Source organism: Gymnogyps californianus, chromosome 1 (assembly GCF_018139145.2).
Source record: "Gymnogyps californianus isolate 813 chromosome 1, ASM1813914v2, whole genome shotgun sequence".
Classification (NCBI taxonomy): domain Eukaryota; kingdom Metazoa; phylum Chordata; class Aves; order Accipitriformes; family Cathartidae; genus Gymnogyps; species Gymnogyps californianus.
In genome coordinates, this window is record NC_059471.1 from 79,595,815 (window position 1) to 79,667,903 (window position 72,089).

Genomic DNA, 72,089 nt, shown 5'->3' on the forward strand with positions numbered 1-72,089 from the left:
GGAAAGCACTCAAATTTAGTTTCTTCTTTGCATAAAATGCCCTAAGGTCAGGCAATGTTACTGGGAATTTACATGCTTAAAGCCTAATATTCAAAAAGAATGTTTAACAAAGAAAATTCAGCCATTATTTACATATTTAGTATTGCTGTCACTATATACTGTTACATTTCTTGTCTTTATATTTATGTTCAATGTGCATGGTTTTCATGGAAACTGCATTTCTGTTATGTTTGTAATATGCTGCAGTATGACATAGATTTTAAAGTGTAATTTTCCTGCTTACTTGTATTAAATACCCAAACCCTAATTTCAGGCTGGTTATTCAAAAAGGAAGTGTGGTGAAAACCCGCATGCTAATATAGGGAAAATAATGAGATGAAACTATTTTATCAAGGCCTTTGGACATAGAGCATTCTGCAGGGCTGAATGTTTGCATTGCTGAACCCTTCCTGATCCTGAGAAAAGCTAATTCCTTGAGGTGTGGTGAAACTCAGACTACTCAGGTTCTCCTTGGGGCCATAAATGTAGTGCCTAAACTGAAACTCAGTATATTTAACTTCTTTTTTTCCCAGAAAAAACAATAAAATATTGCATATAATAACAAACCCATCTGTCCCATAGGTGAGTATTTATTTAATTCTGATGAACCTGTATTTTATTTTTGTCTATATTTCCATCATACACACCATAGATTTCTTCTGATAAACACCCTAGATACCTACAATTAATTTTACAATGAAATAAATACACAGCTTCCTCCAGTTCCTCCTTCTTTTTCTTCGTCTGGGAGTTGGTTGTTTACAGAGAGCTGTGCTTGTGGGCAGTTCCTCTAATAAATTATCCATGTACAATTAATGATTTGTCATCTTTTTTTTTTTTCTTTTTTTACTTTTTTCCCCTGGATTATTTCTATCTCATAGTGTCATGATAGCTGGGAGGTCTGCCTAAACTCCCTTAGTAATCTTCCTTACTCCATCATTCTCCATCTCTATACTGGGGTAAGGTAAACGTCTTGTCAGAAAGACAAATTCAAGGACATGGAGCATGGCTTTTCTCCATGTAAAAATACTATTTTAATGAGACCTAAATTTCAAACCCAGATAGTAGCTCAATAACTAGGATAATATGCTAAACAGACTTGTGCATACACAAAACAAGTCAGAGGTATGAACACTTGACATTTATGGCAGATTTTACTCTATATATCATCTATCATGTTCTCATACTTAACAGTTATACATTTTATTTAAGAAGGGAGTATTTCAGGACACAGCCAAGATTGGAATTATTGCATATCATGCAGTTGTCTTTGAAAGGAAGATCAGTGAAGGCCCCAAGATGTGTTCTCTGCATAATGGGACCCCATGTCACAGCCACTGAGAGAGTTAGTCATTGTTAATTGGTCATTACTGATCACAGGAATAGTCCTACAAGGGTTTGGGATTAATTAGAATCATCTACAGTACAGCGCAAGAGAGAAAAGTAGAAATCAGTTTCTGGACAACGGATTTAGTGTTACGCCAGTCACATTTTCATTATAAACCACTAAGTCTATAGATTGATGAGACAATTTTCTTTGTTGTTGAAAACTGGTCAGCACTAAATTGTAGTAATTGATTGGATTGATTTTAGGGAAAAGCTTACAAGCTTTGAAACTTTTTTTTTTTAATTCTCTCTGTAGTCAGCATGGCCTAAGACTATTAATCTTTATAGTAAGCTGCAATGCTGCTCTTTTAGGTTTTGCAAATGGTTTTGGTTTAGACCTAACCTGGTAACGCTGGAGTCCACAATCATTGGTTTTAGTAACAATGGGGAAAAAGGGAATTCAGAAAGTATTTCTGGTTTACTGGCAAGCTTTCTTATTTGTAATAAGAAGATTTTTAGGGAACTAGATACAGAAACCATACCTGTGCAAACCTTTTCTGGTTTCCAGTGAGATTTCCAATTTGAATCAAGATTACATTGATTACTTCTTTGGTTTAAGCTTATTAATTTCTACGATACTCATTCAGATTTCTGTTCCTGCAGGCTCAAGAGAAGCAGCATCTTATCTCATTCCAGGATTATGAGATTCAAATTTAGAAGGCTGAATACTTTTTAATAATAATTGAATGCCACAAGAGAATTTATTCTGATGGGTTCTCATAGCTTTTGGGTTGCCCTTTTTCTTTCATTAAAAAATCCTTTGAATACTTTTCACTTTGAGTTTAGCTGCAATATAAAATCCTTTTATTACTTTTTTTTTATTCACAGAAATTATTTAAGAAGTATTTATTAAGTTTTTCTTAGCAGGACAGTTTGTTTTCTTTTAGGAAATGGGCTTAGACTGGTATTCGTCTATCAAAATATGGAGATTTGGGGTTCCTTTTTAATCTGCTTCAAAAATATTTTCATTACTATTGTAACTCATTTTTATACAAAAAAAAGCTCAGGTATCAAGCAGGACACCACTTTTTGTTTGTTTGTTTGCTTGTTTGTTTGTTTGTTTGGTACAAACAAAGAACAAGCACACTGTTTTTTGCCTGAAAATGCTTACAAACCTTCCAAACAAACCCTTCGCTTAATTTTGCACTATGCAGAAGCCAGGGCTGCTACAGAAAGTGTGATGCAAACACACATCTTCTGGGCAGTTCCTTGAAGTCAAGCAGTATCTGTGGAGCTCTTTGAATGATTAGGAGTTAATGTTCTACAAATCATGGGATTTGCGGGAATTTCCACTTTGAAAATAGTATGTCATCATTATTTCTAAAAAAGGCAAACAGGCTGATTTGGATAACTGTGAGCCACGTACTCTTAACAACAATCCCGGAAAAATGCCAGGAAAGGCTAAAGGCTAGAATGAGCAAGTAATTAAGGAGTGTTAATGGAATGTTAATTATTATGCATCTATATATTAATGAATATGTATGTATATATAAAATTTTTAATTTATTTTAAATTTAATTTAAAAGATTTTTTAATGTTCTAGTGCTGACACTCACAGAAAGAGGATTTCTTAAAAGAAATAATTTTTGGTATCTTGGAATAGGGTAAGGCCCATACTGGATATCAAATCTCTTGAACAGGATGGTTGGTTGCTGTCTGGATGGTGACAAGAGTTCCTGTAAGGGTCAACACCTTCAGCTGGAATAGGTGAGACTTACTCAGGACTTGCTCTTCTGCTCATGCCTTAAAATCCAGCTGGACTGTAGTCCTACTACTCCAGAACATGCATGACCCATCGCTGTTGAATATCTTAACCTACATTCAAGAAGTCTCTTAATTATCTTAGCAAAGTATGAGAAACTGTCCTACGTGACAATTTCTGCATCTGCAAGAACTGTTTCTCCTGACCATTTACAAATGTCTTATTTGTGCACAATCTAATCAATTTGCAGCAAGAAGCACCTGAGAGGAGGGGTCCATAGGGGCCAGATTCTCCACCCACAATGTCAATCAACACTTTTAACAATACCAGGTGGTTTAGGTGCAGCAGGAGCTGCCTGTGGGGGAATCTTCAGGACAGTCTAAAAGTCCCACAAGGAGTGCTCCTGCACTGATAAGTCAAATACTTTGTTAAGAAGGTGGCTAGGGGTTCAGTCACTTCAGTCACCTGGTTTCAAGTCAGTGCATTGTCTCATCTATGAAAATGACTAGCAGAGGACTTCCTGACCACCCAGGGAATTAATGACTTAAAGGTGGACACACAGGCACAGCCTTGATACCCAGCTGCATCACAGTTATGAGTAAAGAACAAACTTGAATTTTGTACTTATAACTTAAGTTCCATAGTTCTTGCCATACTGCAATGATATTGCCGTAACACAGTTAACTCTGTAAGTCATTATATTGAGTCCAGCCTGAAAATTCTGATAAGAGCATTGCTACACAAAATCAATGCAGCCTAGAACAAATGCATTAAAAACAAACAAACAAAGCTATTTTAATGATAGATCACAAGCTTTCATTTAGAAATGATTGTGTTTTGAGAGCATCTATTATGATTATGTTTATGCAGAGATTCATGTTTATATTGCAAACTAACTGGGTCAATATTTTTATCAATAGTTTTGAAATAAGTAATAAAATATTTGCTGGTAAATTTTATATAAATGTTGGAGAAGAAGTATGTAAAGAAGAGGACAGATTAGTTATACAAACGTATTTGATCATGTACTAAAGTAAGCTCGTCTGAACAAATTTTGTTTTAAATACAGCTTTAATGTAATTAGCAATTCTATGTTTAAGAGGACTAAAAATTCAATCTTCGTAATATAATTTTATTCTGATTCAGAACAAAGTCAAGATATTTCAAAGCTTCCAGCTAAAGTTAATTGCCACTACCTTCCTGGTTCCAAGAAACTATTGACTGCCTCAGAACCGGCGACCCACATAGCATCTGTAGCTGTGCTGGTAGTGAAGCTAAGAACTGGAAATTTCAAGGCTCTTAACACCCTCCCCTTCTGAGAACTTTCAAAGAGATGTACTGGAAGCCTGAGCTCCTCAATGGCCTGCCAAGTTGAGGAACCAGGCAGAGGTGGTAAGAATTTCTGAAATATATCAGGGATTTTGTCAACATCATAGTCTTGCAGAAGGTTTCAATATTGATCAAATGACAAACTCCAGCGAAAGATTGTTGTCTGAAGTGTTAATGAAGATGGATGCAAGGCCAGACATCAAGGAAGGGATTCATCTGACAAATTTAGACATCCACAACGTAGGTATCTGCCTATGCGGGTAGATGTCTAGATTCAGTTTGTGATCAGTGGGAAGATGTGACCAGATGAATCATACCAATCAGACATTTCTGTAGTGTGATTTAGATGTTTAAGGCAGACATCTAGCATCATTCAGGTGGTACTTCTGAACCATGGACAAAAGCTCATATTTTAAAAAGCACTGGTATATGATAAAATTAAAATGTTTAAGATTCTTAATCAATGATTGACAGAGTACAATATATATATGAGGTGCTCTGACAGAGAGAAATGAGAGTTCTTGAGTGCACTAAGGGGGAATTTCTTGGAAAAAAAAATTAGAGTAAATAACTTCTTTGAATGGCATTATGGAGATCCAAATCTGGATACTATGGTCTCTTCTGTTCTGGAGTTCTTGTCTCAAAAGGATGTTGAAAAATAGGATTGAGTTCAGAAAAGAAATGCATCAGTATTTTATGGTTTGCACTGTTAAGGTGAATTCATGTCACTTGATGTGATATTGGACCTTAATGTGACAGCCCTATGTTAAAGAGGTCCAGTGAGAGTTCACTGGAAGTTTCTGTATCAAAGTCAATTTCTTGACTATAGAAGGTTCAGTGTGTTTACCTCAGATATTAAAGCTTTTATTGCAAACATTCCAATTAGGGAATAAATACTATACCACTTGGCTATTAATACTGATTTTTGTCTACAGTTGTCTGTTATCAATCTCAGATCATAGTTAATATGTGTGTTTTTACCAGCATTGAGGCTATAGTTACTAACAAAGAGATAAACAAAAAAATACTGTTAAATATTAATATTAAATCAGCAGAAGTGACTTGATAGAGCATTGCAGATCAAACCAAACAATACAATCAACCAAATAAACAATGCTAAGTGAGTATTTTATCAAAAGAAAGAAAACACAAGTTTAGCTTATCTAATCTGATTTAACAAGAGTTAGTTAAGGGAGGTATTGTTTTGAAAAAATATACATTTTATATTAAACATGGATTAAATACTTCCCTGATATTTTTTGCTGTCAAGCAGCGAAATAATTGCTTTTTTTTGTACAGGTGTTCCCTTTTGATGTCATTGTCAGCCGGTCTAAGACACAGTCTTTGGTGTCAAATGTAACAACTTCTTCCTTTCTCTTTTACCTTGGGTTTTTGAGTTTCTGGACTTTTTGTTGGGTTTATTAAACAGGAGGCCATTATCCCTGAGACCATGAAGATTATAGTTAGATTCAGCAATGTAATATATAATAAATCTACCTGGATAATTTTCTCCTGCAAGCTATACCTTCCATCCTGACTCTGGAAATATTTTCTCATTTTGTTTTCAAAATCTGCCATTCTATCTTACATCATGTTTCCTTTTTGTCAACCGGTATGTGAAAAGAACTGGAACCTAGCAGGTAAATTATTTACTCTTCTTTAAAAACATTAGGCTGGATCTTTGAGGCAACAGGATTAATTTGTTTTGTTGAGCTTCACTTTCACAATTTCTCTTTTTCAGTGTGAAATTTAGATTATTAACAGATTAAAGTCACCCTGAAAAAGTCACTCTGGCTTTTCTTTTTCCATGGAATGACTAGGTTTTATGTTAATAAAAATATACACATTTGTTGTTAATGATTGGATGCATCAGTTTATCCTTTTTGTAAAGACATTTACTTGGTAATTCTAGGAGTGGAGAAAGACACTGAAGTTAATTGCATGAAAATCTCTGTACCTGAGAATTAGAGAAATGTTATAATCCTTTGACTATAGCAACTTAAATGTCACCCTCCAGAAACTGTAGGGCTCCATGCTGTTAGATTAAGAATTCTGTAGTTGTAATTTATTAGTATTTAGGAAAACTATTAATCAGAATATGATGAATTGTAACTTAAGTGTATGTGATGACACTAATGCGTGATTTGATTGCTTTTGGTAGTAATCCCTCCTTTTTTATTATAAGTGGATTTCATATTTGAATAGGTGTTTCAAATGCAAAAAATTCATCAACAGTAGTTTCTTATTCCTGTCTTCTGTCCCTTCTGCACCTTCCTTTCATATTTACTTAATGTAAGTAGTGATAACCCTAACAGGACATACCAATATGTGGTAGACTGATTCCTAGAAGACTTTCTATTTGCACAGCATGAAAAGAGTTAGAATCATTTCAATCCTGCTCTGGAGATATGAGAGTGTGGACAACTTATGGCAGGATTTGAGGCTCTGAGATAAGAAAAGGAGTTGTACCTGTAGTTCTAACTGGATAAGGAAGAACTTAAAAATCAACTTTAAATGCTGGTGAAGGCACTCAGGTAATGGGCACCCTAAAAACATTTTTTTGCCATCTCTGCTGATCTGTTCTAAATATGAAGTATTAATCAGGATTAATTTATTCCAAGCCAAACCCCATAATTCTGCAATATTGGTGGTCTATCACTTGAACAAAATAATTATTAGCTGCCCATTTCTGTCATCTTTTGTCAGCAGTACTTGAGTACTTTTTTCTTAACCTACACTTTCCCAATAACCTTGTTACAATAATACATTAGTGTCTTCTAATTAAACAAAAAATACTCCAAATTCCTCATTCTCTTCCATTCTAACTATAATATTTTTATTATATGTTTTGCTACCATTAGTCTTTATCATATAATGCAGTATAGTATATAGTCACTCAACATAACATGTCATCCACTATCCTCTGTTTTACATTGCTCTGAAGAGCACAGTCACCACAAAGAGGTCTAGCAATGGAAGGCAATAACAAGATGGTATTGTTCTATATGATAAAGCACCACAGCATTTTCTGCAGCGTAGACATCTGTATCTGAACTGGTCACCCAAGATCCCTTTACAGTAAAAAAAAAAAAGAAAAAAGAACTGTTAGAACATGACTCATCTTATCCTAAGGCAGACATCAAAACCAGATCAAATTAATTACACAATAATTTTTTTTCTCCATTGAATATAAAGAAAATTTAGAGTAACTAGCTCAGAAGTAAACATCAATAGTTGACTGAAATTAAATCCTATCCCTTCTGTTCAATTATTGACAAGTCTATCACACGGTAGATATCAGAAGTTAAACAAGTTGTAAACAGTTCATTGAGGAAGAGCCATGAAAAAAAAATGATAGAAATATAATACAAATGCCTTATAAGACCAGTAAAATGTTTGTAGTTCTCTCACCACTGGAAGCAGTTTGATAGTTAAATGCCACCCTTTGTAAAGCTAACAGGATCATAAATACATAAGATCAAAACTGGAATGTTTTTGATGAAATACTATCCCTCCTCTTTGATACTACCCTCTGATAAATATACATGGAAAAAAATGAAACAAACAAATAAAAAGCTTTCAGCAGAAAGGTTTGGTTTGGTTGTGGTTTTTTTTTTTTTTCTCTTTTCTAAATCGTGATTGCTATTTTTCTCTGCTCTTTCTTTTGGGGATTTTGTGTTTCTTGCTACTGATTGTAAGAGGACTTTGTGGTATATGTATCAACTACTTTTCCTGTAACGTTTAAGAAAAAAAGCAACCCTCTAGAGCTCTGGTAGGAAATTGTTATAAAGCATATGAAGAAAGCAGAAAGGTTTTGAATAAGGCAAGACATTTGTTAAAACTTCAGGATTTGATAGATTACAAAAGAAAAGCATATTCAGGCTCGAGGGGTTATTAGAAGATCTAAGAAATCATGCTGGCAAAACTACTGTAGCTGTATTAATCACCATACTTCAGCAGAAAAGACATGGAATAAGATAAAAAGAATAAATGAGAAAACGGCCAAGTCTTTTGCAATACCTACTTTAATTAAGGGTGAAACTACTGTTGATTCACATATGCAAAAAGTTAACATGCTAGGTGGGAGCTCTGCTAATATTGGTAATAACTATAGGTTGATTTTATCTGCATCAGAAGATGATTACGTGATTTTTTTTTGTTCAGATTTTTTCTGTTTTTCTTTTTGAAATATGCAGTTACATTCTGGAGGGCTGATATGAGACTGGTAGTGCTATAGTATAGGTTTTCTGTTAATTAATTTAGGTTATTTACTTCCAGTAATATGATTCATGAAATTTAAGCAGAACGTAACAGTTGTAACAGTTTACTGAACTTAACTATAATTGTTTGAGGAGATAAAAAAAAGGAATTTTAACTTCTTTGGACATTTTCAGAATTGAAGTATTTGTTGGTTTGGTTTGTTTTTTTTTCCTTAAGAAAAAGTTACATATTTAAACATGGAATAATATTTTCTGTATAATTATATCAGGTTATGTTTCCTATGACACAAATTCTTTGTTATAGGTCAGTTAAAAGCAGAAACAGTTGATAGATTTTTATAGCATTTTCTAAGTTCTGTTTAAATTCTCTAAGTTTCCTCAAGAAAGGTTTGTCTGCTTTTGTTGGATTCATCTATCCTTTTTCAGAAATGCACCCATATATGTGTATTTATCATGCAGCTGTTATGATATAAAAAAATTAGTTAGAAGTCAGAATCCTGACTTTTCAAGCTACTTGAATATTATGCAGCACTAGGTTTGGGTTTCATAGGAAAAAGAAGATCCTGCTTCCTCCTTGTCAGAAAGTCTTTGTGCTTTCATTTTTTTGTATAACCTTGCTGTTCACTGAGGCCCCAGGGAACCCTGAAGCTAATGCCTGTGAGAGGAGGAGACTGGATAGCATTGCCATTGCCCTTCCACCTTCAGCTGATCAACTGCTGTGCCTGTGAAAGATAGCCAGGATATATATTACTGTTAACCCAAGACATCACAGAAGTCCTAAATTCCTCCTCATAAATTGTCAGGGTAGAGTGCAAACAGCATGCCATATAATATTTGTTGCTTAATATATTTTTTTCAGTATTTTCCTCTTAAGCAATCATCTGAATATTCTTCTTATTGATTCAGGGTAGGATGCAGCCATGATGTGGGTAAAGGCTTCATATAGTTGCTCAGCTGCTTCTCTGGCAAATGAACTAAATTATGCTTCTTGATGGGCTGTGGAAAAGTGGGAGGAATGCATTCCTCTCCCCTGCCCTCCCCTTTGGCAAATCTGTTATTTTAATTTTATGTGAATTTGCATCAGCAATGTTTCAGATAAATACTTCAAGATTCAAGTGTTTGTGGTTATGCACAGCTAAAACTGCATAATGATGGCTGCTTGGGAGACAAATTTTCTGTCCCAGGGGAAGATTCAGTCATTTCAAATTTGATATCATTCCAAGTCTAATGGAAAATTTAAAATGCTGACATTTCCAGTAATAACTAAATTTTAGAACTACAAGATCACAGGATGGCTGAGGTTGAAAGGCAACTAAGGAGGTGTCTAGTCCAACCCCCTGCAGAGCAGGGTCAGATAGAGCAGGTTGCTCTTGGCCGTGTACAGTCAGGTTTTGAATACCTCCAAGGATGGAGACTCCACAACCTCTCTGGGAAACCTGTTCCAGTGCTTGGTCACCCTCACAGTAAAAAAAGTGTTTCCTGATGTTCAGAGGGAATCTCCTGTGTTTCAGTTTGTGCCCATTGCCTCTGGTTCTGTCACTGGGCACCACTGAGAAGAATCTGGCTCCATCTTCTATATTCCCTCCCTTCAGGTATACACTTTGGTAAGATCCCCCTCAGCCTTCTCTTCTACAGGCTGAGCAGTCCCAGCTCTCTCAGCCTTTTCTCATAGAAGAGATGCTCCAGTCCCTTAATCATCTTAGTGGCTTTTTGCTGGACTCTCTCCAGTAAGTCCATGTCTCTCATACTGGGGAGACCAGAATTGGACACAGCAGTCCAGATGTGTCTCACCAGCACTGAGGAAAGGGGAACGTTCATCTCCCTCAATCTGCTGGCTACACACCTCCTAATGCAGCCCAAGGTACTGTTGGCCACCTTTGCTGCAAGGGCACATCGCTCACTCATGATCATCTTGCTGTCCACCAGGATCCCCAGACCCTTATCTTGTAGAGCTCCTTTCCAGCCAGTCAGCCCCCAGTCTGTACTGGTGCCTGGGGTTATTCCTCCCCAGGTGCAGGACTTGACATTATCTCTGGCTGAACTTCACAAGATTCTGGTCTGCTCAGTTCTCCAGCCAGTCAAGGCCTGCCTGTTGAGGCAGCACAGCCATCTGGTGTGTCAGTTACTCTTCCCAGTTTTGTTTAATCTGCTGAGGGTGCACACAGACACATCATCCAAATCATTAATGAAGATGTTAAACAATGTTAGACATTACCCCAGTAATGACCCCTGGGGTACACCACTAGTGACTGGCCTCAGACTGCTGCTGATTACAAACCTTTTATGCCAGCAATTCACAGCTTTTAGTCCACCTCACCATCTCTTTATCGAGCCTGTACTTTATCAGTTTGTCTATGACTATGTTACTGGAGACAGTGTCAAAAACTTTGCTAAAGTCAAGGTAAACAATATCCACTGCTCTCCTCTCATCCACCAAGCCAGTCATCTCGTCACAGAAAGCTATCAGGTTGATTAAGCAAGATTTCCCCTTTGTAAATGCATGCTGATGACTCCCAATCACCTTCTTGTCCGTCATAGGTCTGGGAATTATTTCCAGAAGGATTCACTCCATCACATTCCCAGGGACTGAGGTGAAGCTGACAGGCCTGCAGTTCCCTGAATCCTCCTTCTTTGTCGTCTTGAAGGTAGGGACAACATTTGTTTTCTTCTAGTCCTCAGCAACCTCTCCCAGTCACCGTGACCTTTCATAGATAATCGAGCATGGCCTCTCAGTGACGTCAGTCAGCTCCCTCAGCACTTGTGGGCGCATCCTGTCAGGTCCCTTGGACTTACGTCTGTCCAGTTTGTTTAAATGTTCCCTAATCAGATCCTTCTCCACCGAGGGTAAGTCTTCCTTGCTTCAGACTTTCTCACTGGTCTCAGAGATCTCAGATTCCTGAAAGCCAGTCTTACCAATAAAGACTGAGTCGAGGAAGGCATTGAGTATCTTGGCCTTCTCCACATCCTTTGTCATCAGTTCCCCTGCCCTATTCAGGAGAAGGCCCACATTCTTCCTAACCTTCCTTTTGCTGCTGATATATCTGAAGAAACATTTATTTCCCTTCAAGTGCCTTGGCAGATTCAGGTGGGTTTTGGCTTTCCTAACTCCATCCCTGCTCAGACAATGTTTCTGTATTACTCCCAGGCCATCTGTCCCTGTTTCCACCTCTTGTAAACTTCCTTTTTATGTCTGAATTTTGTCATGAGACCCTTGCTCATCTATGCAGGCCTCCTGACAAATTTACTTGACTTCCTGCTCATCAGGACAGACCATTCTTCAACTTGGACAAGGTGATTGTTGAATATCAGCCAGCTCTTCTGGACCTGTCTTCTCTCCAGGGCCACCTCTCATGGGATTCTTTCAAGAAGATGCATGAACAGGAAAAAGTCTGGTCTTCTGAAATCCAGGGTTGGGATCCTGCTTTTTGCCCATTCTTCAGGAAGAAGATTCTTCAGGAAGAACCTCTTCTTCCTGACCAGGTGCTCTATAGCAAACACTCACAACATCACTGACGTTAGTCTGCCTGATAATCCTGACTCACAAGCTCAACTGGCTCATCACCTGTGCCAAGGCAAAGCTCCATGCATCCACGCTTCTCTCTCACATAAAGGGTGACTCCCCCTCCTTGTTGTCCCAGCCCATCCTTCCCAAAAAGTCTGTATCCATCCAGGATAATTCAGTCTGGGAGCAACCTCAGCAGGTCTCTCGTCCAAACCCCTGCTCAAAGCAAGGCCAGCTCTGGGGTCAGACTATGCTGCTCAGGTCTTTCTCCAGTCCAGCCTTGAAAATCGCCAGAGAAGGAGACTACACAAACTCCTGGAGCAACCTGCTCCACTGCTCGACTGTCCTCATGGTGAAAACCACTTACATTTCAATTTGCAAAAATAAAATATATCATTTTAGTAAGATTTAAAACTTTAATTTGATAAATATAAACATCATTAAAATATTAATGAATCATATTAAATAAAATTCTTATAATACATTATTTGAAATAAATAGGTTTCCACAAAATATTTCAAATTTAATTCATTAATTTTCTGCCAGAAGTTTGTCCTGCTGAAATTCTTTCCTATCAACATAAGTGTTTCCACCAATAAGAACTGTGGAATACAGTATTTTGTCTCTAGAGTTTAATTTTATATGGTTTTGCAGGTTTTTACCCCTTCACTCCTCCTTTTTGGGGAAAAAGTTAATGCTGTTTTACAGAAGAGGATTTTATGGCTCCATGTGGTGACTGATGCATATTTATATGTTCTTTCTAATTTTGTTTGCTCTCTTCCTTTAAGACTTATGATAGGTTCAGATTGATCCTCCTGGAGGGAGGGGGCCAGAATAGGGGAAATTCCTCCTTTCCTGGGGAGCAACTGCTCCTCCTGAGGGGAGAAGGCAGAAAGGTGCAACACATCAAGGCTTCATAGATCAGATGGAAACTGATATAGTCCCATCAACAGAGTGTTTCTTTGCACACCCTGGGGCTAACAAAAAGAGAAACTTCCTATGGACCAGACTGTGCAGAGATCCGTTGAGCTTCCTTTTAAACAAATTATTTATTTTTGAGCCCTCTGATGAACAACTGAAATAGAATCAATGACTTTCTTATCATTAGATCTTTCTTAAGTCCTCTGCCTTTCCGTCTATAAATATATACTGTAATCAAGAAGGTAATTAATCCAATGTACCCATGAAGCTGTTCTTGCAGCTCTATACAGACAAATCACCTATTTCCAGAAAAAACTATAAATAAATGAACATTTTATAGCAAGTAGGTCAAATTTTTAAGGATAATTAGGCAAAAAACATATAGAGACAGACACCTCCTGCGAGGCAGTTTTTCAGCATTCTTGAAAATCCGTCTGGATGCCTAACTAGATCTCAGGTCACCATGACTACATTTAAATCCCTTGAAAGCCAGGGTCCTATGCACTGAACAATTCTCTGAGGGGTCACCTCTCTAAGGGGTCTAAGCATATTCATATTGTGCAATGCATATAAAAATATAAGCATAGTGAGAGGATGATTAAGCTCATCAAAGACTTGAATTGGCCTTTGGAGGAACTGACCTTTTTACTTCAGCATAAAGGAATCCAAGACCAACTATGATCCCAGCACAGGTGCTGAGAACATTTGTGATGTCCAGGCCCACGGGACCTCTGCAAGGCAGAATCAACATTACTTGTAAAGACATTTACAGCCTGCACAAAGAAGCAGATCAGCAGGCAATACATACCAGGGAAGGCAATGAGAGTATTGCACTTGACTCTGGCCATCTGTACAGGCAAGTGCAATACAGCACAGAAATATGTAACCTGTCTCAAACAACAGAATTAACCTAGCCAGAAAAGTGAAATCTCCAGATCAGCTCATTTACCATACTATAGATTAGCATTTTTTCATCCCTTGATAAAGTTGTTTGGTGGCTAGGCTTCACCCTCAGTGCAAAACAGCCATGCTGCTTCACGATCTACAAAAATGAACACATAAGCCACTAAATAAAAACTTAGTTCTTTGATAGATGCAAGGCAGTTTCAACATAATTGATTAGGCTACCTGCAATATTAATGAAGTGTCATTAAAATCAGCCTGTTTCCTGTATGGGAGTTATTATTTGCTGTATAAAATCCCGTTTCTCCTCCCTTTCATATGAAGTCATTGAAGCCCAAATACAGAAGTAAATAAGCTACTTGGCATCGGTGAAACATATCTCACAAAAGCTGCTTTATGTGTTTGAACACTTTCAAATTGCTGGTCTGCTGAATTTAATATGCCCAGGACTCTAGAGCAAGATTTTGTCCTTTAACGATCATAGACCTTTTTATAAAAATCCAATGTATTTGTTACTATTAAGAGCTTACCAGTCCATTTCAATAAGAAATTCATCAATTGTATCTCAGCTTTACACAGTCTCTTTTTGTTCTGAAATATAGACCTTGGCATATGTAAGCAGATAGGGTTTTGAAAATTTGCCAGCCCTCATATCATAAGCATAACACTTACATTTTCTTTTGTAGAAGGAAATGGTTTATACAAAATGACAGTTGTGAAGTTTGGAGGTTACTAACAGCTTGGTAAATCTGACTAAAAGAACTTCTTTAGCCTAGCAGTAGTAAACCTCAGCAGTCCAGCAGGAGAAGGCTTATCTGTGCCAGCTTTAGAAACAGGGAAAGTGCTTTATTTCACCTCCCGTCAAGCATTTTGAGGATATATAATCCTAAAATTTAACTCTACCTCCCATCCAAATACATAAATGCATGCACTGCATCCTGCTATCAACTTCAGCCCTACCATCTCTCTTGCACTGCACTGTGGGATGCAATGTTGGTTATCTCGGAAGCCAGAGGACAGTGAAAGGGCACACTGTGAAGGCTGTGAAAGAAGTTCATATATTTGTGTGTCGATGCAGAAGGAAGGGGCACAGAACAACAGAAATCTGCTTGCATCTGAAATAAAACACCTCTCTAAATTATTAAATCCAGTTAATACAGCTTACACAGCAGTACAGCTAGACCTCAAAATCTATGAGCTCAAAATCTGTTTGAGCTAGATCTCAAAATTCAAATTTTCACTACACTGCCTCCGATTGTGTCATATAATTTGCCATTGGGATTTCACAGTAACCAGGTAAAAATAACAACATGCCTAGAAATATGTTTGGCTAATACTATCTGAAACAAAAATTCCACAGCATACCAGTATGCTTTCTGAATGTGATTTTCTTAGGCGATTCAAGCTCTCTGTGCTGTTTTTCCCCCAAATTAAAGGAGCCTTGTCTGGATTCTGTTCAAGTGAGCACACTGAGATATCTCTGTGTACCCTGGAAAAGTTGTCTCATCGACCTGGTATGGAAAAACAAGTAGCCCTTCAGGGTGACTATAGGGTGATTCCCCTCAGCTGCATTTATGCAAATTCAAGTAATGCAACATACTGTGCCATGAAACACAAGAGGAGTAGTGGCATGGGAACACTGTTGCAGCCTTGTCCCGAATTCCTCCCTCCATATCATCAGTCCTGAATGAAGGCAGAGTTTTCTGTTACAATGAACTGATTTTACCCACCGAGAGGTCGAGAATTAAGAAAAAATGTCAATATAAAAATTAAGGACAATGTCATTAGTTGTTGGTACTAACTGTAGTTCTTAATTGGAGACTGAAGCTCATACATCTGATTCATCACATTGGGAATATACAACGAAGGTCCTTTTAAGTATTTACTAGTAAAATTGCATTGGCTGATTCTGATTTCATAAAAGTCAGTAGGGAAAAATAAACAAACAAAAAAACCACAGCAGGAGTGTTTATAAAGACTGAAACTGTAGGCATGGACAAATTTCTTTCACTCAGTAGAGAAAGGGCAATTGAACCAAAATGCCATTTTAGTCAGGACTACTCACTAATTCATCTCTTATCAATTCGGAAGATAACTTGAATGGCAGAAAACAAAGAAACTAGTGACACTACTTGAAATAAAAAAATTTTAATCTTTTTCCTTAAGAAAAAAGTAACGGTTTTGTTTTATACAATGTCAAAATATTAATTTGCCTAATGAGGAAAGGATGCAGGATTAAATAAAGACTTTATATGATCTAGGTGGGAATTTTTCTGTTTCACTAAGAAATAAAACCAGAGTTTGAATCAAGGTGAAGCACACCAAAAGCCTCTGAAAGGGCAAGCTATAAACCAAGGGGATGATAGATTTCAAAGATTTTTTTAGTAAATAATAGTCAAAGGTCAAAATGCATCATATGTGCAAATCCCAGTGGAGTCAATGTGTTGTGACTGATGGTCATACACCACTGACAGCTTCAGACACACAACAGCTCAAGTCAGTCCTCTAATTTAAATGAGATTCTGCAGAGGAGAGGGGCTCCAAATGAATGAGTACAAAGGGAAGAAGAATATATGTTTTGAGATCACAGATGCTCAGCGCTTCATCTTTTAAAACATTTTTAATATTTCAGCCACACACATGGCAGAAATAGTCTCTGTTCAATTTTCTACTAATTTTTGCCATCATCATTGAACTTCAAGTACTAACTGCAATTCTGCTTCCCTCATTTTGTCGTTCTCTGCTGCATCAGTGCAAATCTCTGCTCTCTTTGGCAGTATCCATCCTAGTCCAGCTTTCACTATCACAATTGTTTCCACAGGAAGACTGTTTCTACTGAAAGACTGTAAGGCTATTCCTGCTTTACATAAAATCAGTGACAAACGTGATTATATAGGATTGTAGGAATGAGTGAAAAGGAGTAAGGTGGAAAATTCATAACTTCTTTAGAAAAGTCTTTCAGGTCAATGATTAGATAACAATCTTTTGCCTGTTTCTCTTGCTAGTTTTAGCTAAAACTAGTTTTTGGCAAAAGCTAGAAAGGAAATAACCTTACAAGGAGAATCTTGCCTTTAATTCTGATCTACACTAAGATTTCCTGCATTTCTTTACCAATTACTAGAAATGGGAGGTTAATGAGGAAAATTGTGAGAAATGAGGAAAAATAGCAGATTGATGTCAAATGCCTGCTCAAACATTTGTGTTTCATCTGTGCTAAACACTTACAGAAATCAGGACCAGGTTGTAGATGAGTGCAGATAAATGGATTGCCTAGACATTGCTGAAAAAAATGATGAAATTAAATGTATGATTCTAGGTTTCTTTTTTTGCAGAGCAAAAATGAAGTTTTATGTCTTCTTACACATACATACACACATACACATGAGTTTTTCTGACATTTATATTCAGTTAAAGAAATGAGAGTTTTAATGACTAAGAACTCCATTTCATATCAGTTGCTGCTGCAGAGGTGCCTTAGCCAGATAAACCAAGAGTTATTTTATACGGAACTAAAAAGGTAGAGACTAGTGACAGTAAAAATTTTGCCTTAATTCTGGCCAGGGAATTAAACAAGTGTCTCCTGGATATGATTAGCTAAGTTTAAAGAGGGCCTTTGGAAAAAGAGACCACAGATTAATATACAAATACTTGCTCTGCCCAATCAAATAAAACTAATAGTTAGTTTTATTGTGGTCAATATCTTTAAATCACTTGAGCACAGGCTTGACTTGTGAGATGTGAGAAATTCAATTAACTAATGCCAGTAAATTGACAAAGTTTCACTAAAATAAGAACTATGTAAGCAAGAAAAAATATTCTTAGTGTACTACACTCAATAAATGTCATACAAAAGGGAGTGAGAGGCACTGGAGAGACTGCAGAGAAGAAGGTGACTTCTAAAGGACTCTGGTGGGAATCTTTGCAGATACAGTTATTTGGGGATATTATATGGCTGCATAGGAAATGACTAAAACGTCAATTAAACTGGCAATGTCACAAGGTCCTTTGGTGATCACATAAGGTAATTTAAAAAAAAGGTAAAGACCTTCACAAAATCTTCATTTCTGCTCCTAGAGAAAATGCCTTTTTTTTTTTAAAAAAAAAAAAAAAGCCTAAATATTCCTCAACTGATAAGTGGTTTATTAAAGCTCTGGATTATGTTATCTCAAAAAAAGAGATTCAGAGAGTAGGAAAAAAGTAGCAAAAAAAAATGATTACTGTAATATTATGATATAGGCTACTTAAAGTAAAAGATGAAGTACATGTCATATTTTGTAACCTGAAATGATTAAGAACAAATATTAAATGGAACAACCACATTTTGTATCCAACTTACTGAATAGGAAAAAACAAAATGGATGTAAGCTTTTGCTTACTCAGATGCTCTCAAACTTTATTTTGGCATGTTCAGAGATTAAAAGCAAGGATGACGTTTTTGCAGTCATTCTCTCTGAAAATAAAGCATGTTTACTGTGAACAGAATGACATTGTTTGCTGACTTCTGTAATGCTGCTCTTGCTTGAGAAAGGAACAAACATAAAAGGAAAGTGGAATTGTGTTTTGGTTCAGAGAAGTGGATTAGTGATCTGTGTAAATATGATGCAGTGTTTGTTTAAGGGCTTTCTGATCTATAAACACATGAGACTAAATCCTGGTCCTATTGAAGGCAATGGCATAATTCTCCCTTGACTTTAGTAGAACCAAAGATTGGCTCAGCACATTTTAATACCGTAAAATTTTTTACTCCAAGAGAAAACTTAACTGGAATGACTGTTTTCACAACTCAGCTCTTCTATATCCCAAAATCATTGATATGAAAAGTGTGTGTGACCTCTCCATGAAAACATTATATAGACTTTTCCTCTGAAGAGATAAATAACCCGAGTCTGTATCCACAGTATTTCTTCTCAGTATTTACTGAGTAGATTACTATCATACTATCAATAACTGTGGGATTGAGTGCACCCTCAGCAAGTTTGCCGACGCCACCAAGCTGTGTAGTGCAGTCAACACGCTGGAGGGAAGGGATGCCATCCAGAGGGACCTTGACAGGCTCGAGAGGTGGGCCCGTGCAAACCTCATGAAGTTCAACAAGGCCAAGTGCAAGGTCCTGCACCTGGGTCGGGGCAATCCCAAGCACAACTACAGGCTGGGCAATGAGTGGACTGAGAGCGGCCCGGAGGAGAAGGACTTGGGGGTGTTGGTTGATGAGAAGCTCAACATGACCTGGCAATGTATGTTTGCAGCCCAGAAAGCCAACCGTATCCTGGGCTGCATCAAAAGAAACGTAACCAGCAGGTCAAGGGAGGTGATCCTCACCTTCTACTACGCTCTCGTGAGAGCCTACCTGGAGTACTGTGTTCAGCTCTGGGGCCCCCAGCATTAGAAGGACATGGACCTGTTGGAGTGAGTCCAGAGGAGGGCCACAAAGATGATCAGAGGGCTGGAGCACCTCTCCTACGAAGACAGGCTGAGAGAGTTAGGGTTGTTCAGCCTGGAGAAGAGAAGGTTCCGGGGAGACCTTATAGCAGCCTTCCAGCACTTAAAGGGGGCCTACAAGAAAGCCGGAGAGGGACTTTTTACAAGGGCATGTAGTGATAGGACAAGGGGTAATAGCTTTAAAGTGAAAGAGGGTGGATCTAGATTAGATGTAAGGAAGAAGTTCTTCACTGTGAGCGTGGTGAGGCACTGGAACAGGTTCCCCAGAGAAGGTGTGGATGCCTCCTCCCTGGAAGTGTTCGAAGTTGGGTTGGATGGGGCTTTGAGCAACCTGATCTAGTGGAAGGTGTTCCTGCCCGTGGCAGGGGGGTTGGAACTAGATGATCTTTAAGGTCCCTTCCAACCCAAACTATTCTGTGATTCTATGATAACAGATGCACAGCCTTTCTGACGTATTTTCCTGAACAGAATTGGCTGGTGACATATATTAACCTTTTTAAAGACCAGGCAGCAAGATTATAGCTTCCACTGAAACACATTTTTTCCACTATTTATTTGCTTATTTTCTTATATAATTTTCTATTCAATAGAGAAAGAATGAGAGAAACAAAGAAACATACAAAAAGTCCATATTTTATTATGTGAGAGGTCCATTCTTGACCACCTTCTTTAACTATGAATAACATAAAATGATTCTCTGTCCTTGGCAAATTTTGTCCCACTACAGCATTCTTAAAACATTTTGGTTTTCCTAATGCCCTTTTATTCCTATTCAGTGGGTTTTTTTAATTAACCAGTCCCACTATGTCAATTGTGGCTTTACTTCTTATCTAGTGACTACTAGCATTCCTTTTCAATCTTCTGTGATGGATTTTCTGTCGTGGTTTAAGCCCAGCCGGCAACAAAGCACCACGCAGCCGCTCGCTCACTCCTCCCCCCCCAGCAGGATGGGGAGGAGAAAATACAACAAAAAGCTCATGGGTCAAGACAAGGACAGGGAGGAATCACTTACCACTTATGGTCACAGGCAAAACATACTCAGTTTTGGGGAAAAATAAACCAATTTAATTTGTTAACAACCAAATCAGAGTAGGATGATGAGAAACAGAACCATATCTTAAAAACTCACCTTCCCCCTGCCCCTCCCTTCTTCCCGGGCTCAGCTTTGCTCCCGATTCCTCTACCTCCTTCCCCCCAGCAGTGCAGGGGGACGGGGAATGGGGGTTGCAGTCAGTTCATCACACGCTGTTTCTGCCGCTCCTTCCTCCTCAGGAGGACTCCTCACACTCTTCCCCTGCTCCAGCATGGGGTCCCTCTCATGGGGGTCAGCCCTCCATGAGCTTCTCCAGCTCAAGTCCTTTCCATGTGCTGCAGTCCTTCACAAACTGCTCCAGCGTGGGCTCTCCCACAGAGTCACGGCCTTTTCCAGGCCCAGCCCCTTGCTCCAGTGTGGGGTCCTCCACGGGCTGCAGGGGAATCTCTGCTCTGGCGTTAACCTCCATGGGGTACAGGGGGACAGCCTGCCGTCTCACCATGGGCTGCAGGGGAATCTCTGCTCTGACGCACCTCCTCCCTCTCCTTCTTCACTCACCTCGGTGTCTGCATGGCTGTTCCTCTCACATCCCACTCCTCTCCTCACTGTAGCTCCTCTTCTTCTTCTTCTTCTTCTTCTTCTTCTTCTTCTTCTTCTTCTTCTTCTTCTTCTTCTTCTTCCTCTCCTCCTCTTTTTTTACTGTAGCTCTTCTTCTTCTTCCTCTTCTTCTTCTTCTTCTTCCTCAGTCTTATTCTCTCCCCAGGAGTCTTCTTCCCCTTCTTAAATATGCTATCACAGAGGCACTACCACCGTTGCTGATGGGCTCGGCCTTGGCCAGCGGCGGGTCTGGGTTGGAGCCAGGGAAGCTTCTAGCAGCTTCTCACAGGAGCCATCCCTGTAGCCCCTCCCCCGCTACACAAACCCAACACACTTTCTCAAAAGGTTTTTTCAAGCCCAGATAAATGTCAGCTTGTTCTCCTTTATCTCTGTTACCTGCCAACCTGTTCTCAAAAGCACAGTCCACAGTCATGTCGCTCATTGTGTTTTATAACATTGGCTTGCAATCCCTTAACATATGTTCTGCCACACCATATTGATGAGGTCCATGAATCCTGCAAGGAAACAGAAGTTAATACTTTATGGACCTAGAGCAACACAGCAGTCCAGATTCATTATGTTTACATTAATATAAGTAAATAGTTTTATTTATATAGGTTGGTGGCTATTTAGGTTTTCTGACTATTCGTGAAGACAAGTCTTTAGTCAAAACTATACTCTACAACTATTAGAGAATTAATTACAGTTCTAGGAACATATAGTGTAGTATATTTTAGTAAAGAGTTACTCAAAATCCCGACTCATCATGATTAGACATAATCATTCAAAAAGTTACCACCTATTTCCACAAGGTAAACCATACAAATTCTCAGAGATTTTAGCATTAATATGTAGCAAAAACAATAGTCAGCTGCATAAAAAAAATCCATTTGTCACTTGTAATAGGCCTCTAGATTTAAATTATAATACTTTACATACCCAAAAATATAATAACGAACTGAGACAAGAACAGACTACAAACCTGGCTGCTGTTCCAAACATATACTGCTGACAGTCAGAGAGACATGATCTCAGTTGTTACCCTGGACTTTGCTGAAGGCCTCAGGCCCTTCCTTAGGGTTATCTTCCACATCTTGAATTCATGAATGCTACGTCAAGAAAGCATATAAAACTAAAGTATATCTCACATAGTTTAGCCTTGGAAGAGAAAAAGGTAGGGTTTTTTTTAGGGTAATATTGTGAAAGTATTCCACAAAATGAAATTCCAATATATAGAATTTTGCAACTTAAGTACATTAGTTACAACATTAGTTGTAAGAAATTCAGATTAGTTACCTCATTAGTTCTATGAAATTCACCCATATTGTGTGAGGAAGAAATTAATCCCAAAATTACTCTACCAGGCAGGTCCAGCTAGGCAATGGAATTCTGATATTCACACACAAACACCTCAGGATCTTTTTTTGGCCAAGACTGGCTAGAACTTTAGAAAAAATGTTCCTAGCAGACATTTTTGTGCATAGCTTTAGGGACAATGATTCAGCATTGTCGTGATTTAACCCCAGTCAGCAACTAAGCACCAGCCTCCCCCTCCCCCCTCCCAGTGGGGTGGGGAGGAGGAGGCAAAAAAAAAAGTAAAACTCATGGGTTGAGATAAGAACAGTTTAATAACTAAAGTAAAAATTAATACTACCAATAGTAATAATGAAATATAATAATAATAATAGTAATGAAAAGGAATATAACAAAAAAAGGAAGGGGGGGGGTAAGGAAAAAAAACAGTGATGCACAATGCAATTGCTCACCACTCGCTGACTGATGCCGGAGCTGCAATCTGCACCTCCTGGCCAACTCCCCCCTGTTTATATACTGGGCATGACGTTCCATGGTATGGAATACCCCTTTGGCTAGTTCAGGTCAGCTGCCCCGGCTCTGCTCCCTCCCAGCCTCTTGCACACCTGCTTGCTGGCAGAGCATGGGAAACTGAAAAGTCCTTGACTTATGATAAGTGCTACTTAGCAACAACTAAAACATCAGTGTGTTATCAACATTATTCTCACACTAAATCCAAAACACAGCACTGTACCACCTACTAAGAAGAAAATTAACTCTATCCCAGCCGAAACCAGGACAGAAGTGCAGCATTATGGACGCTAAGAACTGTTTCACAGGGAATGCTGATTACAGAAAAAGCATTTTAGGCCCGCTGACCACAAAGAGCAGTCAGAAGAAGCAGCTACTCACAAATAAAAAAGGAATATAGAAATTAAGAGCCTAAAATGGGTACCCAAGGTACCCACTCCTAAAATGGGAGCCCTGGGTACCCAAGCAAACCTGGGAGCCCAAGGAATAGAAGGATAAGGTTTGTGGCAAATTTTAGACCTGAGAATTGCTCATTGAATTCAGTGTGTTCAGAAGCAGAAAACAAAGGTGGTGTGAGTGACACCAGTACATAAATACCAGCGGGAGGAGAAGGTAGCCATGGGGGCAGAGCGGGTCCTGGGAAAACAAGCACCCCCCAGGACTTCATTACCAGACCAACAGCAGCACCTTGTGTGACTGAACCCTAGCAGCAATTGCCTTAAATTTTCTTGATCCAGATCTTTTTCTCTCTCTCTCTTTCAAGCTGTGTTTTATTGCTCAACATCTTTGCACAGTATGGGTGATTATTTATGCTACTTTGAGCAGAGACATTTGGCATACACACCCCACATGGGATCCACAGAGGCATTTGGCACTGCAGATTCTCTGTGGCTGTGTGGGACATGGTTCTGCCCCGTGGGCCCTGGGGAACATGGGGGTTGCTGTACCTCCCTGCGGGCACAGCCTGGCTCAGGGGACAGCAGATGCTGAGGCTTCAACTTCATCCCATCCCTTCTTGGCTCCAGGGAATAAAGAGAGAAGAGTCTAGGTATTCCCTAGAGATGTGGATTACCCTCCTGTCTGGATTCACGGAGGCCACACAGTAGTAAAATGGCTTTTCCTCCATACTTTTAACATACTGAAACAACTACCACCACTACCACTTATTTCTTTGTACCTTCAGCAGGGCTGAGAAGAACTGACTCCATCTAGCTGGAATTAAATATATCCGTAACAGAAACAAACGGCACAAGTGAGAGATATTTTTAAAAGACTGTACAAAACTATGAAGCATCTTGCTGCAAAGATCAGTTCATCCTCCTAGCTCACCTTTACTTTCTAAAGAACTGGAAACCATGAAGGTTGGTAGTGCAAGCAAAGATGAACCTTGGTGGAGAGATTTTCAAAGTTATAAAGGATGCCTTGTTGCCCAGTTTCTATAAACAGGAACCATTTCTGTGTTTTTCAAAATCTTCCGTAGTATGACATAAGCCCATGTTCAAGGGAGTCAGACTTTTTGACCACATTTCTTCTGTTATATGCTGAGGGATAAAATTAAGAAACACTTCATGAAAATGTTATGACATAGATATAGGAAATTGTAACAACAGTTTCATTAGATTTTTTTTCATTTGATTTTTTTTTTTAACATGGACTCCTCCACAGCAGCTGTTGTAGGAGGCTTTAAGCTGAAAATAGCCACAACTTAAATTAGAGTTTTGCACAGAAGAGGCCGTTGTTGCATTAGCAAAATGGTGCGGGAAGGTTCAGGCGTGAAGGATTCAATGTTACACAGTTATTCACGTTCTGAAGGAATATCTAAGTGACATTTTTGGTCATGAGAACACTTTGGTAAGAATAGAAAACAGGAGTTTCTAGACTCCAGCAAGTTAAAAGGCTGAAGAAAGAAACTGGAAATGTCCAAGTGTGCTGTCATATCTCTTAGCAAAAAAGTAAACAGGGCATATTTTAAAATCTTTCCATTTCTCAAAGAGTGCAAAAGAATGGGAATGATCTTCAAAAACAGGGTAAAGATTTGGTTTGTGAAAGCATTACTATATGAAAGAATGTGCTTTTGGTGCTTCTGACAAAAAGATCTTGCTGGATATCTTTAGTTTGACAAGAGAAAGTGTGAGCATTAGCATGAGGGATAGGTTTGTACTAAAGATAAAAGATAAAACACCTGTTCACAAAAAATTACAAGAGCTAAAACCCTCTTTTACTATAAATAGTTTAATGCTGCAGAATTTTCTTGCCATCAAAAAAAGATTTGCAAAGCTTAGTGTGACAACACCATCCACAGTTTAAATTCACACAGATGAAATCAAACAGCATTAGAAAATGGCTGAGAATGGTGATAAAGTGACTGTAAGGCTGGCTGGCAGAAAAGCACCTTTCTAATAATGAGGAAGATGCCCTAGGTGCAAACACACCAGGCAGATTATTGGCAACAATACACTCCAGGTGTATAAATAACATTACTCTGTCACACCTTTTGCTGCCAAATTAGTACAGCCAATATACAGTCACTGATCCTTGCTTTTCTTTGCAAACCATAACTTACTACCATCACTGATGGTAAAAAAAAAATGAAGCTATGCTTTTTTGTCTCTTTGTGAGACTGCTTTCTCACGTTAAATAAAAATTAACTGATACAGTTTACACATGAGGTTAACTGTATGCCTCTGTTGTACCAACATCCAACAAGCTACTAACATTCAGATTACATTCCTCAGAAGTATAGGAATATTATGACTTGCTGCTTGGTTCCAGCTGTGTGTCAGATCATGCTTTTAACTTACTTTCTATGGATTCCAGGGAGAGAAGGATTGGATACAGCTCCGTGCGTGGAAGTCTTCCATTATAAATCAGCCATGATATGTCAGCCCCTGAGTCCATCCTAATGTTTTTGTTTGCAGAGTATGTCTCTTGACTTGCAGCTTATAAGACACTTTTATATTCCAGAGACAAAACCAATATGGTGTTATTGTAGTTTACTACTCCTGCCTAATTCACCACTGCACTGGTTTCAATGGGGTCAGGCCACTATGGAGCTGCTGCACTCAGAATTGCTACATGAATTTTTCAATGTGCATTGCAGCAATATATACTCCTAGCACACATAATTTTTCTCACATTGGACAGAGAAAAGAATGCTATAATAAAGTATAGCATTAAAGTCTTCAAATAGACATCTTTTGAAGTTTCCAACAAAGCAGCAACCATATAAACAGGAAGAAATCCTAACATTTAGGTTACCATTAAGAAAACAAAAGGCACCTTTGGGTTAATATCCACCCCTACTGATTTTTTTCAGTCTTAGCTATGAGGTATATTGTGCATGTCCCCACATTTTGTGCATATTGTTAAATGCTTTTGCTCAGTAATCCTGGTTTTATGTGATTTCATAAACATGAGAAGAGTTGTTTACTTATTGCTTATTTAATTACTGATTACTTATTATACTTGCAGGTTAGTTTAAGAGGTAATAATATCATATTAGCATAGACAGGTTTCTTACAGTCTCAGAGATGGTGGCAGAGAAGCTCCAGTTACCCAAGTTACATATTACAGAAGACTTCCTACATTCAGTTATTTTACCCTGACACATACCATTTCTTCCACCACAAAACCTGACCATAGCCGTACCACTATACGTTCTATAACATTTCTGAAAATGTAGCTAGTAAGAACTGAAATGCCCTGCCAAATGTCACCACTTTTATATCAGCAAAGTTCAGCAGAGGTCATGCCCTAGATAACATTTCCCTGCAAGTGGTTTGACTTCTGTCATCCTTAGATTTCCTGTGCATCCTCGCAATTTGTTTTATCTTTTTATACATTTCCTGCATTCAAAACTCAACATTGTCTTGTAGCGATTTGTGGTGTTATAAGTCTGCCTAACTCAACAGTCTTCAGACATTACAGCTAGACAGGCGAAACTCTGCCACTTGTTTCTTCCCCATGGACAAAGATAAACCACAAAATGCATTTGGTGGCAATCATTCACTTGTACTTCCTTATAAAAAACTATGTTTCTCCTAAAGTCCAATGATTAATATGCTACAATACATCAGTTCAGGCGACGTCAAATCACACAGACACATAGGAACAATCATTTCTTCTGCTCTTAGCACGATCTGGAGGACTGAGTTTGGGTAGCATTTGTGGAAAGTGTAGAGTTTACCTGGAATGACAAACGGTTACTTCGGCCTTGGGACCCAGACAGTGACACTGATCTATCAAATCACCAACACATCTCACAGTCCGGAGCTCCTTTACATTCACAGATGAGCTCCTGTGTAATCCTCAGGGAAAGGCTGCTGCCTGCACCTAAGTCACATGTAGCAAATATGAAATTTTGTCTGATCAGGACTTCTGAGTTAAAAAATTGAAGTATAATTACAGCAGGATTTAAAAAGTGAAACAGCAGAGTAAATTAGTATTTCTTCATCCACAGAAAATGAATAAAACAGAAAATAATTTTACTAAAAAAAAAAGTGGTAATAATATTTCAGAGATGGAACTGAAGTCGTATTGGGCAACATATAAAATTGATATAACTGAAGAAACTCTTTGTGTTACTACCATGTGTCAGTGTTCCTCATGTATCCTAAGCTACAAAGTGCCACACAAGAGCCACACACTCTGAGGAAGTGTTAATCCATTGTAAATTTGATGCGAGGTAAAACTGGTTGAGGTGTACCACCTTGGAAGGATATGGCAATGGATGTTGCATCTGAGCTGAGCAAAGGTATTCTTGCATTTCGATACAGAAGGTTGACATTTCCACAGTAAGTGTCATGTACAAACATGAACCTGAACTTACAAAGTGGTCTCAGAACTTTAGGATTAGATATGCCACCATGCAAGAACACAAGTAGGTATGACACTTCCTTATTTTCATGCTGGGCTGTATAAAGTAGTTTAGAATAGACTTTGGGGGTTCTTTATCTGCTTCAGATCCTTCCAAGATTGTTTGTATCGTAGATGAAGAGATAAAGATTATTAGAATTATTATTCTTCTGTCTCAGCCATCTATAAATATCTGGTATGCCATTATCTACCCACAAAAAAATAAGAGAAAGTGCAAGATTCATCAGTTTCATATAGTGTCGTATCCCACTTGAGCTCTGGCATCACCAACTGAAGGAGTGAATGTGACCTGTAGAGCTTCTGAACTCGGGATTGCTGGTAACTGTAGTTTGGTGCTAGATTTTTTAGGGAAGGAAGTAGGCTAGTGTTCACTGGGAAACACTGTCACATACACTATGACTAAACTACAATTGTCGCAGCTGTAGCAATCTTCCTGTAGGCAGGAAGATTACACAGGTCAGCAGGGTGTACTTGCAAACGGCATCTTTTGACTGCAATGCAGAGGAGAGAGCGGTTACTATTAGGATGCTTATTTCTGTTTCTAAATAAGAAAGGGGCCTTAAGGATTATTTCTGATTTTCATCTAGCTGCTGTTCAAAATAAAATACATTAATACAACTTCTAGTTTTCCTTGTACTCGGGTCCTCCAACTTCAAACTACGTAATATGACCAATAGGTTACACAAGCATGCTCACCCCCCTGTGAGCTTAATACTCCCAGCCACATAGGAGCTCTGCTGTCACAGCAGCCCTGGAGAGCATTTATCCCTCCTCACAGCTGTAAAGCTGATAGCAAGGGTACTCCAGTGAGGCAGGAAAAAGTGTGATTGAACTCCCTCATATAGACCAGGGGACAGGACAAAGGTTCGCCTCTGGTCAGTGGGCTTGAAAGACAGGTGATATCACATTTACAATCATATTTTTAAAGAAAATAATAAAATAGCCTTGTTCAGTACATTCAAAGCAAATTTGCAGACGACAGTCTTCAAGCAAGTTTCTGAGCTATAATTCCCAGCTGTATGAAGGCAGCTCCCCTGCAGCCCTGAATGTCACCAGAGACAGGGAGATACCAGTACAGCCTGGTGTTTAGTGCATGCAGAGTTAGGTAAATTATTCTTCTGAGAAACCTAATTTTCATTACAGGACATATACAGGGTCCTTGTGTTTGAGACTGGGTGCTGAATTCCAGCCCAGGTCCTTTTGCTTTGTGCTTTAAAATTGTGCATCCTCTCACTGTGAGAATCTGGGTCATGTCTTGTTTCTAACCCTGAAGTGCCTACAAAGCGTTTCCTTGTTTTACATTACACTGTTTTTCTTATTTTACATTTCAAGTTGGAATTTCCAATTTCTTTCTTGCAAAACGTTCGGTACTGTTTCTCTTCCTGGGAAAATTAACACAGAAGACTAGTCCCCTGGGGAAAAAAAATCATACAGAGTATGCCCTCTTAGAAGCAATTTCATTTATGATAATCACCAGACCCTCTGTAAAATTTCATCCGTCTACACTCTCCGGGTAATGTAAGTGTGATGGCATCTTTTCAGCACATTACACCCTAAACTTCTCCTTAATTTAAAGGTTCTGGTTATCTTACAAAGGGCAATGATCTATATCTAAATTTCTGTTCTGCTTAAACTCAACTTCTGTACGTAAGTCTTCCTGCATATTTCATGGTGAGGTATAGAGGTCTGGTAAGGAGATTTATAGTGCTGACACACACATTTGTTGAGGAATAATTATATGAGCTGGAATCCTCTTTTGGCTACACAGCTCCCTGTTTTCAGTCAAGCACTTTTTCCAGTATGTACTTAATGCACAGCTCTGTTTTGTTACCCACGGTCTCTCCAATTCTCAGGTGGAGCTTAACCACTTCAAAGTGTAAAGAGCTGGCCTCCTGAACTGCAGCTCCTTCTTTACCTCACTACCTGGCATACAAGATCTCCTTACTTGGTCAGACAAAAAGCAAGCTTCTGTTTATTTCCCATTCTCATCAAATATACTCAAAATGCTGTTTTGGTATAGGTATCAAATACAGCTTGTGAGGCTCAATAGTAAGTAGATCTTGCTGCTGTACATGCAAATTAACATGTCCCTACATTTCCCCACAGGTAGAAAAGAGGAGCTAAAATAAGGAGCCATCTAGACTGAAATTTGAATTATCTTATCTATATTCCTGTTTGCAGTCAATCACCAGCAGCTTGCCCTTGTTACTGATGTTGCAGCTGTGCTCACAGAAAGATCAAAGTCCATTACAGTATCCGTGCCCCTCTCATCCAGAAGGCAGGATGCTGATCAGCAGCAAACACACCAAACACAACTTGTGCCCCCAAGACTGCCCATCCTCAGTATCTTCCACTGTCTCTAAGAAAACTCTGGATTCTGTAAGACTGTATTTACAATCTGTTTTCCATGTTATTTTCATTCAATGAGAACAATTGTCTTGTTATTTGACGAATGCTGAGTGAAAGCATATCATAGACTGTGGATGAGCTGGGGTTATTGTTTGAATAGTAGGAGCTTATGATTGATATTCATGCTGTGTAATTAATCTCCTAAATTGCATGTTTCTTTTCCCCATCAGACGATTATTAAACCTATATAGAGCTTTCAAAATGGCTTTGCAAAATCTTCCTGTGTGAATGCATGTCTGAATGAATATTTGTATGCAGCTTATTCACATTACAAATATTCACATCTCTTTTCTTAAACAAAAGAAATATCCTCTCCGAGATTTTGAATTAATATTTCTGAATGAATAAATATTTTTCAATGTTTTCCCACCTTCAATTCAGATGGACACTGGAACTGATAAGATCACTAATACAAGATAACTGTTTCTATATCTTTCTCCTGCAAAGATCTTCATAGACAAACACATATACAAATATGCACTTAACTACAGTAATTCATTACAAAATCTTCCTTGACATCCAGTTCCTCTTCTTCCTTATCTCTTCACAAGCCTTCCATATTATATCTGTTGTTTATTAGAGCAATTTTAATATGGATTGAATGAGCAGTTTACCAGTAAACAGGAAACTATAAACATATTGCTGTAAAATGAGAATTGTCTATTGATAAATCAAAGCATTATGCATCTGACCATATCCCAAGAGAACCACTGAAGCAAGCTGCCTCAGCTAATTCAGTGAATTAGTGATGTTTACTGGTTTGCAAAAGCCATCAAAAAAAAGAATACCCAGCATTTTTTTTCTTTTTTTTATCCTTCCCTGGTTCAGCACATTTAAAATGGAACACAGGGAAAATTCCTTCTCATATTTTAAATTCTATTCCTCTCTTTTGCTGTTTATTTGCACCCACAGATATAGGGTATACATTAGTAAAGATTGTATCTGGATTTCCTTTTAGTTGAAATGCATCCTGTCCCCTTTCCCCAGTTCCCAAGATTAGGCATTTAGTCTCAGAGGTGACAGAAGTTAAAATGAAACCGCCGAGACTCCAATTTTCTATTAAGTAGGTACCTTTTAAGACCAGTAGAGGGAGATCCAGTCCTCTTAATTAAGTTCTATTTTAGTGGTTTCCTAGGGACTCCTGGAACATCTATTTCCCCCCCTTCCCCCTCAAGGATACATTTTAGTGACGCTAAGCTCCAAATGAAGATAAAGTCCAGTACTGCTCGCCTGGCTCTTGCCTACTGGGCTCTGAGCTTTATGCAGGCAGAATAGGACTCTCTCCCACAACGCAGAAGAGGACCCTGATTTGCAGCCAGCAGTTGAGGCCAAAAACGAAACGGTCATGGTTGCTGCTTCCCCTCCTGGATATTGCTTCCTGCCTCCCAGCACAAGTACTGAGTATTCATGGGCAAGAAAGGTGGTCAGGGAGATTTCAGATTAAATGGGAAGGTGCTTAGTGAATTCAGGATCCTATAGGGTTAGAGAGCCAAAGTAACTATTCTGGGATCTACGTTGGAGCGTAGAGTCTGTCTGATCTTGTCTCATTAAGCAAGGGAAAAAACCCAAAACCTTTTAATGTTAACTCCTATTATTGTGTGATCTTTCATTTTCTCAAACACTTCAGTCCCACACAGAATGCTACTACCATAAAGTCCCCTATGGAAATATTACCAGATATAATAAAAACCTTAAAACCTCATGCCTATGGAAGAGTAACTAAAATAACTAAACACCTGACAATTAACTTGCTACATGCCTATGCTACCCTCAGTAGCACACTTGTCCTGCAGGTGATGTCAAAAACTTGTTGGTTGCACAGCATTTCTCCCTTTCCATAATACTTCTGCTGGAAACTCTTTGCCAGTAGTGGCTAGAAGGTCCATGTTCATACTAATACAACAGTTTCATCATTGTTGCTACGTATTTTGGCAAGTCAAAAACATTTCTTACTCTGTTTGCACAGAGCTAGTTGTGTTTTGTCCCTGTCAGTGTATTCACTGCTGCTTATAGAAGAGGTCTTATTTAAGCTGACTCTCAAGCAGAACTCAATAAAGAGGAATAAGAGACTATGATGCAGTTGTAAATACTAAAATACACTTTAGATGGGGTGAGAGCCTTTAGCTGGGGTCCAAGGGAGCAAAACCTTAAAGTTGGTAGGACAGTTCATCAAGCAGCACACATGGTCACCTAAGCAACAGGGCTGAGAGATTAAATCATACCTATAGCTACAGGCCCTGGTATATAGTAAAGTCACGGAGCAGACTCAAGGCTGATCAAGATTCCCATCTCTCTGACATAATTTCTCTATGTAGCTTTTCCCTCTCCTTCTCTCTTTCCTCTCTCCCCTCCTTACTGCTGTTATCTTTGTTTAAAGTGCTTAACTCACTGTATTGGCTACAAGTTTTGTCACATATTCAGCACTTCAAAATACTTCTGCAGTAGCAATGAAAGTGCTCAATTACCAAGTTCAGATAGGAAGAAGAGGAAGAGAGGAAAGATGAGTTTATAAAGAATTGATTATACTTAACGTTATACAGGCATCTAATGCTGGACAGAGAGAGAGAGAGATGTGCTCTACGAAGGCAGTACAAAGAAAATAAACAGACCAATTTTAGTCAAGAATTAATAGAACAGAACCAGCTCTCAGATGTGATAAAGGTTCCTATTTCTTCTCTTTCTCTCATGGATACAGTTAGCCTCAAAATGAGAATAAAAGGCCCATTATTGCCCACTGGTGGTGGTATTCAGACATGTCAGCTAACAGTAGAAAATCAGTATTTTCTAGGTTGCCGTTATTGAAACATCTCGATGAAATGAAGTAAGAATGCTGCTACCAAGCAACTTAGGCTCAGGCTAATGTCACACAATTTATGACTATGATTTTTTAATAATGAATCAGTTGTCTTAATGTGTTTGCAGAGCCATGCATGGCAGGAATATTATCTCCAGAGACCACAAGGTCCATTACTCTAATACAAACAAGCAGAAAGAAAATACAGACTTTAAATCTAGACCTAGCTTCTGGAAAAAAATACTGTATTTGCCCATGTTTCAGCTCCTGAAACAACAGTTATTAATATAATCTTGGGACAAAAATACCCCTATATGCAGATTTCCCTCCTGCCAATACCAGAAAGAGGTTATAGGGATCTTGCTTCTTCACAACCATCCATATTTTTCTGCATATATATATATATATATCTCATAATCTGTTTATAACATATGTAGTTCTGGTAAATTCCCCAAAGCCATTTATTTTTAAAACTTCAGGAACTTTATTATCTATATATCAGAGTTACAGATTATATTCAAGTACAGATTAAATCTTTGCAGCACTATTTATTACATCTATGTTCAGAAACCAGTTTGTCTTCTGTAACCACAGTCTTACTAAAAATAAATGAAGATTATCAAGAGACTACAGATTCAGCAATCACAAACACCAAACTGTGAAACTACCTGATAAATCCACTACTTAAAGGACTTTGATATTGTAATACAAAATCAGTTTTATTGTTTTACCTGTCAGCATTATAATATGATAAATTGTCAGATGTTTTTACAGATTTTGTTTATTTGACTTTCAGTAAGTTTCAACCTACTAGGTGATTTGGGAGCTTTTAAAAACATGAAATTATGTTTACTGCTGAAACTCTGGGTTTGTATGTTGACACTCAAATATTTGAAATCTGGACTGTGTGCTTTTTGGCTCATGTAGTTGTTTGCTGAAGAGTTGTGATATATGTAAAGAAAAATGTACATATATAAGATTAAGTTCTAAAGAATTACTAAATCTAAATTATTATATTAATCTTCTCTTTCAAAAAAAAACTTTTTTGTTAAAAGAAAATGACTAGTTAGAAAATAGAAATCAGTCATCCTCTTTAATAATCATCATATTGAATATTTATCAGTTTTTAGTATTAGTTCTTTCTCTGAACTTTTAATGTTGTCTGTTTCTGAGAGAAAATAATGAACTGTGCTTTATCATCCCTTCACATTCCAGGGTATGGTTCCATGACACCACAGTAGGGGTTCCATTTCATTTTTAACATATTTTTAAAATGTCGGGTACTGTAATCTTGAAATGTAACCTACCATTTAACATAATGGGTCTCTCCAATTTTTAATCAATACAAATAAATTATCTGAAAAAGCCTGTTAGGAATTATGGAGCGCAGTTGCCGTGGACTGAAATTATGGGGCACATGATCAGAGTTCTGCACATGAATGTTTTTCAGAAATAGCCCTCAAGGAGAGGAATTTCAGCACTGAGTTTCACTATTCAGAAGAGCCCCTTCTAACCAAGCAAAATCACAATTCTTTTCTTGTAACGCTTAACAACAGTATTATGTTCCAAGAGCTGATCATTCAAGTACAGACAATTTAAACAGAGAGCTTTAAAGTGAAAAGGCTATGGAAGAATGAGGCCTGTAAAGTGAAGGTGAAACAGCTAAGTAGAGAACTTGGTATTTCCAGGACCAGCAATAGAGCATCCTATTTTCCTTCTGGACCTGGTCCACTTCAGAATATTGGTGAACAAGCAGTGTTGCCATCACATAGCCCTTTGCTTTTATTCTCTTGGAGTGAGCCAGAGAGGCATGGGGGGGGCAGGGGCGCAGAAAGTGTATCCATATCAGAAAAAAAAAGTTACACTATTTTTATCAGTCTCAGAAGAAAAAAGCAAAATATAAAAAGAATGTCCCAAGAGCATTCAAATGAAAACTAAAGCTGGGCAGAAAGATTGTGCATGAGCTCAACTATCCACCCAAAGATCTGGGTAACGAAATTAACATCATTGGGTCACTCGTGATTAACTATATTTTTCCAGTTTTGAATAAAGGGATTTAAGCAAACAGAACTTTATGAGGAGTCAGGGAAAATAAATGGCAGTTCAGAGAAACCTAAATTAGCAAATGTTTAGATTAGCTTCCCCAAGATACCAGTCAGGAGTCCAATAGTCTTCCCAACACTATCATCAGGAATCAGGGCTTCTCCCCTCAAAAAGGTGGCAGGATCAATAGCCCAACCGAAGTTCATCTACACCAATGCACACAGCATGGGCAACAAACAGAAGGAGCTGGAAGCCATTGTGCAGCAGGAAAACTCTATGACATAGTTGCCATCACGGAAACGTGGTGGGATGACTCGCACAACTGGAGTGCTGCAATGGATGGTTATAAACTCTTCAGAAGGGATAGGCAAGGAAGGAGAGGCGCTGGGGTAGCCCTGGATGTTAGGGAATGTTTTGACTGTCTAGAGCTTGACAGTGATGAAAGAGTCAAGTGTTTATGGGTAAGAATCAGGAGAAAGGCCCACAAGGCAGATATCATGGTATGAGTCTATTATAGACCATCCAACCAGGATGAAGAGGTAGATGAAATATTCTATGAGCAGCTGGGAGAAGTCTCATGATCGCTAGCCCTTGTTCTTGTGGGGGACTTCAACTTACCAGATGTCTGCTGGAAATACAATGCAGCCGAGAGGAAACAGTCTAGGAGGTTTCTGGAGTGTGTGGAAGATAACTTCCTGACACAGTTGGTGAGTGAGCCAACTAGGGAAGGTGCCCCGCTGGACGTGTTGTTTGTGAACAGAGAAGGACTTGTGGGTGATGTGATGGTTGGAGGCCGTCTTGGGTGTAGCGATCACGAAATGAGAGTTTTCAATTCTTGAAGTAAGGAGAGGGGTTAGCAGAACTGCTACCTTGGACTTCCAGAGGGCAGACTTTGGCTTGTTTAGGAGCCTGGTTGACAGAGTCCCTTGGGAAGCAGTCCTGAAGGGCAGAGGAGTCCAGGAAGGCTGGACATTCTCCAAGAAGGAAATCTTAAAGGCGCAGGAGCAGGCCATCCCCATGTGCCAAAAGACGAGCTGGTGGGGAAGAAGACTGGCCTGGCTGAACAGAGAGCTTTGGCTCGAACTTAGGAAAAAAGAAGAGTTTATGACCTTTGGAAGAAGGGGCAGGCCACTCAGGAGGACTACAAGGATGTCGTGAGTTTATACGGGGAGAAAATTAGAGGGGCCAAAGCCCAACTAGAACTTAATCTGGCTACTGCCGTAAAAGGCAATTAAAAATGTTTCTATAAATACATAAGCAACAAAAGGAGGGCTAAGGAGAATCTCCATCCTTTACTGGATGCGGGGGAAAACATAGGGACAAAGGCTGAGGAAAAGGCTGAGGTACTTAATGCCTTCTTTGCCTCAGTCTTTAATAGTAAGACCAGTTGTTCTCGGGGTACCCAGCCCCCGGAGGTGAAAGACAGGGACAGGGAGCAGAATGAAGCCCCCATAATCCAAGGGGAAATGGTTAGTGACCTGCTACACCACTTAGACACACACAAGTCTATGGGGCCGGATGGGATCCACCCAAGGGTACTGAGGGAGCTGGCAGAAGTGCTCACCAAACCACTTTCAATCTTTTATCAGCAGTCCTGGCTATCGGGGAGGTCCCAGTTGACTGGAGGTTAGCAAATGCGATGCCATCTACAAGAAGGGCTGGAAGGAGGATCCGGGGAACTACAGGCCTGTCAGTCTGACCTCAGTGCCGGGGAAGGTTGTGGAGCAGATGATCTTGAGTGCCATCATGCAGCACATACAGGACAACCAGGTGATCAGGCCCAGTCAGCATGGGCTTATGAAAGGCAGGTTCTGCTTGACTAACTTGATCTCCTATGACAAGGTGACCTGCTTAGTGGATGAGGGAAAGGCTGTGGATGTTGTCTATCTAGACTTTAGTAAAGCCTTTGACACCATTTCCTACAGCATTCTCCTGGAGAAACTGGCTGCTCATGGCTTGGATGGGTGCACTCTTCGCTGGGTAAAAAACTGACTGGATGGCCGAGCTGAAAGAGTGGTGGCGAATGAAGTTAAGTCCAGTTGGCAGCCAGTCACAAGCAGTGTTCCCCAGGGCTCAGTACTGGGGCCAGTTCTGTTTAATATCTTTATCAATGATCTGGATGAGGGGATCGAGTGCACCCTCAGGAAGTTTGCAGATGACACAAGTTGGGTGGGAGTGTTGATCTGCTTGAGGGTAGGAAGGCTCTACAGAGGAAGCTGGACAGGCTGGATCGATGGGCCAAGGCCAACTGTATGAGATTCAACAAGGCTAAGTGCCGGGTCCTGCACTTGGGTCACAACAACCCCATGCAGCGCTACAGGCTTGGGGAAGAGTGGCTGGAAAGCTGCCTGGCGGAAAAGGACCTGGGAGTGTTGGTCGACAGCCAGCTGAATATGAGCCAGCAGTGTGCCCAGGTGGCCAAGAAGGCCAATAGCGTACTAGCTTGTTTCAGAACTAGTGTGGCCAGCAGGACTAGGGAAGTGATCATCCCTTTGTACTCAGCACTGGTGAGGCCGCACCTCGAATACTGTGCTCAGTTTTGGGCCCCTCACTACAAGAAAGACATTGAGGTGCTGGAGCGTGTCCAAAGAAGAGCAAAAAAGCTGGTGAAGGGTCTAGAGAGCAAGTCTTATGAGGAGCGGCTGAGGGAACTGGGCTTGTTTAGCCTGGAGAAAAGGAGGCTCAGGGGAGACCTTATAGCTTTCTACAACTACCTGAAAGGAGGTTGTAGCGAGGGGGGTGTCAGTCTCTTTTCCCAAGTAACAAGTGATAGGACGAGAGGAAATGGCCTCAAGTTGTGCCAGGGGAGGTTTAGATTGGATATTAGGAAAAATTTCTTCACCAAAAGGGTTATTAAGCATTGGAACAGGCTGCCCAGGGAAGTGGTTGAGTCACTGTCCCTGGAGGTATTTAAAAGATGTGTAGATGTGGCACTTAGGGACATGGTTTAGTGGTGGACTTGGCAGTGTTAGGTTAACGGTTGGACTCGATGATCTTAAAGATCTTTTCCAACCTAAACAATTCTATGATTCTATGATTCTATCAGCTAGCTCCTTACTGCCCCTCTTACTTCACTGTGATTGCCATGGTGTCTCCATTCAAATCCTTGTCATTACAATGACCCTGCTCTGCTCGCCTTCTCCAGTCAACCTTTACAGATTTTCAGGGAAGAATCAGTGGTAAACAAGATCCCTCTTCTAAACCTTTGTAGGAATAGGAAACCACTGCTAGCCAGTCTCCCTCTTTGCTCCCTCCTCATATGCCTTCTGCAACATTCCCACCTCCGGTTGCTGCCGGGGCAGCCTAGCCAAGGGCACCAATAGAGCACATCAACAGAGCATACCAGGCATGAGCAGGAACGCTGTTTTACATCTAAGAAGACCATAAAAGCATATGAAAAAAATGACCTGGACTGTCACAAAGAAGACCTATAAACTGAACCTTCAAAACTAACCAGTTACCATTTTCTCGTAAAACTTGTCAGCAGAGGGGTTTTATCTGGACAGCCTTCCACACAAGCTTTGCCCACCTGCAGTTTTCCAATAGTCTGGGCTTTTCTTTACTCAGCAAGAAGTGTGAGTAATGAGGTCCCCAGATATAAAATGATTTAACAGTTCTCTAATTATCAGCTTGCTTCTAATCCCATATGACTAGAAAGAATGTAGCACTATCCCAGTACCATTTATTTTAGTGACACTCTGTAAGAAATCTTCTCTGTTTAAGAAAGTATTTTTCAGCTTTTGATATTAATATTCACCATATATAATCTACCATAGTCCTCTACACTCAATATTCACCTTCTTAAATTCTATACCACAGGTTGCTCTTTGTGTGTGGGATTTTTAATACAAGTGTTATGCATAATTAGAACTGATAAATAAGAATTGGCAATTAGAGGAACCTTAAGCAATTTTTCACCCTATCTGAACAAAATGACTAAACTGCAAGTGACAAGCTTGTAAATTAAAAATCTGAAAATATAAAAACTTTATTACAAGTGTGTCATTTGTGAATCATTTAAGTGGCATATAATTAGATATGCAGTCAGTTTATTATGGTTTATTTGTTCCTGGCTCATAAAGACTTTTTATCATGAAAAGCTCCCTGACTGTGACATTTTCTGTAGAGTGGCCATGAAAGGAAGTGTTGAAACTTTGCCACTAAAGACTTGTAAAACTACTTGAGAGAAATTACAGAAACAAACTACACTAGAAGATGCTTGCAAGAGTTACATCTCGAAGTGGTACAAACAATTAATTTCTGAAAACAAGCTTTCTGTCATTGGAAAGGAAGTCTTGCTTCCATTCTTTTTGTTCTAGTTCATTACACAAATCATTTAACATTTCCTTGGAAATGAAAGATAACTAGGCTTAGCCAGTGCACTAATGACTAATTGTATTGAGTTTACGCGGCAAGGTTTTGGTAGCGGGGGGGCTGCAGAGGTAGCTCCTGGGAGAAGAGACCAGGAGCTGCCCCCATGTTGAACACAACCAGTTCCAGCCAGCTGCAAAATGGACCCACCGCTGTCCAAAGCTGAGCCCATCAGTGATGCTGGTGGCACGTCTGTGATAACGTATTTAAGAAAGGGCAAAAACCACCACATTGCAGCTGTGAGGGAGAAGAGTGAGAATATGTGAAAGAAACAACCCTGCAGAAGCCCAGGTCAGTGAAGAAGGAGGGGGAGGAGGTGCTCCAGGCACCAGAGCAGATAGTCCCCTGCAGCCTGGTGTGAAGTCCATGGTGAAATAGGTCATCCCCCTGCAGCTCATGGAGGACCATGATGGAGCAGATGCTGTGGAGGACCACATGCCAGACCAGGTGGATGTGCCTTGAAGGAAGCTGCAGCCCGTGGAGAGGAGCCCACACTGGACAAGGCTCCTGGCAGGACCTGCGGCCTGTGGGGGACCATCCATGCTGGAGCAGTCTATTCCTGAAGAACTGTACCCTGTGGGAGGGACCCCACGCTGGAGCAGGGGAAGAGTGTGAGGAGGAAGGAGAGACAGTGGCAAAGTGTTATGAACTGACCACAACTCCCATTCCCCATCCCCAATGCACTGCCTTGAGGGTAAGAGGGAGAAGAGTTGGGAATGAAGGAGTGAAATTGAGCCTGGGAAAGTGGGCGGAAACAGTTTTTAGCTTTGTTTTTTTTCTCACTATCCTACTCTATTTTTAATTGCCAATAAAATAAATTAGTCTTCCGCAAGTCAAGTGTTTTCCTGTGACCGTAAGTGGTGAGTGATCTCCCTGTCCTTATCTCGACCCACAAGCTTTTTCATTGTATTTTCTCCCCCTGTCCTGCTGAGGAGGAGTGAGAGAACAGCTTGGTGGACACCTGGCAGCCAGCCAAGGTTAGCCCATTACAGCAATGTAAAGTTTAGGCATATTATCTCTAGCTTGAGATTTGGGGATGAACTCACTGACCCCTTCTGATCTTTTTCGGTTCAGTATGGTTCAATACACAGAATGTAATTGGCACTGCCTAAGATGACTGGATTGCTCTTCAGATCAGCAGCCAGCGGAAACCCAGGCAGAATAGTAGGTGTAGAAAATATTTAGATTCTAGTTTTAGCTGTTCTTTCCAACTTCCCTCTTTTCCTCTTCCTCTGCCCTCTCTGGTGCCTTCCTCCACACTTTCCTCTCTATCGCCCAGCCCATCTCCAGGATAGAGGCACTCCTGTGTCCCATCTCTGTCCCTGCCACCTCCCTTGTGCCTCCAGGTGCAGAAGGAGCTCTTGGTCATTCAGGCACATGAAGAAGGAAAAAGGAGTAGGACAAATGAAAGCTCCATGAGGGCCAAGTTCAAGATGAGCCTTGCTAAATGAGTCTTCTTGAGCTTCCCTCCAGATCTGTTTGTGATGAACAAATGCAGAAACCCTGCAGAAGTCACAGTAGGTTCACCATCCTGTGCAGATATACTGAACTAGATCCACAAGGCAATGAAAAGCTGTTGTTAAAGACACTCGTACAAAACAGCGTAACATCATAGAAAATGCCATCTCAGATTAGATCAATAGTGTCTCTTGCACACAGATCTGCCAATAGTCTGTCCCAAAACTTTTCTTGAGCAAATGAGGTGCCTTTTAATGCTTCAGTGTAAAATAACATGCCCAATTCTTTGTTTCTATCTAACCACTGCAACTGATTCACTCTGAACGATGAAGAAATAAATTTAATTTGTATTTAAAATTCTTCTCAAAGTAACTATGGATTTAAACATATGCCAATTTTCTACACAAACCAGTCCTAGATTCCACAGTCCTGTTTCACAGGAAAATGTTTACCACTTTCTAGTTGTCTTATCCCCCTTTACAGTCAGGGAATACACTACGATCCTGCCAAGCTCTGCTTCCAGCATTGGCCACTGATACTGTCTGAACAATTGTACATTACAGCAGTCCTTGGTGTGTTGTAAGTTAAACCAGTTTCCAGAATTGCAAACAGAGTTTCCACATGGAATAGAACATAATGTTGTGCACGGTTGTCTTCAATTACTTCAGCCTGTTCCAACTCCTCTGTGCTTATGGATGTATAGTGAACCATACTTAAGTCATCATTCTCTTCCAGTAAATCCATAATACATGGTCCACACTCCACATGAGTGTATGCATATTTCATAACAGTCCTGATGAACCTTAATAGCTATAATTTCACCATTTAGTAGAGGAAACAGCTGCAAAGCACTAAGTAGTGACTTTATGTAAGTTGTCAATAACATCTGCGATGCCATCAATCTGAGCAGTTAAATTGGGAATGCTTTCCTCACTGTCTTGCCACACCTGTGATTAGGTGACAAAGGCTCTCAGAGGTGTAAAATGAAAGCAAAGCACATTGTAATATAAGACATACGTGACATAGAAAATAGTGAAGAATTGTCTCAGCTACTGACAGAATTAAATGCATTCAGAAACATCGTGCTTCTTTTCATCTTTTCAAAAATGTAGTTGATGCGCTAATGGGCATGTGAGTCATGCTATGAACTCAAGGAAACGATGGGGGAAAAAAGTGACATGTACCCTGATTCCTGCCAGTGAAGAAATAAGAACTTTAGGTTATCAAAATGCTTATGATGCCTCTCATTGCAACTTCAGCTTTGCGTGATCAAAATCATTAGGGCTGTTCTTCCATAAATGACACATATGAAAAAAGCAAATCCTTCCAATTCATTTCACTACATACATGTCTTTCCTGATGTCTCTAAATTTTTCTTGCATTATTTCAACATGTCTGTTGCATCTTTTCTACTTTAGCTATAGTGAGTTGCCATTTCATAGATAATATTATTTCAGCTTTCTCCAGTAGTTTGTTGGGGTTTTTTGTTGTTTTTTTTTAATAATCATGTGCTTTGGAACAGCGGAATAGCTTGCATGTGTTTTTTTAAAGTATACTGCAGCATTGTCTTCTATGGTTCTATGATGTTTTGCTTCCGTACACACTTTATATAACTTCAATGTTCTATTGCTATTTATAATTTATTTCAAATTAGTAACAGTTGCTATATTAAAGCATGAGTTTGGTTCCTTTTATGTGTGCAGGATGAAAAGTAAAACTGGATTGAAATCTGATCCCAGATTCTTTATATTACCTCCAATCTGAGTCATTGTTGTTTGGGGTTTTTTGGTATTCTTCAGCTACTTTTTAGTCTCACTGATATCTTTAGTTAATTTTTAAAGTGAGATATTAAATATGGTATATTAACTGTACCACCAAAGTCTTAGAATGCTGAAAATAAATGGAGGGGATTTTTATTTATGTGCATAATAAAGTTTTAAAAAAATGAAGTGAGGAGCAGAGAGTTCAGAACTGGGAACTGATGTGATTGATTCACAGTCCAGAATCCTTTCTCTGGGACTTGAATTATTCCTTTTAGAAATGCAAAACAGGTCACTTTTTCCTGTCCTTTTAGTACTACACTGGTAGTTTGCCATATGCTAATATATAAGAACTCAGAGAAATCACTTTAAAAGCGTGAGATTTGGAATCAGTTCACTCCTTGGCTTCGTGGGTTTTGAACTGACTTCTTCCATCTCCCAGAAGAGAACCTATTCAACAAGCTATGGGTACATATGGCCCTCTTGTTCTGCAAGGAAAGAGAGGAAGAGTTAGTTTAAGGTCAATGATTACAGTGAATCCTACATTCTGCTCCCGGTACCCTTTGTGCATTTTATTCAGGTGACTTCACGTAGAATACAGAAAAAAGACTCAGTCATACAGAAGAGCAGAAAAAGTATTTAAAAAAAGAAGAAAAAATCTACAGAAAGTCTGGCAGTTCTGATGACTGTCCTAGCCAGACCCAACTTCTGAGACTGCCTACTGAGACTAAAAGCTCTAACCTCTCCTATCCTCCAGTTGAGAATCCAGACAAAGAGGATTGTAGCCGCTGTGTTCTGCTAAACCCTCTTCTACAAGTCAGTGTTATGTGTGCTTATCAAGAGGAGATGAGAAAATGAAGGGTGCTACAGTCCTTCCAGCTGGAGGTAGTGCTGGGCTTGGGCCTATATGATTTGCAGGCACCTAAGAGCTGACCATGCAGATTCTAGCATCTACAGACAGCTGAGAATCTACATAATGGATTGGGAGGAAGGAGCCCCACAGCTTGACGTGTGAAATCTGTTTCCACTGAAATGCCTAGAAATTTTTCATGGATCTTAATGGAACTTGTTCTTGTTCAGGAACCTCCAGAGCTAAAACAGTCATGGTAAATGTCTAAGAAAAAGAAAAAAAAAAATTATTAATTTTAGTAAAGTTCTTTTTTTTTTCTTTTTTTTTAACTGAACTGCCATCAACAAAGCAAATTTGTTTTACCCATGATTAAAGACTAGCACAAAGATACTTTTTTTCTGTCCTCTGGAGCCTTCAAGAATCAGATAAGTTTAACTTTACTAGCTGGTTAACTCTATTTCCTCTAAGTTTCTTTCTCCTCTGTTATGAAACTTGCTGTATACACACTTTCCCATAAGATGCAACTTTTTATCAAAAAAAAAAAAAAAAAAAAATTTGATTTGCTGCAGTCCCTTAGGGTTCTAGGTCTGCATATCCACATTGTGTCTTTACCAGTAAAGAAGCTCACACGGGTTGTTCGGTGTACATCATTGATTCACAGATAGCTAAGTGCTGGGGGACCTTGCATCCCCACTGCAAGTGGGGCACCCTAGGTGATGCCCTGATGTGCAACTTCAGGCTAGCTGCAAGGCACATTCTCACCAAAAAGAGCCCCTTTTCTACACTAAAATCCACTTACAGTCCACTACTCAGACAGAAGAGTAGTCTTTAATGCATATTTTCTAATCTCCCAATATACATACAATGGAAAACAGTCCAATACTGGGGTAATTAGGAAAATAAAATATTCTGTGCTTTAATCTGTGACCTGTGACAAGGACAAAACAATGTTACCAAGCATATAAACCCCCTGATATTCTTCATGCAAAAGGTCTTTGTAGAGTCTCTCCGTGTATACATGGGAGTCTCCAAAGCCTGCGTTACCCACCTTCCAAAGCAAGAGCCTTTGCAGAGACCAGCTCAGTCAATCACGCTGCGATACAATCTCAGTGCATATGCACTGGTGTGTTGTTTCATCCAAATTATTTTTATTACTTTTTTCTGTCTCTTTTACTTGTGCATCTACATCTATCTATACCTTCTCTTCTGTGAAGAGAAGACATGGTAATTTCTATGGTAAACATTGTATATGTCTTCCACCTGTTCCTCTCCCTCTCTCTCAAACATTTTTACTTCTCATTTTATTCAAGGTAAGGTATATTATTCAACCTATTGTTGTTTCAGAATGGCATAATGAGAGAGTATATGCACTTCTTATTTGGATTATTACAAACAAGCAATCAAACAAACAAACAAACCTGGACTATATTCTGCTCTCAGTTATATTTTTTAAGCCACACTCAAGTAATAAAGAAACAGATGAAAAAAGATGTTGCATTATGCATATTTTTCCTGCACTGTCCTCCTCATCAGTGATGGCAGGAAGGTATTTTATATAAGCAAAGATAATATTTGATTGCTTGGTGTAGGTGTTTTAATGTCTACAAAGATTAATTTGTATTTAAATAAAATATCCATAGCAATGCCATATAGCTGAATTTAGAGTCAATTTGATTCATTTTGTTTCTTTTGAGAGTGTAGTTATATCATCTAGTGACAGCAGACATAAAGAAACTCTACAAACACCATTAACTTTAAAGTTATTGCTCTTATTGTCTATCATTCAAACATAAAAAGCTACATTAGAAAACCAGACCACAAGTCAAGCATTTCTTGTGTCTCAGAATGAGGTATAGGCTTCTAACCCTTCTAAGGTTACATAAAATTCTTTGCAGTTCAGATGAAAATCCCTACTGACTTCTTATTTCACCAAGTATCAATTAGTCTTCAATCAATTACTAATAAGATCTACAGCTTCCAGCTTCCTAGGTAAAAGACTAATATCTGATTTTTGCAAAAATTACAAAGTTTTTAGAGTTATTAGAAGGAGTTAGACATATTTGAATGTATCAGTTATAACTGCCTGCACACATTATTTTTATGATGACGATTTTCCCTTGCATAGATAATTGTTAAAGAGACACAAATCCATTATCTGATATATGCAATGGACCAACCCCTACACAGTTTGTGGGATGACTGTACCAAGCTTTTTCATTAATCATTTTAACCTTCATTTTGCAAAGAAAAACACTAGCTTTATGCTATGAAAGATAAATCACTTCCAACAAATGACAGAATCTCAGTGATGGTATCCTAAGCATTTGCATGTAAAGACAACATTTCAAAGCTATAATGATTTTTTATTTTTTATGAACTCCATATATAGTTACACTGTGATGCACACAGTCACACTTCGTTTCTCCTCTTCTTCACATTCTGTCTTCATTTTCTTTAAAAATGACAGCAATCAACTGACAGCATCAAACTTTTTTTCATTAAAACTAAGCAGTTTTTTAACCCCTTTATTTTCAATTTGTCAGATGAGTCAAGAATCCGTTTGACATTTTTTTAATCTATATTACAAGTAGATTGAATATCCAAATTATGTTGCTTGGTTCAAACGTTGGATAACGTATTATTTGTCTTTCTATTCTAGATAACACCCTTGTAAGTAGCTTTAAAAATATGTGTTATTAAATTAGTTTGGTGTTCCTAGTTACCACACAGTTTACTATGTGTCAGTGTTATATCCAGTTCACCTATGCTTAATCTGTTTTGTAATTCTATTAAGGAAAGTAGTACTTAGTACTTTGAAAATATACTGTCCTAAACATACTGTAGTTGATTTTTTGCTTGCTTCACAGACTGTAACATAGTACAGCATATGGAAATGAATATTGCCATTTATATTTTTGGTCTTGAACTATCAATTATTCTTGCATCCCTACTGAAACTTATGGGTCACTAATAACAACTCAAAAAGATTTTTCCTTCTTTAATAAATATTAGTTATTAATAACTAATATAATTAATAAACAATAATAGCTATTAGAGAGAAAAAATGAAGACTGTTTTGGTTATTATTTTTATTTCATCAATTAATTAAATCTTTTGGATGACTTTTCAGTGACATTTTATAATCTTTTCAGTAAAATATATTGGAAAAAACTTCAAAAATCCTAGGAAAAATCTTTTAGTGCAAATTATTTTGCAGCTTTATTTTGAAAAATAATTGTGCTCATATATAGAAAAATATCTTTGCTACGCTATAAACTTATTCTAAAATTCTAGGCCAATCACTACAGAAAATTTATAGTGTCCAGAGAACAATTAAGTTAACCTGCTGTTAAGGGCAAAAATCAGTTACATAAACATAGGCAGCTAGGATATTTTCAATGCTATGTGGTATACAGTTGTCCATTCCAGAAGAGCATGTGTCCCCAGTAAGTTCCATATCATCTGACAGCCACCTAAAATAGCTCAGATTCCTTCACAGAATCACCGAATGGTTGAGGTTGGAAGGAACCTCCAGAGTTCATCTGGTCCACCCCTCCGCTCAAGCAGGGCCACCTAGAACCCATTGCCCAGGACCATGTCTACATGGCTTTTGAATATCTCCAGGGATGGAGAGTCCACCACCTCTCAGGGAAACCTGTGCGAGTGCTCAGTCACTCTCACAGTAAAAAAGTGTTCTCTTATGCTCAGACAGAACCTCCTGTATTTGTTTGTGCCCATTGCCTCTGGTCCTGTCACTGGGCACCACTGAAAAGAGCCTGGCTCTGTCTTCTTTGCACCCTCCCTTCGGGTATTTGTACACACTGATGAGATCCCCCTGAGCCTTCTTTTCTCCAGGCTGAGCAGTCCCAGCTCTCTCAGCCTTTCCTCATAGGAGAGATGTTCCAGTCCCTTAATCAATTTAGTGGCCCTTTTCTGGACTCCCTCCAGTAGCTCCATATGTCTTTTGTATTGTGGAGCCCATAACTGGACACAGTATTCCAGGTACTCAGTACTGGCCTCACCAGTGCTGACTAGAGAGGAAGAATCACCTCCCTTGTTCTGCTGGCAACACGTCTCCTAATGCAGCCCAGGATATCGCTGGTCTTTGCCACTGGCTCACATTCAACTTGTTGTCCACAAGAACCCCCAGATCCTTTTCTGCAAAGCTGCTTCCCAGCTGGTTGGCCCCCAGCCTGTCCTGGTGCCTGGAGTTGTTCCTTCCCAGGTGCAGGACACTGCGCTTCTCCTTGTTGAACTCCATGATGTTCCTGTCAACCCCTTGCTCCAGCCTGTTGAGGTCCTTATGGATGACTGTACAACCCTCTGGCATATCAGCCACTCCTCCCAGTTTGGTGTCATCTGTATTAATGAACAGTATTGGACCCAGTATTGACCCCTGGGGTACAATGCTAGTTCAGCTACCAACAAGACTTTGTGCTGCTGATCAGCACCCTCTGGGCCCAGCCGTTCAGCCAGTTTTCAGTCCACCTCACTGTCTGCTTATTCAGCCCATATCTCAACAGCTTCTCCGTAAGGAACTTATGAGAGACAGTGTTGATAGCCTTACTGAAGTCTAGGTAGACAATATTCACTGCTCTCCCCTCATCTACCAAGACAGACATTTCGTTGTAGATTATCTGGCTGCTCAAGCATGGCTTCCCCTTTGTTAAGCCATGCGAACTATTCCTTACCACCTTCATGTCCATCATTTGCCTGGAAACTGTTTCCAAGACCAGTTGTTCCATGACCTTCACAGGAGGGACTCTAAACAGGAACTTCTAGGATAAGAGTACAAGCTAAAGAACAGCATAATTGTAGCACTTGCACTAGCTTGCATTTCTGAGGAAAAAGTTCCACTGACTTAATTGGACCTATGGTAATTTTTATCAGTTGAAGGAGGTTTCAATTCTGAGATTACTGCTGAGTGAACCCATTAGTCCTCCTTCTGCCTCAATTGCCTATCTATTAAAATAGATTAATATTTCACATTCTCACAAAGATAAACATATTTTCAGATGTTCTTATAACAAAACCTCTACCAGATACTTATAAAAGTAGACTGAAGGCTAGTATCAAATACTATAAAAAACAAACCAAAATAAATTACTGAAATTCAATTCCTACTAGACTGTTGATTTTATTGATATACAGACAAATACATACTAAGACATTCATGTTCCTACATTATAAATCTTGTTTCACGATGTATTCTAGAACTTTTTAATTAAAAGCTCCTTAAAATTTTAATGAAATATTTATATATTTTTAAACTTACAGGATTTCACTTAAATTCTCATTTTATTTTTCCTCCTTGTAGTTTTTAGTAATATTTAAAAAGATATTTTGGCTATAGAAAAATGAATGATAATTAAAAAAATCATATTGCAGGATCACGTCATGATGCTAAGCAGAACACAAAGGAAACTCATTTCACAATGACTTGTTTACAAAAATTATATATATCTTTTGACAGATTTTTGTAAATTTACACAATTTTTTTCACCTTGGAATGTTTCTCAGCTCAAACTGAAGTGATGCACAAAGTAAAGCTATTATTTTTGCCTTAGTTGTACACATATTTACGATAACCTCATACACATCAGAGGCTTGTGAAGGCATTTCTTATCACTATAGCATTGCTACGCTAGAAATTAACAAGACTACCTCCTGCATAGAGTCTACTTAAGCACTGACTAGATTCAACTGAAAATATAACTAGAAAAAAGCAAGGCCTGTATATGGCAAGAGGTACCTTTCTTTTCATCTTAAGGCTGTTAGAATTCATGAATCAGCTACTGCCACATCCTTTGTTTAAGAACTCAATGTCCATAATTTAGGGAACTCCAAGTATTTCTCCTAAAACCAGCATTATTTTCTAATTAATTATGTATGGTCAAAAAACTGTGAAATAATTCCTTCCTGGTGCAATTTGCAAGTTTAGAAAATATTCAGATCTCAAGGAAGCTGCATTACCTTCATCTAGCTTCAGCTTCTGATAAAGAACTACTTCCCAGATGATTGCATTTTTGCTCTACAGTATTTCTTCATTTAGATGGCAGTTTCATCTGCAAAATGCTATATACTTTTTTTTTTTTTAAGATAGAAGAAATCAGTTTAGAGAGAGAAAAAAAATTCCAAGGCCAACAGGCACCTTTTGCTGGAAAAAGGCGCTTCAGCATTAAAGACAGAGTTTCACAAGTTGGGTGGGTCACTTAGGGGTGCATTCTAGCTTGCCCTCATCTATCACGCTGGCTTTCTAAGTAGTACAAAAATCAATCTTAAATCATGCCTACCCGGTAGAGATTGCAGATTTCAAGGGTATAAAACAAGCAGATGAATATCATTCAGCAAATAGCTCCACTGGAGGTCAATACAAAAGCCATTGCATTAGGTGCTAAGGCCAGATGGGTCCACAGTCATTAACTGCAGCATCAGCAAATAGAATTTGGGAACTAGTTTATATCAGGTCATTATCATTTGATTTCATGTCAATTCAGCTATACTATAATGCCATGTTTTGGAAAAACAAGATGTTTCTTCTTTCTCCAGCAATTTATAATAAATTGTTCTTAAATACACACCACTGAGTATTTTTGCCATCTTCTCTATTTACTAACTAGATTTGGATCCTGGTAGTCTGCATATTTGCAGCAGCTAATACCTTGGGACTAAATTTGCTTCATATTTTTAAATTCACTGCAGTGGAAAAATATTGTAGATATATTTGTAATAATTTCGCAAACATTAGAGCCATTTCATCTCTTTCATAGTTTTGTACTGTATCTGCCAGTAAAGCTGATACTGCAATTTATGCTCCTGAAGCATACATTTCTAATGCTCAGTGATCCATAGTAGTAAAACTATCAGACCAGGAGGAATAAGACAACCTGTCTCATGCAGCTCACCAATATATGTGCAACCATTAATGATATTCCTATCCTGGCCACCTTAGAAGATGGTGGAAACATTAGGTGGTTCTTATTGCATTCATAATCACTCCCTGGGGTGAGCAAGAGAAATTAACAATGGTCTCATTATTAAGAAGGTGAAAGTAACCTTCAAGTTTCAGAAAAACTTTCAGGCTTTCACAGGGAAAAAGTTAGTAAACATAATTCTGCAGCTGATATTGTGAGTGCTATTACATTTATCGATAAATCAAAGCTTTGGGAAAAGTCCATGTGGTGGACTAAAATAATAATTTAATTTATCACGAATCAAATCAGAGTAGGATAATGAGAAATAAAAACTAAATCTTAAAACACCTTCCCCCACCCCTCCCTTCTTCCTGGGATCAACTTTGCTCCCTGTTTTCCCTACCTCCCCCCACTCCCAGCAGCACAGGGGGACAGGGAATGGGAGTTGTGGTCAGTTCATCAAATGCTGTTTCTGCCACTCCTTCCTCCTCAGGGGGAGGACTCCTCACACTCTTCCCCTGCTCCAGCGTGGGGTCCCTCCCACGGGAGACAGTCCTCCACAAACTTCTCCAATGTGAGTCCTACCCACAGGCTACAGTTCTTCACAAACTGCTCCAGCGTGGGTCCCTTCCATGGGGTGCAGTCCTTCAGGAACAGACTGCTCCAGCGTGGGTCCCCCACGGGGTCACAAGTCCTGCCAGCAAACCTGCTCCAGCATGGGCTCCTCTCTCCACGGGGCCATGGGTCCTGCCAGGAGCCTGCTCCAGCGCAGGCTTCCCACGGGGTCACAGCCTTCTTCGGGCATCCACCTGCTCTGGCATGGGGTCCTCCACGGGCTGCAGGTGGATATCTGCTCCACCGTGGACCTCCATGGGCTGCAGGGGGACAGCCTGCCTCACCATGGTCTTCACCACGGGCTGCAGGGGAACCTCTGCTTTGGTGCCTGGAGCACCTCCTCCCCCTCCTTCTTCACTGACCTTGGTGTCTGTGGGGTTGTTCCTCTCACATATTCTCACTCCTCTCTCTGGCTGCAACTGTTATTCCCCTGTAACTTCTTTTCCCTTTCTTAATATGTTATCCCAGAGGCGCCACCACCATTGCTGATGGGCTCGGCCTTGGCCAGCAGTGGGTCCATCTTGGAGCCAGCTGGAATTGGCTCTATTGGACATAGCGGAAGCTTCTAGCAGCTTCTCACAGAAGCCATCCCTGCAGCCCCCCACTACCAAAACCTTGCCATGCAAACCCAATACAGTCCATTTGGACAAACAGAAATATGTATTCAAAAAAGAGATGATGTTCCACAAGCTTTGATCAAGGACATAGAATGAACTTTTACTAATCTATTTTGGAATAAATAGACACAATAATGTCTGGTGTTCGGCAATCTATCAGGGGATTATTAAAATTAGATTTTTTTGCAACATATTCTGTGATAGTTTGGTCCATTTCTTTTTCAGTTCTTTGATGTGTTCTTTATAAATTTTCCTTTATCTCTTTCTGTATTACCTGGGCTATCTCCCATAATTCCTCATAGCCTTTTCAAAGTAATTTTCTAAAGAACCATACTTAACAATGAAGCCAAGCAAGTTCCTACACTCTCCTTTCTCAATTAAAATATGTTTTCTCTATTTTTGTGAAGGCTACAGTGAGTTTTTCCACCATGAAGCATGTCCATGTAAGCTCCTTGTGCTGAACCAGGAGAAAATTCCTTGTTAGCTTTGAGGGGCACAAAAATAACTGAAACAGGATAGAAGAATTTCAAGAAATAAATCATTAGCTCATTTGGTTCACCCTGGGTAGCTGTATTCCCTCATCTCTAGAAGACTCTAAAGCTTTATGAAGTTTTGTATAAATCACATGTGACTTTTTTTTCCTGCTACCTCCTTTCCCAGAGTGCAAGTAATTTTTTGTTAAGATTTTGTGCAGACTTATCCTTGTTTTAACTTTTCTTCATTTCATTTCCTAAATTCAAGGTTTGTAAATGGTACCTATTTAGCTTATGGTGCTAGTCTGGGCCCTGCGCATTGCACTTTGCAACAGAGGGAATAATGAAATGAAATAAATTTTGCAACATGTCCTCATTTTTTATACTTACCTGGCTTATACCAGTGAACCTGGATACATTTGGATGTTGGAACCCTTTGGATTCAGGTATGACTGGAGTCAAATTTTTCAAAGGACATCAGTACTTTTGAGTTTGCAGTTTTGCATTTGACAAAACTCTGGTGGAAACATGGAGAATATAGAATTAATTATGTATCTAGATACAGCATTATATCTTTTTGACTGAATGCAGAATTTGGCAATGATTATGTTCCCCAGCTTTGAATCAAGTTCGTTATTTTTGCTATACAATTAACATATTAATAAACGCATGAGGGCATTTAAGTGGTCTGTACTGGCTAAATAATACAGGAATTCTGTAGCTATCTCAAAATTAGCATTAATCAATTCTGGACATAAGAATTTAAGACTGAAGTGAAAACGTTCTGTGGTATGGAAAGGCATCCACACATCTCTAACTCTGACCTGAAACAACATTTTAAAAGAATTTGACTATCATTATACATGACTTAATGTTATCAATAAAAATGTTATCAGGGTATGTGATTAAAGAATTAATAACTGTCTTCTACATATGCTGAAGGCTGTTTGTTTTTTTCTCTTTTTCATCCACTGTCCATTATTTAGGGAAAAATATATATATATAATTTCCTTCTGTTTTTTAGTAAATATATGTTCCTGTTAAAAAAGAAATTGAACAATGATTGTTTTTAATACTTAATTGTATACAAGTGCATTTCCAAATCAATTAAAATATCTTCAATGTGATTCAGTAAGCAACTACTTCTCTGTTATTTAAACATTCATCTACCACAACAACTATGTCTATGTGACTAGTTCGTTACAAAATATATTATTATTTTAGACTATTATAAGACTATTTAAGTTTCCTGCTTTTCTAAGCCATTTGCCTGGCAATGGAATATCTTGAGGCGCTCTCTGCCTGCTGAGGCTCCTTCTCAGCCGGAAGTTTGGGCCTCTTCTGAGCACTCCCTGTATGCCTCGCTGTGCCCTGGCTTCATGGCCGTGGAAGGAAAGGTGTCTCATGTTGGGAAAAAAATGCACAAGGGTAACAAACCTTCAAAACAACATGGGGAAAAAAAGTACCAAAGAAAAATCATGTTAACAATTACAAAAAGTAGCAGAGTATTGTAATCCTTTCAGGAATACATAAATTTTTATAGGGAATTTGGAATAAAGAAAGCTGTTCAGATAAAGACAGATGAAGGAAAGACTGAATATATAGTTTTGATGGCCATGTAATGACCCATACTTTACCCTAAAAATGATCGCTAAGGAGAGTATTAAATAGTACATTCATTTTAAGCACAATAAGATTTGAGAAATCATTTGACAGTCTCAGACGTGGAACATTATTAAATACTACACTATGCCAGCAGAATAATCACTAATATTATGAAGGCTTTATCTGAAGATACAAGTTGTACCGTCAAAGTAAATTCACACTTAATGGCACTATGTTTTTAGGGAGGTTTCAAGAAAAGGAGTTTGGTACACAGGTTCTGGTGATAATGAAAATATTTCACTGTTAAAAAGCCCTGCTGTCTTTTGTGTGTGAAACATTTCTCTGCAAATAATTTTTTGACAATAAAAGTCATGCTCTAAAATTTGTTATTTGTACATATCTAAACTTACACATTCATATATATCTCCCTTACATAAAATTAATGAAAATGTAGATACTTCAATATCCAAAACTTTTCACATAACAAGAATGGGGAACTAAAAATGGCAAATACATGAGTTAATACAGAGCTAAAGTTATCGTCTTAGTGATGATTCATTATTAGATTTTTCAAGTGGAAAAAGTTTTTTTAAGAGCGAGCTTGTAAATCTAAAAAATACCTTTAAACAGAAAGTAATTCTCCCAATTTGGGTAACATCTTTATTCCATTGATGTCAATGACAAAAAGCAATCACCCTTAACTTCTAAAATGAAGCAGTCCAATTTTACTATATACAGTTGTCTTTTATTAGATTTATATGGGACAGTAGGGGTTAAGAAACTTTGCTTCACCTCTGGTGTCTCTTTCTTTTTTCTTCTTTTTTTCCAAATCTAAAAGTGGCTTTATTTGCTTAGAAAGTAAATATTCACTACATAGTAGCAAAGTAAATGGAGAACTGAACATATTGCAGTTTGGTATTACCTGGAAAAAATATGGTAATTGACAGCTATATACTTTTTTCTGTACAAAAAGCATTAACAGATGCAGTTATGATGTCTGGTCTTTTTGGCATCTGCATAGTATCACTCTGTGAAGCTAATCACAGAGCTTAAGAAGGTACAATATCTTTGAAGCTGTGGCTTGTTGAGAGAAGAAACAAAAAAGTGAATATAAGACAAACAAGGGCTAAGAAAGACTTGGTAAAAAAATACAGCACTGATTATTTATTGAACTATTTATACTACAAAAAAGTGGATACTAAGGTCGAGTTTCCTGCCAAATTCTAACTCCCTCAATAAAATGTGCAATTTCATTCTCTTAAAACTGAAACAGACAAAAAGGCTCTTTAATGACCACAAGTGAGGTAAGAGCTAAAGTGAATCAAATTGATATCGAGGTTGTTTGTCCCACACTTTTGACAGACAACTTTTACAACTAGAAACTTTAAAAAGCCAATTAATTAATGCGCTGTTGCAAACTCTCCTTTGCTTTGAAATGGCATGCCGATGTTTCAATTTTGACTGGAATACTCTTCCAGTTGTAAAATCACTCAGTTTTTTTTCCCCCAGTCAGAATGCCACTGGCATTCACCAAGCACGGAACAGAAAATCAATTTTTTTGTTCAAGATCATTCAGTTTGACTGTTTAAATGGAGACCAATGACCTTGAGATACAAGCCTGTGTGCAAGAACCTCATATCATTCAGAGCTCAGCAGTGATCTCGTCTCCCTGCAGTAATTTTTAAAGAAGTGTACTTAAGCTTAAATGCTTATGCCCTCCAGCCAGCCTTGGGCGGAAACCTACCATGAAAGTTTTGCAGGAAGCAAAACAAAGAAACCTGAATGCTAGAGTACATAAATGTGTTTATTATCATTTTTCTTTGGCTATTTTGTAAGAACTCCGCTGGGATGGCAACATTTTGATTTTGTCTGTGCTAGAGAAACAAAGAAAAGAGTAAAATATTGGCCTGATCACTTTCTCTGTGCAACCTATAATACTTGGACAGATTTCTTAGGTCATCATGTTTGGGCAATTTATATATATGGCTGCTTTCACAGATACTGAATTAGTTTGCACATAGGTGAATCTACTTCAGAAGTGGATTTTTTTGTTATTGTTCATGTATACAGAGGCCTATTTCTGGTACCGCCTAAGTCAACAAGAATAATTAATTTCTTTATTTCGTCCTTTTCTGCCACAAACCCCATGAGGCACCTGCCCCATGAAGGGGAGTTCTGCAGGGACTGTTTTGGGGCAGAGGAGTGCTGAGGAAGTGGGATTACACATCACATCAGGGCATGCAGCTCTGAAAGGATTCACTTGATTTCACTGAAGCAGAGGACATGGTCATCTGCAGAGTTTAATTCTGTTTTCATTTATACTTGTATAAATCCAAGAAAATATGTGAATATGGAATTCAAATAGAATTATCTTATATGGGATCCTTTCTACAATTACTGTGTGTATCACTCAAGACCATACATGGATGTCCTCATTCTGAACACATTCAGTTAAAACAAGTTCTGAGATCTGAACCATTTTATCATTGTAATAAAAGTAAAGAAAAAAAGTAACAACTTCAGTAGAAGCTAAATAAAGCCCTTTTCTTTTCCACCTCAGTGAGGTTTTCATTTTAAATGTTGTCCAAGGACTTACAGGACTAAGTCCATATAATAAAGGCTAACCATTAATGATATCTGAAGAATAATTACTGATCTTGGAGATGGATATTTCTTAAAGGAGCTGATGACCAAAGGAAACACTAAGGTGATCTGAAGATATACAGAGTCAGATACTGCATTCATAATATTTCATTTGAATATTGACATCTTAGTAGCAATGCTTACTCTAAGCTGCAGCAAGTCCCTGGTTTTAACCCCAAACACTGCAGATGGGTTATATGCAACACATGCCATTTTGCACTCAACTTTCTTCCACTGACTTTAATTTGAAGTCTAAAGTTTTTTCTCTTACTTGGATTGCTGTGAAGAAGTTACAACTTTACCAAAGTCCAAAGTCACACTTCACAAAGAAAAGAAAATTAGACTTGTCCTTTGTTACAGCTGCAAAGCAGTAACACAAGGAAAAGAAACTAATACAAAGTTTTGTTTTGCTCTTCCCTGTAGTAACCTATAGTTTTCTATTTTTCAAAGCAATTTCTGTATGATGGAGTTCAAACCTAAGTTCAGCTTCAAGCTGTGTATTCTAGTGCAATTCCAATGCTGCTAGCACTTCTGGAAAGCAGCCCAGGTGGGTTTAAGCATAGTATACTGTAAAAAAAGTAATTTCCCTTGCACACTGTATGAGATCAGGTATTGCTGACCTCCACAAAAAAAATTAATATTTATACAATAGAGTTTATTTATCTTTCCAATTTTTATTATACAGAGGTACAAAAATACAAATTCTTCACTAAGACAAAACTAACCTTCTGATGCAAAGGTAAAAGAATATTGTATTTGTAGACATGTAAATTGCTCCCTTTTCACTGTAAGATTTGAAGTTCCTCTACATTTGAATGCAAATATTCTGTTATCTAGCATATCACTTTGAAATACATGTGTCCTTCACAAGCACACTCTCTTGTGCCCACTGGTTCAGGGAGTCATGCTATTCCCTGGTTTCTATTAGAAACAATGCTTTTCAATATAACAGCTGTAAAACCCAGACAAGCTATTATTGTCTGTCTACATTAGCTTGCCTTTTTTGCTTTGAGGATTGTTTCACTACAAAACTGTATAACATAGGGTTTAAAAAGAGAAAATGTTCTAGTATAACACTTCCGATCCTGTAGCTGAATGAGGTAGTCAGATTATCATCTGACGATGATACAGCATCCTTAAATCTCATTAGTAATCTGTGTGTGTTTTGCAATGACAACGTGTAAATATATATTTCATTGTATTTCAAACCCAAAGCCTTTGTGCATATCAAGAAAATATGAAGATTCTAAAGAAAAGCACTCAACAGAAGGAGAAGGGGTAAATGTATCAGATTTTCTTTGTTCTTTGGTGCTTCTCAGCAACTGAATACATATCTTTCAGTGTCAGAGTAATGCTCTACAAACCTAAAGTGTGTGAACTATGAAGATTTTCCACTCTCTTTCCAATTCCGTGTGTTGGAAGCAATCTCACAGCTGGTTTATTTTATGAGAGTTGATAATGGCTCCTTAGGAAGAGGAATTCTGAGTAGGCTGCAGACTGCAGGAAAGAAGCCAATGCAGTGAAAGGTTCTAGGGTCTTTTAACACCAGGTTGTCAAATAACCTACTTGCTGTTCCTAGTACTCAAAATCAATGCACGAGAAAAAAACCAAACTAAACTTGAGGTGGAGGCAGGAAGCTGGAAAGAGGGACTGTGCAGATTGGTGCGCGTAGATTTGAATTACCTGTCGGCATATCTATGAATGGATGAGTGTTAGCAGAAGAAGAGGTTCTGGAGAAACAAGAATAGAACAGTAATACCATTTTTTAAGGGAAAGATATGGCTGACAGGTAAATAGGAGACAGAGGCCAGGGTTCAGTTCCCTAAGTATAGATAACTAGTGCCAACTAGATTCACCTTGGATGTCTAAATGTCCTCTGTATGAGCCTAGCAGATACAATGTGCAATCTATGGCAACTTTCTGAAACATTTTAGAGGCCAGACTGGAAACCCTATGTTGCCTGAAGTGACATTAGATGTATATATTTAGACAAAAGAATCTCACTCAGAAAGTAAAATGCTATTTCTTTTCCATGCCCTACTTTAACATTTCCAAGCAAGGAGCTTGGCATAAAAAGCAAAAATTAGATCTAGTTTTTCCTGCCAGTCTCCTTATTAGCCTTCCACACACATCGCTGTCAAGAATCATGGAAAGATTGTCAACTTGTATGAAACAGCAAAATAATTACAGTAAATTCTCTCTCTATTTATTTTGTGTTCCAGCAGCCCTCCCCTGGCCCTAAAACTTCTGCTTATCTTTATCCCTTACCAAAGCAAAGATCCTGCCACTACTAGTAGGGAAGTTTGTATGATCTTATGACAAAAATAACAGTTGTGCATAACTGAAAATACTGAAAATACTCTAAACTGTGTGTAGCTGAAAAACTGAAAACTGATTCAGAAAGGGTTGCCATTTTGCATATAGTTTTGCATGAAATATTGACTTGTTTTCATTTTTTCATTTGTTATTGTAGCAATGCAAAGCCTGTGTAGGAAAACTTACAGTGTGATTAAAACCAATAAATCTGTTACAGATGATACAGCCATATGAGATGACTGGCAAGAATATACACAATGAAACAGAAGCATGTGGTCATTTCTATCTGACAGGAAGCAGGCTAAAATTTAAGATAGTGTGATATTAGCTGTACTGGGGGATACAAGCAGAAAGACAATAAGTTAATATAATACGCTTAAAAAGGAGTTTGTGGGTAATCAAATAACGCTATCTCTTGATTAGCACAAACCTTTTTATACTTAAAAAAGAGATAGGAAAGATGACTGCTCATCTGAAATAAAAGGTAGTTATAAATATTCACATTATGAATAAGCAGACCTCAGCCTAGTACATTTTCTTACCTTATATTCATGTCCTGTAGATTTATCAGTATATTCTGAAAGAAATTTTAATAGGCACAGTATTAAAATGTACATATAAGAGTCTTGTTGACAAAATAAAAGATAATTCTTATGAATAAATGATATTTCTTATGAACTGAAAACACACCCTCTATTTCCTGTGCAGCTAGTTTGCCCTTTGGTGCAACTTTTTTCTAAATGATTCGTTTTCAAAAATGTGTTACAAATCAATTTATCTGTACTTGATTCTTTTAATAGTAATACATTTTAGACGATATCCTGCTTAATGCTCTGCTGTGCTCAGTGGGTTTAGGATTGAAAGTGTTCATTAGGGACAACGATGAAGAAAAGATCATGCAGGTAAGCTCAGCTGCGATAGCCATGCACACATCAGTCAGTATTTATCAGACAATTCAGCCTCAGCAAATGAGCTGTTCTGCTGTAATTGCTCACACTTCTTGTGCTCTTTTTGTTCCTTTTGCTTAAGGAATTTAATCTGGACTATGCAATCTGGACTATCCATGCCAGATTTTGTCATTACTATGGAGAAGGAGGCATATGTGTATGAAAAGTGGATTGCAAGCAGTCAAAATAATTTTTCCATCTTGCAGTTGGCCTTGTAACTTGTTACAGTGCTCTCTCTACACGGCAGTTTACTTTTAATAACTTCACCTCTGAGTACGGTCACAACAATTTGAGCAGTTTTGACTGAGTGACTAAAAAACAATGCATGTTGCATGTGGCTGTCAATGGTAGTTTTGACTTTAGCACTTGAGTTATTGGTAATGAAATTAGACAAAGGACCTGTACGAGATCAACAACAGCCAAGTCTAGCAGAGTGACAGCTCTTGCAAGAGTGGCATCAGAGAGGTTGTTTTGTGATGCTGGTCAGGCTGCATATGTTTATCAGAAATGGTCATCTTACAATTTTCAGAATTATACTTCCGATGCCTTTAACAGTAAGAATGGCAACAGCAAGAATATTGCAACCTTGAACAATATGGACATAAGCAGTCATAAACTGGCCCATAAAGCATGACTCCCATCAACACAGACCACAAAGTAGCTGAGAGTTGTTTCACCTCTGCAACCTGCCAGACTGATGAGACAAATGGAAGAAATCTGTCATAAATGCTAGGCATTACTATAATCCTTTTATATTCAATGAGCACAGCAATCACTGGCTATATTGACAGGTATAATCAAAACACAGTGAAGTGAAGAAGGAAATCCTTTTCTCAAAAAGAGGGTGGATAGTAACAAATGCCAGTAAGAGAACGCAACTGATCATTATTTCATCTAGCTTTCTATTCCCTGGAGACAAAAGTGCTTTACAATAAGAGAGTCACTGGAGTCTGGTCCAGGAGAGCCTGCCCACCCAGACTCCCAGCTGTGTTAATGTGTAAGTCAGTTTTCAGAGTAATTCAGCCAGAAACCAATCTTTTCCTATTACGATCAGTGGCAAAAGTCTAACAATGGTCAGAGGATGTTTGCCAGTTTGATTTTGTCTTTTTTTTCTTTTGTATCCACAGTCCCACATTGGAAATCAGCATGTTTCATATAATAAGCACCATAAATAGCAGATTTGACAGAGATTGTCTGATGTCTGCAAGAGGAATATGAACAGAGCACATGCCCAGTAAAACTGGACCTTCTAATTGTAAAATACAGAAAAAGAGGGGAGGTTCTGCTTATAGTGAGAAACATGATGATACAAGGAACACAACAACCAATTAATGAGCATGTTTATAGCATGTTAATAGCTGGTTCCAGAGAATGAGTTCTGGTTCTGGGACCAATACATGTAAGCACACTTAGCATATCTCCTGATAACCATCTGTGCCTAAAGCCCTTTCTAGCACACATCATGCTTACAATTCATCTGCTTCTCACAAAACCAGCATTGCAAAGTAAGGTGGCAATGCATCAAGTGGTAGTGAAAGCTAATGCCCTCCTAGAGATGGCTTTTTCTGCAGATTTATAGATGCCATAAACCCTCACTGCAGAAAAACTTGCAATGACTATGTTTTCCACAGTTCAAGGGTCTTCAAACATGGATAGGCTGGGACCGCCTTTCCCCAAGAGACATTGTCTGTGAATCATCTGTGAAATCTTCAGTGTGGATAGCACAGTGTAACCATCACAGCCCCCATAAATGCCACAGTTCCTGCACAACCAAGGATCACAAACACCTTTGTCTGGGCCCTGAGCTTTTGCAGCATGAAAATAAACTGCTCATCTGGTTGGCCAAGTACTGTGAGACTCTGAGGCGTAGTCTAATATTAGCATTTTGCATAATCTGTGTCAAAGTGGTAATGATCCATTTCACCTGGTTTGGAGTCAGGACCATGCCTTCCTGTATTGTTTTGTTCTGCTGGGCAATGACAGCAACACAACCTGGTTCAAGCTGCACACAGAACGCCAGTTTGTGGCCGCTCACTCAGCTGCAGTACCAGCTCAGCCTCATAAACAAGGCTTAGTCCTGCATGGCTAGAAAATTGGTTATTCTAGCCATTAGCTATCCAAGACAGATTTCACAGCCAGCAGTACATAGGCTTCCTATTCACACAGCAGAAAAAGACATTACTTTCATTTGTTTCAATGTCCTCTGCCATCCCCCGTGGAAATGTTATTTTCTTATAATTTATACAGGCGAAGAGGCTGGAAATTGAGTAAAAGAAAACTTTTTTATTTTTTCAATCAATCTTTTCCCTAACCAAGAACTGAAAAAAATGCTATTTTCCTTTCCTTCAAAACCCAAACCTTCAAAAAAAAGGGCATTGGTTCTCATATTCTTTTGTCCTCATATGTTCTCTTCCATTTCAACTCAGTAAGTTTGCTCCAGCTCTGAGAAAGCTACATGCAAAGACCAAGGGATGGGCACATGCCAAAAGAAGCCCCTATTAAACCCAACAGACAAACTTCTGTAAGAGGTAGCCAGTGGTTTTCTTCATACCTTTTGCATGCCAGTTCTCTCCTTCAGACCTTGGCCCTGAATGATTCTTCCACTTCTATGCCCCTTTTCTTCCCAGGGGCAGCCCACCTGCCTCCACAACTATCGCATGTGTGGGAAAAAATATTGAATAAGCTCCTTTGTTCCCACCAAGCAGAAAGACCACATAACACCTGACAGAGCATAGCAAAGCAAGAGATACAGACCAAGAAATAAAAACCACACAGGAAAAAAAAAAAGTGAACAAACCAACCATATAACTGCAAATAAGCTAATATGGCTATTAAAAACCAAAGAGGAAAAAACATGTGGCCATACTCGATTTCCTACCACCCCTCCAAAAAGTGAGCTAATACTCAGTTAAAAATACGCAAAACCAAGAGCAACACATGGCAAATCAGTTCAGAAACAGGGACAAATGTGAGAGGTGGGGGCAAAAGAAAACCAAGAAAAATACATGAGGTGTCTACATGAGGAATCATGTGGCCATGGTTATGCTGGGGCCTGCAAAGACTCTGCTCTTCCTGTTTCTCTTCCTGCATTGCCATACCACCTGTTCTTACTTACATCCTTTCTGGTATACTGATATAACTTTTCCAGGAAGCAAGGGTATGTATCTTACTTTTGTGGTGTGTTTAAGAGAAAAAGAGGCTGGGAATCTCTCACCTCAATCACATGGTCATCCCGAAGTTGTTAATTGCATTCACATTTGGTCTCAGTCAATAGCCAATGTTTAGCAACATTTATCCAATTCAGAAGTTTGTCTGATGTGTACATTTAACGGTCAGATGGACACAGTGTGTTGATCTGGAGGAGAACACATTCCAGCATGGCACAGTGGCGACTCAGCGAAGGGAAGGGGGACATTTTTATCCCTCATTGATAGAGTTATTTACTATCTAGTTAAGTACAGATGACTCAAAGTCTGACAAAGAAACTTTTGCATCTACCAGGAAGTAAAGCAGATCTTACATTTAATTTAAAAGGACAGACCGTCGCCTGAATAAAGAAAATGGTTTAGGCTTGAAAGACTGAATCTGTCTGAGACTACAGAATTCTTCAGAGGGAAGGCGGGTCAACACAGCCACTCAGCTTGCAGGCAAGGAGAGCCTGAGAACTGGAAGATGAAGGATGTGCTCAGAGGCCTGCTTCTGAAGGTGATTTTTAATGGAACATCTTTGAAGGACCTACCCTCCGAAGGAGTTCTTTGAGAGAGGAGTCCAAACCAGCTCTGTTTAATAATTGCAGCCTGATACGTAGCACAAAAAATGCAAAACCTAGGCTGCCACCTGGTCTGAAACAAACACAAATCAAGTGAGCACGAATAACTTCTTTGATGTGTCCTCAGTTAACTCAATTTATGTATCATTTTTTCTCTTATTTCTTCATCCAAATCCTTCATAGACATCTGTATCTGTTTTGGATGCTATGAGTAAAACTTTATTGGATCAGGGTTTTCTCCTGAGCAAATCGCTCTGGATGCAAATTCTGGCAACAAGAATTCAGTTCTAATTACTCATCCACACTCAAAAGTGTCCTTTTTAAAATCAGTTTCCTATTGCAGCAGGCAAAACTCGGGAAGTTCACCTGGTCCTTTTCTATTCTTCAATGTGTTTTCCTTCAAGAATCAAAGAAAAGCAATATGGAAGCATAAAGTGGGAAAAGAGATTAAACTGCATGTTGAAAAGGTGAAGTAAACTCATGGGGACCTCATCCAGAACACCAATTTGGATTAACCAAATTAACACAAACTAAGTTACAGTAAGAGAGACCTAGTCCTTTTTGCTGCCCAATTCCAATCCTACGCAGGAGCAGACCCAGCTGCCAAAAAGTCTTAAAACAGTCCTTAAAAACAGTATTTTCACCTTCTATGCATTGTGATTGTGAGCACCTGCTTTAATATCCCCAGGTTTTGGAGTGCTGGCCTTAGAAGTACATTTTGCGGCAAGAAATTTACAAATGCCATGACAATAATTTTAGGGAAAGAAAGGCCACACTGAAATGAACACCAAAAGTGAATACATACACCAAAAGTCTCATTAAATTTGGGTTTGTTTTACCTGCATTTTCTTTTTCTTCACTGCTAAGAATCAAGAAATATGTGTATCTGAACAGAAATTTTCTCCTTCCTAATCAGTCTGATCCTCCCAACTGATATCTGTATTAGCTTGCACTGGATATTGTATCAGTCCCATCGTTATCTCAGTTTGAATGGTGACTACTAGTTGATAATTTAAAATGCTTTTTAAAGTGGATCATAGAGCCTTGTCACGCCTTAAGCTGGAGATATTTTGGTTTTATTCCAAGTAACCCTTTCTGGTTGTTTAATAAAATACATTATTTTTTTATCCTTGTGGTCACAAGTGATACCATGGCAACTGAATAGTCAAAATTAATTGCACATGTATGGAGAAATTTAAGTAAAGACCAAAGAGTTCTCAGCTTTGCATCCAAATTGCTTTCTCATGTCCCTGGGTTTAAATCACACTCTCAATGTAATCAGAGTACATTTACAATAAATTTTCAACTGTATTTGAGCACAGACACTGAGCTTCTCAGGATCTTTAAGAGAGGGAGAGAGACAGATGGACATCCTAATGTAGTATGTAAGTTTTTAAAAAACAAGGAGGTGACTTAGAAACATTTTCCTCTGAGTGAATTTGTTATTAGTGTATTTAAACATAAATATAATGTATTTTATCTTTTTACTAGACTGGTTGACAAGTTAAGGATTAAGTCTTTCTAAAAAAACCCCAACTATTTGTTAAAAACCTGACAACATTAAAAAATAGTATCCTGTTCATTCACATTTCAGATCAAAAGCTAAATGCTGCTCAAGACTTGTTAGGATTACTGGTAAAATATTTTTGCAAAGAATTAAAGTCAAAGGGTAAAGATTGTTTTTAGTTATATATCACCACTATTTTTTTTGTTTATAGAAAGGGATTAAGCACTATGTTTGGTCATGTGTTCATGATTAAGTTATGTTTCAATAGGCCAGCACAGTATAGTCATAATCATTTAGGACTATATTTTTACAAATACAAACATAATTTATGCAGACAAAAAGCAGAACAGTGAATGCAAAAGTACCCCTGCAAACAAAAACATGGTAAAGATGACAATGTGAGAAATTATGAATTCTGGTAATTTGCAAATTGCACGCAGAACTGTATTCTTTTTACTAAATTGTTACCCATAATTTTGCATGCAACTGAATATTTGAAATGAGAGGACTGTTGAACGTGCTGTTGTGTAAAAATCTGAATACAAAGAGAGATTCTGCAGAAATGCTATATGGCACAGGGAGGGACTGATGAGTTGTAGGCAGCAAATAATAAGATGATGGTAAAATGGATACAGTTATCTGAAATTCTCTTATGTTTTGGAAAACTTCAGTGTGTACCATTCAAAATATGTCCCAGTTAAACATTATGCAGGGTTCCATTGTAAATCTATGTGCTAACATGGCAAAAACCGAGGATGGCCATTAACTTTTTGGTGTGATTTTTCAGTTCTTATTCTGGCACATACACGGTGTCAATGTTGCTGACTGTGTGAACACGCTCTGGTAAATATCTGTGCATATCACACTAGCAGAGTACTCTGATGGCAGCTGACTAATATCTGAAAACTATTGTGCTAAGCAGAAATATTGGTTTTATTCTAATTTCTGTCTTATAATCTAGCAGACTTGTTTCAAGTTTCGGACATTTTTTAATGTTTGAGGAATTCCCCCATATTTTTTTTTCAATAATGAGGAAGAAAAAAGGCATATTTTTAAACAAGAGTTGCACTGGCAGTTACTGTAGCATATATGTACTAAAAACTAAAATCTTGTTATTGGCAAGGCATAACATCTTTCAGTAGATCCTAACTAAACTAGCAAATCTAGGTCATCTAGCACCTCTGGGTGAAGCCAAGGTAGGCAAGAACATGGAAATACCTAGACAAACTGTAGTAAGACATGTTTTACTCTGCTAGTTCAGCACAAGAATGGCTTTCCACTCTATTTTCTGTTCTGGAAAGGATGAACAGGCCAAGACTTGCTGGTGAACATTTCTGAATGACAACACATTTCCTTGCTTTTATCTTCTGTTGAGAAGTGTTTAAAGCCAGATTTTATTTTTTTTAATTTAACTTTTATTAAATACCAAATGTACATATTCCAAAATTTAGGCATTGCAATGCTAGTTTTTAATAAATAATGAAAAAGTAAAGTATTGCTTCAATAATTTTCAGTAGTAACTGAGTCTACAGTTGCTAATTATTAAATACAACCTCAAGAACTTAGATGAATTTCTAATGTAAGACTACAGCATTATTATTACTATTTATGATTCACATAGTTTTGTAAGCATGTTTTCTCTTCTGAACAGAAAGAAAAATTTGAAAACAATTGCACGTATTGTCGCAAGTAATCAGATTCATTAAGATAGTAAGAGAAATCAAAATTATCATTATATTAACAACTAAATTGCCTCAGGACCACTAGCTAAGATGAACCATAAAGTTCTCATCTTTGGTCTTTTCTACTAATTAACTAATTACATATTCATTATCATCAGAAAGCTATTTATCTTTTCCTTGAAAAGAAATATCTCCTCAGTTGTTTTCACAGGAGGTATATAATGAGCTCTTCCATTTTTTTTCAGTCAGGCTACCCATCCGAAGGCAAATATCCATCCCAGTGCCTGTTTGCTCCTGTTGTTCTCCTCTCTCTGGACGGGAGGAAGAGCACTTTCCTTCCTGACTCTCTTTTATGTTTAATTCGTATTTCACAGTGATGAATTTTAGCTTTTATAGCTCTGACGGAAAGGAAGCTGAAATTGAAAGAGATTGATCCACTGGAAAAAGACTACTCCTGTTTATCAGATTTATGCCTTACTTGCATTACCTCCGATTTACTCTTTTTGCACTCTACAGATTCACTGGAAAAACAAAAAACAACCTCACTTCCCCCTGCCACTATCTCAACACCTTCTTTCTCTTTCACTTTCTGTGTTTCCTCTGTGCCTTGAGCATAAATATTTGTGAATCCATCCCTGACAGAGCTGTACAAATCAAAAGAGAGAGTGATGCTCAAGCAACAGTCCTTCAGTGCACCAGGACCTATGTGCCACCCTTCCAGCATAATTTTTAACCACCACATCTCTCCTTGGGAATAATTTTTCAAAAATGCCATTAGAAGTAAGAGTTGTGATATATTTAATCTATAAACCAAGCAGAATAGAATATTTGATGGTCTTTTCTGCCTGGAGCACCATTATCCAACGCTAAACAGAGTCTCCAAAGCAGAATAATTAGCGAATCATCATCTGGCAGGGCCTTACTGCTGTGACCTGCAGGCATGAAGCAATTCAGAAAATAGAAAGAAGCATTTTAACTCCTTTTCAAGTTCAACAAAAGAACTGGAAATGCTTGCTGAGATGCTGTATGCATCTAGATGACACTTGCCTCTCTGGAGATGCTGGTGTGGTGTAAAAGCAACCTGAAAATGTCCTTAGACATCTCCCCGTGCAATGACTCTTTGAAGATCATGGGTATTTTAGAGAATAAAGTGATAGGAGGTTTGTCCAGACAAATTCAGCTTCCAAACAGCTTTAAGCATTTGTCAGGGCACCTCAGGGCTGGTGAGGGCTCCCTGTGGGGCTCAGGGCAGGGCCTGGCAGCCAGGGCCCGTCTCACCCCCAGCCAGGAGCAGGGCAGCCAGGGGGGACTGGGGCAGCCCCAGCCCTGAGCATCAGGCACTTCCCTGGGGATAGGGATGGGCTGAGGCTGAGCTGCTACGTGGGCCCATGGGTGGGCCCAACTTGGCGAGGCCCATGGCCAGGCAGGGCAGGGCTGTGGGGAGCTGGAGACCGGCCCTGCTGCAGCATCACTGGGGCAGGGGCTGACGGCCATGGGGGGCTGACATGGGGTCCAGGCTCCTGGGCCCTGGGCAGGGTGGAGGGGAGCCCTGAGGGGACTGGGCAGGGACAGTCAGGGCTGGTGGTGCCCTCAGGGACATGATAGTTTTAATATTTCCGTCAGCTGTACTGTAAGAAGTATCTGAATAAAAAAGAAAGAAAAACAATTTCCTCCTCCTTATTTCTTGGGCATAATGTCGTTTTGTGGAACTCATTTTGTATAAGTCAGTCTGTTGATTTAAGAGATATGAAATAATAATAATAGCTTTTTACTTCTGTATTGCTACAAAGGCCAAGTAGAAGTAAATTAGATGTTACTCTGTTTCTGTTTGATCAGCAGTACAATTCAGTTAATTCTAATCATCACATCCTGTTCATTTTTTGTCTTTGACTGAAAGAAACTTCTCCCATCCGTGGTCAGTTGGCATTGAAGCAATACACGAACGAAAGAAATTGTGAACAGTTCTTACACCCCACATACGAGTATTTAGTACTTAGTGCTTATTAGTACTTAGTACTTCTGTACTCCTAGATGGGTGAGGTGTAGAAAAGTGCTCTCTGTTTCCTTTTATTTCTTCATTCTCCTTAGCTGCAGAAGTGCTGGAATGCATCAGCACAAGAAAAGATAGTGTAAAGTCTTGTGCCAGGATCAGTATCCGTGAACTAAAGTATCTACTGCTTCTTGAATTTTATTGCTTTTTAAAGTAAAGCATAGCATCATTAAAAAAAAAAAAAAATTAACAGACCATCCATAAATAAAGGTAGCTAGGAAAGAAAACATAGTGCATAACTTGAGTTGTTCTGAGAGATCATTCTACCTTTAATTGTCATTGGTCTATAACTATTATAATTTGTTCAGAATTAGTATTAAAAAGGAAACACACCACTCCTTCTCCTTCAGAGACCAAACTACCCCTGTTCAGATTTTTGTCATGGAGAAATAATGACGGGAAGAGCACCTTGAGGAAGCACAAATCACGTGGAGAATTGAGTGTTTCTTTCCAAGAGTCAATATTTTTCCTACATCTGCACCAGTGACTAACTCTTGTTCTTCTTGCCTAACAGTGACATGCAGGGACCTGGGCACTGATGGTGCTTAGCTAAAGCAGTACATGACTGGACTGAAGAGAAAAAAAGGGTACACTCCAAAAAGAGATATCAAGTTGAAGGCAGGTTTCAGAACATAGGAGCAACTGAACAGGAAGAAGAGCAAGGAGTTATGGATGTGGTTGCACAGCTGGCTAGACACAAGATCTAGCTGTACGTTTGCTGTCTCCACACCAAAAGTAGGCAAACAGATCTCAACCTGTTTGTTCAACACATGCTTTTCCCAATAGGAGAGCACATTGGCACAGCTTCTTTGCATGCCACACTAGCTGTCTAAGGATTTCAAAAGTAGGAAAGAGAGGGGGATGGTAGCTTCTGAATTTCCAGTGTAGTCCAGGTCCTAGAAGACCAGAAAGAGAGCCTGTTCTTCTGAGATGAGGAAGTTCTCCCAGACACCTATGACTTTTGACAGGAAATGAAGTCCAGCTCTACTCCATTTTCCAAAAATGTTTCTGGGTACTTCTCCTCAAGAAAAAATTCTGTCTGTGGATGGAGGAGCAGCTCTGAGAAGGGAGATTGTAAAGAATGATGATTTCCAGCACAGGATAGTAAGTTCCCATATTGGCCAGGTGGTTCTAGACATGTGATTTTCAGTGCTGGGACACTTAGTTCCCCTCTTATACTGTAGAGAGAAATTAACTATTCATTTCATGCAATGTTCTCCTTTGGTCAAATGCCAAATCAGTATTTAAATATGGTATCATGCTAGCAATAGCATAGCTACTTTCTTCTTCAAGTTATAATTCTTCTTAGAGGACTTCTATTTAAATGGAGGCTGCATCTTCCATCTGATACAAAAAAGAAGTGTTGGCTCTGTGCATGATGTGCATTTAAATTTAAGGAATACAGATATGCATTTTGCTCTGTAGTGTAACAAGGAATGTAAATCTTGATATGATATCCCTGATAACCACATTAGCAATTGTGACAAAATAAATCTTGATAGAATGTACCATTGGAGAAAAAACTGAAACGAATGAAAGAGGATAAGAATCAGTTCTGACATATAGTAAATGGATAGTAATGTACAAAATCTATGATCCCATTGCCAGATGCAACGTTTATCAGCCACCAAAACCGGATACGCACAAAGTTGTTTATTAAAAAAAAAAAAAACAACAAAAAATGTCCTAGCAAAGTTATTTACAGTTATCTAAAGAAAGTACAGCTATTCTGGAACACTTCTGTAATACTGCCTTTAGAAGACTGTTAAATAATTCACAAGCATATTATTTGTCAAATAACTTACTCAACATACTTTTCAAATAGAATTTTCTTGGAACATTTTGCTTTCACCAGTGCTTAGGACTGTTTATGAATTTTCTGATACTAAAAAGCACTTCTGAATTCAAAACCAGTATTTATCACATAAGGTTCTTATCAGTTAGCTACTGACATGAAGGTTTAGAAGCATTATAGAGGAAAAAGGTGAAAGGCAACCTATCTGTTTGGCACTCAACTCATTCAGTCAAGGTTGCAGTCAAGGATGTCTTCATCCCACTGATGGCAGTGTGGACACCTCCAGGGAGTATACATGGATAGTGCAGCCTCGGATGACTGCTGCACCAAGAGCTAGTAAATCTTTGAGATGATATTGAGAACACAAAGACAGATTCCTGAGTCTGTAGCTGCAACTATGACTAAAGTTTATCACATTCTTTAATGTTTTTTCATTGACAGTATTTCCCAGCACACTGAACAACAGCTGGGAATCAGAGACACAGTATGCTCCTTGTTCCTCACCTGTTTCCTTGATTTCTTTCCCAAAGCACGGCATAAGTCACGCTCTCTATCAAAATATTCCCTCTAAGGTAATGCTGAAGGTGCTCCCTGATCCTTGGAAGGGAAAAAAAAACCACAACCCACAATAGTGCAGACCCAGGAATTTCTGATTTGACTTATCTAAATGGGGAAGTTCTTTAAATATTAAAAGCCACAGCTGTTTTCCAAACTCATTTCCTGCTAGTCAGATTTCTTCTGTCAAATATAAATCTTTCCTCTGTGCTCCCAGGAGTTCAGAGTACTTGCATGTTGTGTGTTTGTGAACTGAATTGGTTGTTCCTGGCATGGGAGAAATTCTTTTCTTCGGCAGGTAAGGGGAAATCCAGTCAAACCCTATTGAAGTCAATGGGGCTACTGCAGTGAAATGAAAAACCAAGTCAGATCCATAAATTGTTGCTCTGCCAATTTATTACTTTTATCTTTTTTGTTTGTTTCCTTGTGAACCCAATTATTTCATAACTTTTAAAAGAACAAGCCTCTTCAGAGGACACAAAATATCACTTTCTTGTACTTGATGGAATTAATGTTCCCTGTAAAATAAAAAGGTATATTGGCCCCATTCTCTAAGATTTTATTTTTCTTCCCATCTTGTTCTTTTCTATATAAATGCCAGAATATAGTTCAAAATGGAAGATTATTTATATCATTTGTGTACATCTGAGACGTTCATTCCTGCATGTATAAATGCAAGGGAAAATCAATCTTCCAGTTACATTGCAGCCAAATTATATATGCCTAGTGAAATCAAGGGTAAGAATAGGTTTGAAAAAGATGAAATGAAGAAAGAATGAAACTGTATTCAGGTAGGAGAAGAGGTAGGGCAGCAAAAGTCTTCTGACAGAAGTTAAGTGACTAGCAGAGTATCTCTTTACATGGTGATAGAGGAAAACATTTAATAATTCTAGTCTGTTCTGCATTTTCCTACAAAACCACCACTGAGAAGACAACAGCGGTTCCTGGAAAGCAAGGCTGAGCCCAAAGAGTTCCTGCTACTCAAAATGTAAAACTGGAAACTGCAAAAATAGCAGCCTATTGTATTTAGGAAATTTGTAGCAAAGAGAAGGTTCAGTCTTTTCATGTAACAGATACATTGGGATGTTTTTTGTGACCTGCACAGGAACAAGGAGAGTCTGGCAAATCTACCGCATTTCATAATGT